Source organism: Cavia porcellus, unplaced genomic scaffold (genome assembly GCF_034190915.1).
Source record: "Cavia porcellus strain 051 isolate PalLab524CR breed Dunkin Hartley unplaced genomic scaffold, mCavPor4.1 scaffold_20, whole genome shotgun sequence".
Taxonomy (NCBI): Eukaryota; Metazoa; Chordata; class Mammalia; order Rodentia; family Caviidae; genus Cavia; species Cavia porcellus.
In genome coordinates, this window is record NW_026947503.1 from 55,549,666 (window position 1) to 55,621,754 (window position 72,089).

A 72,089-nucleotide genomic window follows, 5' to 3' on the forward strand; every position below is an offset into this window, starting at 1 on the left:
TCATGCAAACCCTCCCTTTCACCTTACTGTATCCTGTTCATTGTTTAGTTTCTGGCTGCAGCTCAAATGTTATTTCCTCAAGAATGTTTTCTCCCCTGCAGTTTGCTCTCTCCAGCTTTCAGATACTCCCCTGGCTCCCACATGTCCCAGTAACACATTCAACTTGGTATCCCTAGAGACTTAAGGATGGGGCTGGAATTCTGTGGGCAGAAGAAGAGGTGGGTCCTGGATGAGACCACCTTGAGAGGGAAGGGAAGGGTGGCTGAGTGCACTGGGCATGCCCAGTTCCTTCTTCCTCATCCGTCAGTAGGCTCCACTCTTGTGCAAAGTGTGAGCAATGGGAAAAAAGGCTGGAGAAGCTTCTAGGAGATCTTCCTACACAGCAGAAATTCCCTCCTCCTTTTAAAATGTAATCTATACCTGCTTTGCCCCGAGCAGTTGCTTATATAAAATATAAATACAAAGAAAGCCTTTTTGCACCCAGCAGTGTTGGTCAAAGAAGCAATAGTAATTTTTTAATGGAAAGAAGGAAGGAAAGAAGGAAGGAAGGAAGAAAGGAAATGTTTCTTGAGTACTTGCATCAGGTCTACGACAAAGCTCTACTTTAGATTTAAGAAGATAGAAAAGATAGAAAGAATTGTGCTAAAATCTAACTGACTGGTCTTCTCTATAGTACACACACACACACACACACACACACACACACACACACACCCCTAAAGGAGCCAACATTTTGATGCATTACTGAGAAAGGTAGTGGTCTTTAGAACCAAACTATGTAATAGTTTCATCAAGAAGATCAATGACACTGGTAGTTTCAAAGTGTCAACCATCACTTCTAACTTTTTTTGGCCACGGTGCCTACTATTTGTTCTACACCTCTAGATTTGGTATCTTCTGATTCTATTCATCCATTGCACACCTACCTGGCTGACTGCTGAAAAGAATATAGTGTACAAAGCAGACTTTTATACTTGCTTCATGAGCCTAAATTTAAAACTTCACCTTTCTCTTTCTGCCTGTGCAAAGTTGGACCTTCATCCTAAAAAGGGAGAAGGATCTCGGGGTCAGCAAGCAGGATTGAAAAGGGAAAGACTTGCGGCTAGGGAAATAGAGCCATCTACTTGGTCTGGGCCAGACAGCTGAGTAGGAGACAAAAAGGCCAAAGGGCTGGTCCCTCTGATGTGGCTTTGTCCCTAAGGAACCCTAGGGAGAGGACATTTGAAAGCCCGCCTTTCCTGCCAGGGTTTTGTTTGCTCCTTTGGGACTGAGACAGTTTCGTTCAGTTTGGAAGCATTTGAGAAATAAAACAGCCTTAAGTGTAGCTGGGAAAAGACAAGCCCCTAACTCTAGAAGATGAGATAGATTGAATGCCAATGGCAGAATCCACAGGGAATGGCTTCAAGTCTAAGGTAAACAAGTTAGAACTTATATTTGGGAACTGCTTCTGGCTTCTCTCGGGACTTCAGATTGCCTGAAGCTCCTCTCACAGTGGAATGTACCCTTAGGCATCCAGGAAGCTCACATTTCCCTCCTCTGCAGTCCCGAAGGACAGGGCACTGCCAGAGCATTGCTGGAGACCATCTCAGTCTCAAAATTGGCTAAACAAAGACTCTTTGCAAAATTGACAAAGGTTTTCCTTTTGCCTCAGCCTGGTCTCTTGATAACTGAGAAACATAAAGCCACCATCTTGGGCCTTTCTACTGAGAAAGAAGAAGGGACCTCTGCCTAGACCAGAAACTTAGATGATGTATTACTCCAGCTCCAGGATACTGCCAATCGCTGTCCATTCTGCACCCCTGATCCTGAGTTAATGTTTTGTTAAGAATGAAAAGAGATGAAAATCAACACTAAGAGCTCCCTTAAAAAAATGAGAATTCACTGAAGAGCAGAGGGAGTGCAGAGATAGGGAGGAGGCGATCTGCCTGCCTTGCTTAGTCACTGGGTGTGAGCCAGTGGGAGTAAACTATGGTGTGACTGCGTATTGTAGAGGTTAACAGGGAGGACTCTTGGCCAGACAATTGGCCTCTACCTTGCTTTGTGACCTAGACAATGTCGTTGGCCTCACTGTCTTTCTGTTTCATCATCTTCAACGCCATCTTCAGTGCTTCCTGGACTTGTTATGAAGATTAAATGAGTTGATGTATGAAATACATTTAAACTCATGCCTTGCACAGACTAAGTGCACAGTAACTTAGTGTTACCAGATAGAATCTTTATTCAAGTGGTTCTTGGTCATTTTCTCTTCTTGCCACTTTCAGTTAAGAACTGTTCTTCTACGGCACCATATGAGACTCCTTTTGGAAGTGGGCGGGGCATTCACTTCAGCTTATTGCTTCCACCCACAAGTTTGGTCTTGGTATCTGGAGACGATAAAAGCATGAGTCACTAGTGGCCACTGTGTGACCCTGGAGAGGCACTCACTAAGTCCTTGTAGAATGGACACAGCCAAGAGTACAGTGTTAATCCCCTTCTTATGGTGTATGCTACCAAGTAAAGAGGAAAGAGAAATGATTCTGTGCTGGAACATCACAAGGCAAGGTGACAAGTGATTTTCCCCATCCCTCTCATAATTAGGTGTGTTAGTTAATCAGTTATGAATGAACTAGGAAGGCTGTGGAAGGACAGTGAGGGATCCAGTTACGCATGTCTAGGAAGGGCAAAGTGGAAGCTAGCTTTCATAGGGCGCCTACAGTGTACCAGGCAAAGAGCGAGGTGGGCTGCATATTTACTGTAGCTTTGTTATCAGCCCTAGCAGGTTTCTTTATTCATAGCATAGAAGCTGTGAGGTTAAGCACTTTCTGTGTCACTCTATGGCCAGTCACCAGTCCAGGATTCACTGTCATGTGTATGTGACTTCAAAGCACTTGGACTTTCAGGTGCACCTTGGTCACAGACTCCTTTCCTTTCTTCTGCCTACACAGGACCATTGAGCTGAGAGTGCTGGACATTCTTCAGCTGGGTAGGTGGGCAGGGGCACAGAGGGCATCCTTCTCTTCTCTCTAAGGACCAACTGATGGCTTATCCACACTTAGCTGCACTCCCTCTGCCACTGCCCTCTTCCGAGCTCTCGCAGGTCCACATACTCCAACTCAACTCTGTGTGCCACTGCTCACATTCCTCAGCCACCACCTTTGAGACTCGACAAAGAAACATAGTGAGGGTATCTTTCACCCACCCAAGGATGCCCAGGTTTATGCTGGGTCCTCCTGGCCCTGTCATGGCTGTTGGTAAATATTCCCATGCCCTCCTCATGCCTCACCTCCATTCTCCTTTATGTCACTAATTGGAGGACAGGGGACGAGTCCTTAGTCCTCTAAGGATGAAGCGTCATCCAAGGGTAGCCACTAAATTGAAGTTCTAGTTCGGCTTTTTATTTGCTAAGAAAGATCACACTCAGTTAGGGTGGCTAAAGCTTCATAAAAACATAAGAGCTTAGACTTTAGGTCTTTATCTGACCCTTGCATCGTGGCACTAGGTTGTCTTATCTCCTGCTTTACACTCAAGAGGCTGAATACACTGGGTTTGCTTGCCATAGCCTTTAAAAAGTTATTTCCCATTTAGCATTTTGCTATTTGAGTTTGCCAAACATTACACGGACACAATATGGCTCAATTCAAGATGTCTTCTTGGACCAGCATGTGCTAGGTCCTTATGTAGCACTGATTGGAGGACTAGGGGTGCTGGCGCTCCAAGACGATGGAACTGAGCAAGGGGAGTACCACCCCACACACATACTCTTTGAGTAACAGCAGGACCTGGGAAAGCTCACTACTAAGCATATGGCATTGGCTGTTTCAGTAGAATCATTTCTCTTGCCTTACAGTTACAATGCATTTATGTTACGCAGATGGAGAGAGGGTTAAGGGCATCATTGATTGGAATGCTAAATGTCAAATACTGGGTAGAGCTAATTTGGTAAATCCATGATTTTTGGCCTTAATTGTGCTTCCTGTACCATTCCCATAGGAAAAGGAAATTGTAGGTAATCATTCCTGGCCTTTATGGGCTTGTCTTACCGCATAATACAACACTGCACGTGGTGCCTGTCTCCCGTGGAGGGTCACAGTGAACGCTCAGCCCTTGTTCGGCCGCCTTATTCTGTATGTCATTATCAGAACTCTGGCTGCCAGACTCCTCACTCTGCTTATACTTAAAACTTCCCACCCAGTTTCCTCACTTCTTTAAGTTTTGCCAACCATATGCTAGTCCTGCCTTTGGGGGAATGTTTAAGTTTAACATGTAGGAAGCTACAATATCAAGAACTGTGTTGGCAACGCCTCCATAGTGTTGAGAAAATTTACCCTATTACATCAAAATTGTGGTTATTTTACACACTGTCAACACCAACGCTTGGCTTCTAAGGGATGCTTTTCCTCCTTCAAGCTGAGATAAAGTCTCCCAGACTCTCACCGGGGCATCGTTCTTTACTTGTCTTCCTTTTAGCTCGTCTCCTGCTGTCAGACCTGGTTTATATCAGATACACAGACTCACCTGCTCATTTAATGCCACTTCCTAATTTCCTTTGCACTGAAATTTTTCCCCACAACCTCCACCTGTAATTTCCAGAGGGAATCACCCCTTCCCATAGCCATGACAGCCTGCTTCTCCTCTGCATTCCAAGACAAGACCATCAAATTCGGCCTCATTCAATATCTCTTAACTTTTACCCTTGGCATCCAGACAACTCTTCGATTCTCAGGATGCTTGCTGCTGAACTTCCTGTCTATATAAATGCGCTTGGGGAGTCTCTTGCTCCTCTAGCCTGCTTCTTCCTCCTCCCAGAGCTTCCCTTTCCCTTTCCATGCCGAGCAATTATTCTTATTAATTATTCCAGCTAGCAGTAATTATCAGCAGTACATGCCCCAAGCCACATTAATAACAGAAATCTCTAGGACACTGAGAAATCAGCTGGGAGGCCCCCTCCACCTTCTGATTTGCCTGGCACTGCAAGTTACCCTCTCTGCTGCCTGCTCTCCTCCCAACAGGCCTCAGCTTTGCTCTTAATGTCACCGGTCACAACCACCCTTGCCCTGTTTGATCTAGACCTCTGTGTGAGTGTGTGATCTAGACCTCCGTGATTGTGAACTCTGGATAACTCCAGTAGCATGTGAAGCATCTGTCCCCTGGTGCAGCTAAAAATTGTCCTCACCATGCTTGGTCACAGTGTTAACCCTCAACCCTAATTTGTCAGGGGTTCTCATTTGTGTGTCCTCACCCATCGCTCATTTGTCTTGACTATCACTTGTACATAATTTAAATTCTTGACAACAGGCCATTGGTGTATTTATTTTATTGGAAAAATATAAAAATCGATTTAACTTTCACAAATATTTGGAAAAATTGGACAATGAAGGACATTCTTTTACCTTGTCTTGGAAAATTTCATTAATGATAGCCTTTGGTGGAACCAGGCTGATTCACTAAAATATTTTGGAAGAAAAAATTAAATGACCAGGAATACAGAAGAGATAGAACCAGTTTTGATCAGTTTCAATTTCTTTCCTGAGCAACTGCACGTACTGAAATGAATATGTGTGTTTGAGGAGTGAGATGCACAATGTTTTGCTAATGTAGCTCCTAACAGTGATTTGGAAACCATTCATCTGCTGGAACCTGATTCTTCTTCTGCAGCAAAGTTTGAAACACTTGGATAGAAGGTTGACTCTGACTTACTACAATTGCAAACCATCAGCAAGTTTCCAGAGAGGCTGCAGTGCAAGGTGCTAATTTGCAGATGTTATAAGCAAGGATCTTACTACTAAGTCACCCACAGACCACATATGGCAGTGGTAAGAATCAGGTGGAAAAGAAAAAAAATTAAGCATTGTCAAACAGTGCTTATATCAGTTGCTGCCAAGTAAAAAACAAAAGAGATAAGCTTTTTTTTTTTTTTTTTAAGACAGAGTGGGACAAGTTGAAGTATGTGAAGCAATCTGGAAAGGATAAAAATTTGAAAGTGACATCGTCTCACTTAAAGATACTTCAATGAGCAAAAGTAATGGGGAGTGTGACTCATTTTGACAGAGGCACACTGGCTTCTGGTATGGTGTACTGATGCATAATTGTTGAGGCCAGTGGTAAAAATTCAGTCCTTTGCAAATTTATTTAATTTAAATAAGCCTCCCCAACATTGGGGGAATGTGTTCTCTCACTGTGCTTCATTAGTGTAGCTTACACCACAAAACTAGCTGTATTGAGAAAGATTGCACCATTATCAAATAATTAGGAATGCCTTAGCAGGTGCATACACTTACCTTAGTAATTAAACCCTTGTTAAAACACCAAAATCCAGAGACTTTAAATGGCTGTAGCATCCCAAAGGAGGTAGCCCAGAAAGTGATTCTGTAAGGTAGTGTCATTTGGGAACAGGGATATTGAGCAGAGTCTCTTTACCTCTTGGGATGCTTACCAAGCACATCTGTGCACATCATGAGATGCAATAAAAATTGCAATGATGATGCTAGACAAACACCCACTGCACAAGATGCTGGGCAGCCCCTGCACCGTTCTGCTTGGAAGTGGTTCTGTTGTAACAGGGCTTTGTGCTCCCATTGTTTCAAGCATGGTTCAGGAGACAAAGAGAAATAAAAAGGAGAATCTGAAGCAAGAGCTCAGCATATTCTCCTCACTTTAGGGACAAAAGGGAGCTGGTGCCAATTTCTCATCAAACACCTTCATAAAATTGGACTCTATTTTCTTTTGACAGAATGGAAGGTTGGGTAGATATCCCCTACCCTAACACAATACATTTAAGGTATGGGCCCATGTAAATATGGCAGCTATCACCAGATCGAGAGCAGTTTCTTAAAATCTTGCTATAAGGAGTGTTACAGTGATCCATATAATTGCAAATTAGAACCATTTTCTGAGGTCTGGTTGTCTGTACCTTCCATATAGAAATATAATTGTAATAAATCTGGACTCAACAGCCATGGGGCATTGTGAAGATGATATCTAGGGGTTGCCATGACAACACTCTAGAATTCCTGCTGTCTTTTCATGGTGGAGTTCCTAGGTAAAGCCTGGAAGGTATCTGAAATAAATCATCAAAAGGTAGGACAGCTGGAATTGGTCCATGGAAGAAATCCAAGTATATTTGAATCCATAAGTTCTGTAGTAAGGAGGTTGTCACTTGAGGACAAATTTCCATCACTTTGCAGAACTTAGGCTGAGCATTTGAAGCAATAGAATTTGTATGGAACTTGATGTTCCTAACCATGAGGTACAATGGCAGTTGTATTAATGGCTTCAGCCAAGCAATGATGTCATAAGTTTTTTTTTTTATTGGAAATAAAACATTCCACTTGCCTGGGACATGCATAGCCCTCAGAAGCTCAGTGGACCCAACTCTGTGACAAAAGAAATTGTCAGTACCATCAGAGGCAAAGCAGCCTCCATAAACCTGTCTGAACTGCAGAGACCACTCTGCTGTGAGTAGCCTTACAATGCCAATTGTGAGGATAGAATCGTCATATTCTGTTAATTCTGATTTGGGGGCTCACGTGGCAGGGGCTAATTCCTGGTTAGATCAGGTATTTGTTTGTAGACCTTGACAGATCACCATAGCCATTTTCCACTTTTGTAAAAAGGGGATAATACTCTCTGCTAACTTGGTGATATGAAGAACTAAATAGCAAACCTAAAGCACTAACACAATGCCTGGTGTTTACTTAACACTTAATACACTTCCTTTCTCCCCATAAAAATATAGAACATAATATGAATGCAAGACACATGGTGTTACTATTCAGCTCTCGAACCTGCAGATCATCAAGCATTTCCCCAGTACTTGGGCAGACCAGTACCTCCAGTTCCATCTGTACTGTGCACAGTAACGTAGCTTTCCGTGGGTAAAGGGAAGTAGCGGTAGCTCTATCAGCCATATCGGCTTGCACATGGAGTTCATGTGCTACTTTAGATGAAAAGCAGCTAAGAAGACCACAGGATTTGAATTGTCCATATCTTCATGCTCCTACTCTTCCCTGAAATGAAGGAAAGTTGAAGTAACAGAGAGTATTACAGTTCTTTGAAATCACACCCTAACTCCAGAGCTGCCCGTTTCTAACATGTTATTCAATCAAACAAAGCATTATTTTCACCTTTATCATTGTGTGTTCATTAGAGCAAGCAAATCATCTGCTTACACTTTTAAACTTTTTACCCCTGCATAGTATACTTTCAGAAATGTGCACAACCCAGAAGTGTTATATAGTTTCATGAATTTTTATGGTGAGCAATGATTTTATATTTTAATGTCATTAAACACATCCTATTTGTTATCACGTATGTTTTTGTCTTTAAATATGTAACTATTAAAATTTTAACATTCAAGAGTTAGTGCTCTTAGGCTTTTTCTCTTCATACCTATTGAGTTAAGCTATAATAATTTTGGCTTTTTCTGCGTACAGTCTTAGAATGGTAATCCAGGTACAGATTCACAAAACCACAACCACGTTAGAGAACCACCTAGAGAACCATTCCATGACCCCAAAGATCTCTCCTCTCCCTTTTATAATCATTGCTTGCAACTATTGACCAGTGCTGTCTTGTCATCTTATCTTCTCATCAATGTCATAACACAAATGAAATCTCATAGCATGCAATCTTGTGAGTCTGTCTTCTTTAACTTGTCACAATGCTTTTACAATTTATTCATCTTGTTGCATGAATCAAAAATTCATTCATTTTTATTGCTGCATGGCAGTCAATCACATGCCTGTAAACAGTCTGCTTATCCATTTACCTACTGGAAAACTTTGAGGATGTGTTCAGTTTCAGGTGACTATAAAATGATGAAATGCACATTTTGTGTGACTATAAGCTATCTTTTTGTTAAGGTAAATATTTAAGAGTGGAATTATTGGATTGAAATTAATTCTATATTTCTACTAAGTCAGTCTGACATTACACTATGTATTATTTTGCTCAATAAACTCTTTCTTGGGTTAGGCAAAACTTCAGATTCTCAACAGTTTGAATTAATTCATTACAATTCACAGACCAGAAGATGGCATTTGTATTGTTTAATATTCTATGCTGTTTTTATCATTTTGGTAATTTTTTACTTTAATTTTATAGCAGCAGACACATTTTTAAGTTTGTTAATTAGCAACATCCCTCTATAAATTTAAAAGCAGTTGCCAACATTATGATGTTGTACGTCCATTTCTATCTTCTAAAAACCAGACATTTTCCTATTTAACTAGAATCCTATTATCATATCCAAGAAATGTAAGATTAATATTAGATTGGTGGGGTTTTTTTCTCTAGGAATTTTAAATATTTCACTTCTCCAGTAAATCTAAGAAGATTTTTTTAGTTTGTTTAGCTTCTTGCTAGTGTGAAGTATCAAATATCTAAACTTCTTCCATGCTAGCTCAGAATGCTAAGTCCTTAGGACTGATTTTTAAATGTCATCTATTTAGATTCAATCTACAAATTTCTTCAGTTGCTCCCAGAGTGATGTTGTTATCTTCAAACTCTGGGATCCAACTAAATTTCACACTTTGCTTTTGGTCATCATGTCCCTTTAATTTCTTTTAAGTTAATCACCCCTGTTTTTTTCTCCTATCTTTTAATACACTGAAACATGTAAAGAGTTTAGACATCATTATGCTGTAGATTTGCTTCCTAATGCTTAGGCCCAGGTAAACCCATGTCTTAATACATGTTTCCCAGAGCATCACATAAAGAAGCACACACTGACTGACAACTGTACCTTGCTTTGGTGGTGCTAAATTTGATACTAATTATTCACAAGGTCTCTCCACCACAAAAATACATTTTCCCTTTTGTAATTAATAGGTAACTTGTGGGTGATTTGAGTCTGCATGAATAGCTTGTTTTCCAATAACTCAATAATGTTAGCATCATTGACAGTGCTTGTTTACAATCACTGCCTTGCTGAATGATGGTTTTCTATTGTTCTTCATTTGATGTAAAGAATAACTTCCTACCTCTTTTGCACTTGCTCTTTTTCTGTCTTTCTCTCATCATCATTGTCATGGTCATCATCATCATTATCTTCATCACTGATGCAAAGATTCTTTCTTTTGTTGGCTCATTATTATTTTTGTTGCTCTATTGTCTTAACTTTCCCAGTAAAGGTTCCTTCAAGGTAGTTGTTGTGGGTGCCGATTGTCATTTTGACCCAAGCTCATTAATCTTTGAGCACTCTGTTGCTTTCTGGCACAGTAAGACATCCTGGGTTCACCTTGTATTTTCTCTGCCCCAGCTCTGGAATTAACCCAGGCTGGATGGCCATTCAGGAATCAAGACCTGTGGCACTGACAATGCCTCTTGGTATTATCAGTGATGAAGAAATTTGCTTTTCCACTCTCCAGGATGAAGTCTGTGCCTCCTACCTAAAGCACACTTCTCAGTGCAGCTCCAGGCAGGCGTCTCCATTCCCACTGCCAACACTCACTTGATCTGCTTAGGTTTTCTGCAAAAGCCTCTCTACTGGTCTCCTTGCTGCCAGCCTTTTATCATCAGATCTAGTGGACCATGACTTCCACAATGTGGTCAAGGGTTTGTAGGCTTTAGAGTCAGAAAGGCTACGTTTTGCTCCCAGATACCATACAACTGACTGTAAGAAGTTGGGTAACTAGCAAGCCTTGCTGAGTCTATTTCCTGATCTGAAAAATGGAGATAAGAACACTGACTCCAGGAAGTAAAAACCGGAGATAAGTTGTAACCCTGGCCACATCCATGAAGCTGGCCTTGCCTTCAGCATCTGCTGTAGCCTCTGCCCCACACACAGTCCCCAGAGGAAAGAAACACCATGTGTCAGGCCACCCTGGTGTCTTACAGTTGACTGGGCTAGTGTTAGATAGTGGGAAGTTAAAGACAGACACACCAATAGACAGACTATTGTCAGTTATTTTAGTCTGGAAAGTGAAAGTATCAAAACACAGAGTCAGTACCAGTGAGCCAATATATTAATGAGAAGAGGCTGCTTAAGGAGGGAGCAGGGGCAGACTTGAGGAAGCACTGTGCTCTGCCTCTCTACACAACAGTGCAGGGTTGTCCTTGCATGCTTTCCAGGGAGCCTGCAGTCTTCAGTCAACTACGCACTTGGGAAAAGTCAATGCCTTCCTCTCTGCTCCCTCTGTCGCAGGAGCGCAAACTCATTCACCATTTCTGCTTCTACATAAAGCACCTCTCCTGGATTCCCTGGTCCATCTTTCTACTTCCCTTCCCAGCGAGGCATTAGAATATGCAGCCAACAGCTCCTATCTCCTCCTGCTTCACCCTGGCCAAGAGTCTCCTTTGAAGACTTCTACCGATTTGCAAATTGGCAGAACTAATTTCTTCTTTTATTTAACTTGATGACTTTTATTCTCCTCCTACCTTTCTGGCAGTCCTTCTCAATCTACTTCGCAGTGTATTTTTCCTTCATCCAGCCTCAAAATGTCAGCGTATCCTCAGGAATGTCTTTCAGTGCCCTGGATCTACTCTTGTCACACTGTCCTGGTGACTTTCTCTGCACCCATGGCTTTAGCTTACCACCTTGAAATTAATAACCCTGCATCTTCACTTTGGTCCCTAACCCTACTACACTCCTGTTCCTCAGTTCTATCTTGGGAACAGCTCTACTTGGGTGTCCCTATATAAATCAGTCACTGCGTCCAAACTGGACTGTGTTTTCCTGAAAATTTACTTCTGTATTCTCAGGCACCATTATGCAGTCAGTCATGTCAGTGTGCTCCTATGTATACACTGATGACACCTTAAATTTGTTCTCCTCTTGTATCCTTCCAATATCGTCCCTCTCATCCTTTTGGTTGCCTCTGACCCTATCGCTCCTCTAACTTCCAACCTGGCTGTCTGGTCTCCCAGCAGCTCTCTTCTCCCAGCCAGACCCTCTATTCTCCACAGAGCTGCATAGGGAACTCTGGAAAATTCAAATCTAATGATATTATGATTCTGCTGAGAAGCCTCTGTTCCCTCCCTCCCCATAGAATAAAGTTCAGAAATGTTACCCATAGACCTGTAAATCTCTGACCAACAGACTCATCACCTTCTTCTACAGGAAAGCTTTTATTCCACTCCTACTGAATTATTTTCCATGTTATGCCTTTCCACAAGCTATTGCAGCTTATAGAACTCCTTGTCAATCATACCACTATTTATTGAATCAGACCATATCACACAGATGGTTCACCTGCCTAAGACCCTCCATGAATTCCCAAGCACTCTGAATAAACCCCAAGCCTCTCATCAGCTTGTGAGTCCTGCTTCCTATGTGATCTCACTTCATACCCAGCTTTCCTTTTGCCCTCTCTATTCTCATCACACTGGTTCATTCTAGTTCCCAGTCACACGTAGGTTTGTCTACATGATTTGTGGAAAAACAGTTCACAATGTGTGTGTTATTCCTCCTGATCTCCTGAACATGCTGGATATATTAGTCAACTTTCTCACTGCAGGAACAAAGTACTTGACATCATCCATTTAAGTGGGTAAAATGATTTATTTGGCTCATTGTATAAGAGGTGTCAGTTCATGGTTGGCTGGATAAGGCAGAAACATCATGGCAGTGGGTATGGAGGAGCAAATCTTCTCTCTTAATGGCAGCAGGAAAGCAGAACACGAATGAATGCTAGGGAGAGGTGTATCCTCCAGAGCTACTCCTCTAGTGACCCACCTCCTTCAACCACGTCTTACATGGAATAGCACATGTAATCATGAAGATCAACAGGTTAATCTACTGCTGAGTATAGTACCCCATGATGTAAAAGTCTCTTAATCGAATCAAATTGACAATTAAGATGAACTGATAAAACCAGCTTCTTATCAGTTGGGTGTCAGCTCACATTTTGTATCTCAAAGAGGCCTTCTTAGATCCCCTAGTTGCTACCAGTCATTTCTATGGACTTTCAAATTCAACTGGTTTGAGTCTCAAACCAGATTCTGTGACTTGCAGGTTTCAGGATCATGCACAAATTTTACCTCTTTGTCCCTCAGCTTCTTCATCTATTAAAGGAAAATGATAACACTGCCCTTGCAGTTTTGTTGTCACTCATAAATGGGACTAAGCCCTAATGCACAATTATTTTTTAATATTTTAAAATTTGCTTCATTGGCTACAAATAACTATCCATTTGTACACCACAGTCAATGGTGTTAACACTGTTTCTATTGAGACTCCTTTGATCCAAAATTTCATAAGCAAAGAGCAAATAAATTTTAGTCTAACTTTAAATTTCCCAGATTTGTCTGTAACTGTTTTTCCTCCCAAAGTGCCTTTCAGTCAATCTAATCAGGACTTCCTGGAAGGTCTTCTCCCTTGAGCTTCATTTGGACGTAAGAATGGTGCAGGAGTTCGATTCACCCTTATTTTTTTTCCATAGTCTCCTTTCTTAATCTTCTAAATTAAACTTCTCCTACTCCAGTATTGGAAATATGTTTCTGAACAGCTCTGTTCATCATCTTGAGTATCAGAGGAAGCTCTCACTCAATGGATCTAAATTAGAACACATCAGATTTTCCAAACAATCCCACCGTCCTCACAAGACCATCTCAAAGTCTTAGTGAGGAGACACCAAACTACCTGTGACCTTAGAAACCTAAACATGAACTGAAGCTCCTTTTCTGCCACCCTCTAACCTCCAATCATGAAGACTGAACGGATCTTCACGAGTTCGCTTTCTAAGCTATCTAAATGACCTCTGAAACAGTTTGATTCTCAGGATGTTCTGTGTCTCCTTCTCTGTTATTACTGCTCTAAGTCAGACCTTTGCTGTCACTTCCTCCACAGTGGCAAAGTCTTAACCTTGCACTACCTTCCAGACATCCCCTCCTACTTCACCTGCAAAGTGATTGCTCTGGAATAGAGCTCTGGCTGCCTCCATCCATCTCCCTGTTCAACATCTAGCAGTGGCTCCTTATCTTCAGGACCAAGCCTGAGATACTTAGCATGGCACACAGAGCCATTGTGATCTCTTTCATCTTTCCTCAAAAGCTGTGTTTGTTTCCCTGCCACTCGCCCTAAGCCTTTCTGTTTACCTTGTCTTCTCAGCCTAGATGTCTGCCCTACTTTCTCAGCAGATATAACTCCCCCTGAGAGAACAGTTTGCTCATTTTTCCCTTATTATAAAGGCAGTACTTCTTTTAAAAAATGTTTTATTAGTGTTCGCTCGTAATACAGAATAGCGATGTTCGCTTAAGGGAATTGGTACATGTGTATAACATATCTCGATCATTTTCCATCCCTTTATCCCTCACTTCCTTATCCCTTCATCCTCTTCCTGATCTCTAAAAAATCTGAAAGGCAATATATTTTAATTTTAAAGAAAATGGGAAGTGCAGATAAGCAAAATGAGAAACATAAAGAATACAGACAGTCTCCCAGTATATTGCTATCCTGAGATGAACAGTACCAACATTTTCTCTTCACTTAGCTATAGTTTTTACAAAAATGGAATATGCCGTTCCTACTTGATTGCCTTGACTTATCATAAATCACAAATAACATCTTCTGTCATTTAGTTTCCTTCTATACTCCATTGCATGATCACATAGAAATCCATCCTGTGGCAGTACCATAACCTAATTAATCCATCATGCCCTATTGTTGAATATTTATATTGCTTCCAGTTTTATATAGTTACAAACAGAACAGTGATTAATATCCTTATTGATTAAATTGTTTGAACATGAGTTGTCATTTCCTGTGTATAAATTTCTGAAGGTGCTTCTACTAAATAAAAAAATATAGGACATTGAAGGCTTTTGATGCAAATTGCCAGATTGTTTGGCCTCATAAAGGCCATAGCAAAATTAAATGAAATAATCTCTGATTTAGGGGATGAAGTAGGAATTTTGTTTTATTCTGTGTTTCTTTTGAGCGAGGCTTAACTTTTCCATGTACTTGGAAGTCATTTGTATGACTTTCTTTATGACTTGTCTTTTAGTATTTTTTATACAGTTTTCCAATGGAGTAGTCAACATTTTGAATATTGTTGCTTTCTGATTTAATCTGTTTACAGATTTTTGATGCTGCTGGCTACAAGAACATAGTTACTAAACTCTAGAACCAAATGGGCTTGACTTTAAACTCTAACTATTGCAAACTGTGAACTTGAGCAAATAACTTTATGTGCCTGTTTGCTTACTCATAAAAAGAGGTACTAATAGTACCTACCCTATAGGATTGTTGCAAAGAGAAAATGAGAATGCATGCAGCATGTAGAATACTGTATGACATACACCGAGTGCTATTGGATGGCTGAGTTCTCTCACCTGCAGGCCAGCTGAGGTCATCATTTCAGGAAGTCATCTTTGATAGCCTATTTGCATATAATTCTACTTATCTGTCCTTCTATAGCATTTTTCTTAACATTGCCAATTTTATAATGATATATTTATGCAAGTTTTCCTCAATAGGCTGGAAATTCATATAACAATGAGGAATTGTATGATTTATTTTTTATCACCATGTCCCAGTATCTACATATTCAGGTGGATACTCACAAAATATCTGTTACCTGAACCATAACTCTTTAGGACCTCTCATAGGGTACACATTTTATGTTCATTTATTTGAATCATAATTGTATGTGTACTTAATTAGTTCTTTGAATCAATCATACATCTCTTACGGGTAAACACTCATACTCTTATCATTATTATTATTATTATTATTTTCCACAAGACAAAGCTCTAAGCTTAAAACATCCTGGGTGCTCCAAAGTAGATTCCAAGAAAGAGTAGTTAGAAGGGAAGAAGGGGTGGATAAAAAAGAAAAACAAGAAGTCCAGCTTTCACATTAGTTCAAGTTATATGCAAACACTTCAGATCCTGTCTTGGAAGATTGTGCCTTTGATTACTGACTCAGATATAAGTAAATAAATTCCAACTCATGTGTCAAATAGGAAGCAATGAAAGCCCAAACCTTGGTTCTAGAAAATTGTGGTCAGCCACTCCTTTCAATATACTATACCGTATTCAGGGTGCCATACCAACTCCTGGCAATCCCTTCCCTTTCTCTCTCCCTCCCTTCTTTCTTTTTCCCTTCCTTCTCTCCTTCTATCCTTTCCTCCTTCCATGCTTTTGCTGATGGACCTCCCCCTGGATCCTGTCAGGCTGCACCAGAAAGTCTATGAATGGCTCATATATAACTCCAGTTGAAAGTCCTGGGTGTGCAGTGATCCAGAACATTTATTGCACATGGAATCTCAAACTCATTCTATGCCTGAATCTAAACAGGTGTCAACCCAGATGCCTGTGTGTCTGCTACTCAAAATATCAAGCCTATATACAAATTGGTGTTATATTCATGACAGCCAAGTTGGTCAAAATTTCTCATTTGTTTAAAGTGATGACAGATTTAATTTTTTCAACTGTCTAGTGCTGATGCTTGTGCATATGATCACATATCGTGATTATGTCTGTAACCTATCTCTTTGTTCAATGGCTTAACAAATCAGTCAGTAAAAATTCACTTTAGTCTGTGAAAGACAGTGGTCATACAAAATCAAACTAGTGAGGATACCCCCAGCTTCAGTCTTTAGAACAAGTAGGGCAGATTGATAAGTGATTCATTGTTAGAATATGTTTCATAAGCATTTCGATAGAATTGTGTTCTAAGTGTTATTGGAAGACAGAAGTAAGGAATGATCATTTTGACTGGGAAAAAGAAGTCATAGAAATTTTCATGGGTCTGGGCTAAATTTTGAACAAATATTCATTCATTCATTCATTCATTCATCCAATAACTATTTACTGAGTTTCTTGTTAGTAGGAGTAAGACAAAGTTTTTGAACACATGGAGCTAATTATTAAAACATCAAAAGGAGCTATTTAGAAAAATAGTGTGATGTGATAAAGAGTGACAGAAAGCAGAGAGGCCAAGTCACTGTGTGAGAGCATTCAAGGGCAAACCAAACACAACCTGATCACACATGTGGACACTCATGCATGTACACACACGTACACACATGTGTACACACACACAAAGCTCTTTCTCCATCATGTAGGGATCCAGACTAGGTGATAACCATGAGAATGGGAAAAGGAAATGAAGTAACAAAGACTTTGAAGGAAGGTGCCCTGTGGCTTCACGTGGAGGGAGCAAAGATGCAAGTGTGAAGGGGAGGATGCTGGTATTTCAAACAGGAACAGGAAAGCTGGGAAAGAAGCAGGTGTGGAGAAGGCTCTGAAGAAGAAAATAAAGTCAACACACAAGATGCATTAAGCAAACGTCCAAAGAATGAATGGGTTATTGGATGGACAGATAAAATGTAGGATGGAAGGAAGGATGGATGCACACGCAGGCATTATGGTGGTAAGTTATAGAGGGAAATTAAGATAACTGAGTCTTTTTCCTTGACTCCTACACTATCTAGCCCTGTGAAGGAACAAATCAAGAAAACCTGTATTTATTTGACATTTTTATTCTCCAATGAAACTATAAGTTTCTTAAGGGAAATAATTATGCTGTCCCCCTGGGCTGGAACCATGCCTGACCTCTTGGCTTCTAAAATGTATACTTGTTGAGTGTATAATCTAACTGTCATTCCTTTCTATTGGCCATCATTTGCATGTGCCTTTCTATACCTGCTGATTCTGACTTCCCATTGTCAAGGGTGGGGAAGTGCCTGCATTTCCCATGATCCACCCTGGATTTCTTCCTCCTTCCCTGACAAATGTTACTGCACACTCTGATTTCCTCTGAAGTACAGGGACCTGGCTATCAGACTAGGAACCTAGAGCCATCACACGGCCCACACTCAGGATAGAAGGCACATGTTTGGAAAATGCCAACATGCACAGTTGGAAGTACAAAAATTATTAGGTCAGAGTGAACAATCAGGCTTCTCGGAGATTGTTGCAGCCCTTATAATTGGGGCAAATTGTGGTTTCTTAAGGCAGCTTTTATTATGGCAGCTCCTGTTAGTACAGCTACAGCTAAAGCTCTGTCAGTTTTTCCAGCATAAGACACCATTTCAGAGGCTTATAGCGGCCACAGAAATTCACTGTAGCCTGCAGCTTGACACAGAAGAGTGTCTGCTGCCTTTGGGTATATTTTGAAAATAAGAATAAAATAAAAGTGATAGGTTATTCCATTAAGATATGTGGCCTCAGCTTGCTAGCCCATGAGGCTTCAGTAACAAGTGGATTTCATTCACCCAGCAGTGGACAGCAGTCTGACCTGACAGACAGCAATGTGCTAACATTTTCCTCATTGTCCTTACACTCTATCTTGTCAGTAATCTCCCTGTTAAAGAGCACTTGTTGACATGATGGACAATAATGGCACTCTTGCAGGCTTGATGGCCCATCACAGAGCAACCCAAGTTTCAAGAATTCCTGTATACTGTATTGTATGTGAATTAACTGTATAAAAGGTTGGAGAAATGTTCCCGATAGTGCAATCTAATCAGATGCCCTTACCTCCAATCAGTTCTGCAGACGGCTATAAGATGAGTAGGTGTTATACTGCTGTCACGATTTTGAATTCAGATTTGTGTTTTCTTTGCTTGCATTAGGACATTCTATCAGCAGCTGATTTGGGGTACTCCGGTTAGTATCTTTTGCACTAACCTACATTCTTTTCTATTAGGAAAGGATAATAGAAGATATATTTAACACACTTTCAACTCTTAAACCTAATGTAAATATTTGATGCACAAGTACAGTAAGATGCAAGATATAAGCAGATAAGTACAACTTAGCACCTGAACGAGGAATCTGTTAGCAACCCACTATTTACCCTAACTTGAGTCTTTCCAAGGTCTTATGCATGTCATTTAGCAACCAGTTGTCATGGATCCCCAAATCATGGGCTCTCATTGTAGATGTTAAGATTTATAAATATCCAACCAGTCTTCCACTATGGCCCCTCAGTATCCTGCCCCTGAGCATACCTGAATCTGCACGTTCTCAAGTCCCTTGTGTAAAACAGCATAGCATTTGCATAGCCCCTACATACTTTCTCACAGATACTTTATACCATCTCTAGATTCCTTATCAGACCTAATGCAATGCAAATGCTATATAAGTAGTTATTATCCTCTATTGTAAGGGAATAATGGCAAGAGAAAAGTCTGTACATATTTAGTAGAGATGTAATTTTTTTTCTGAGTTTGATCTATGGTTGGTTGAATCTGCAGATGGAGAACCCATGGGTGCAGAGGTCCGACTGTGCTAGCTTTGTGACGGGGGGCTACCTCCTGAGCTACTGAAGTCCCTCTTCCCCTTTGTGAGTCTGAATGATTGGAATGGTGATAATGCCTGACTCAGAGGGTGCTGGGAATTAATTAGAAAATATGTGCCAAGGATTTACACATCAGTCCCAACCTTCCTGAGGTTCCTCCTCAGTAAAACAGGCATGTGTATCTCAGCATATGTATAAAATGCTTCTGCAATTTATAAATCAAATCATGTACCTTTGAACTAAAATATAAGATAAACACAAAAGGGAAATTCAAGTGATTGAAATAGTATTTTTAAATATTTTATTCTAGCCTGTCAATTATATGAAATATGTATCTTTCACTCAGGAAAAACTATTGATATATTTAAATTATATTTTCTACTACTATATTGATCAAATACTATAATAACTATGTTTAAAATGATTCATTTTTTAAAGATAGATATCATGTTATTAAAAGGCAATCACATTTTATTATGGAGAAGAACCAGCAAATCTGGGACAGTTTTGTTGTTAATAAATGCATGGCGTGGTGGCACGTGTCTGTAATCCCAGCACTTGGGAGGCTGAGGCAGGAAGATCGTTGCAAGTTCAGTATCAGCCTGGGCTAAAAAGTGAGTTCAAAGTCAACCTGAACTGCCTAGTGAGACCCTGTCTCAAAAACACACAAAGAAGTGCTACTAATTATCAAGTTTAATGACTCTTACGTTACTTGTCCAGGCAATAATCTGAGAAACTGCCTGACAGCAAATGTTCTACGGTCATAGCCACAACATTTGTAAGTACTGAAGATTCTCCCCTTACTACAGCCTATAAGTTCACTTATCTTGCTTCATGTAAACTACATATCATAGTGAGCTAAAACAAGAAAGAATAAATGTATCCTAGGACCACTGTCCAAAACTCCTGCACATTCTAGAATGTCAGTTTTTCCTCGAGACCTCTTATCTAAGAGTTGAGAGGGGGTATTGATGTAAATCTCTGTGTTAAGTACCATCAATGTTCATTTTTCTCCTGGTCATGATAAGAAATAAATACAATTTCAGATTTTCTTCCCACAGCCTGATGGACTGTCTTGCTTATCGGTAGGATACATCGACTTTGCTTAGGGGCTAATGGTTCAGCAGTGGCCTCAGACAGAAGCATTCATCAATCATAAGTGATTACTATTATCTTTCTACTGTCTAGTGTCCTTAGCCAGTGGGCAGGTAGGTGTACCCACCCACCTGGTGCTGAAAATGGCATGAGTTTTCATCTCTGTAAAACTATTAAATGCCTCTTGTGTTTGTTTGCACCTTGCATTTCTGTCTTGCTTCTCTATAAAGTCCCTTGACCTTTTTCCTTCTTATGTAGAATTCCAAGTGTAGATCATCAAAAGTCCTCCTAGAAAAGAGGTCAAAAGAATATCATTTTCCAATGCATCTCAGCACCAAATTCCAATGCTACATTTTGTGAAGGTGAAGCATGTGGGTTGTCCTTTGTCAGAGTATGTACACAGGGTTAATGGGTTTTTAAATACTTCCTCTTTCCTCTTTACCTTTCCAGATGCAGGGTTTTTCTCCATCAACCTGACAACCAACTTCCTGGGGTAGATTATAACACCTACTGAAGGAGGGAAGAGGTAAAGATCCAGGTAATAGTCAGCTTTTGAAATTCAAAGTTAAGCCAGGCTAAAGCCTCACAAGCCAGGCTGTTGTCTGGAGAGCAGATTTTCTAAATTCCCTTATCTCTCAATGTCAGGTGAGCCTCCTCCTTGGTGCTAAAGTAAGAAAATGCAGAATAGAAGTCAAAAGCATAGCTCACCCTTTTATCTAGCTTGGGGCACCATAGGAAGAACAACGGGGAAGAGAAGCAGAAGGGGAGGGAGGCAAGGAGGGAGCCCAGGACGTCAGTCTCATCCATGTGGGTAGCAGGAAGAGTGGGACCTGAATATTTAGAATTTCCAGTCTCTTTGGTTCCATTGTGTCAGGACTGAATCAAGGACCAGGACAGTTGATAGAGCAGATGCTCCGATGGAGGCAATTGCTGTAATGGGGCAGCTCTTTATAGACAGCTAGCGAATGGCCAGTGAAGAGTGCAACACAGTTGCAGAGGACATGGAGGAGTCTTTAATACTAGCTGAGATGGAAGTCAAGTCAGCTGGCTGGATCTCCAACTCCTGAAACATCCAAGGCAGACAAACAAATCTTGAACTAGTTCCACTGCAGATCTTAGACATAAAATCAAGCCGTGCAGGTAGTAACCATGGATAAGAAAGATCACTGAAGAGAGCTGAGTGGGAGAAAAGAATTTACTTCGAAAATCAGATTCCTCCCCACAACCCTGAGAGACTGCAGGGCACTAACATCCTTTTATCCAACAGTCTGCAGGCACGAGGGAGGGAAGATGATGGGAAGCCTGAACATTTTTCTCCAGGAGAGACACACTGATACTTCTGTTTATATTACTGCATCAGACTATGCTTTAAACTACGTTGGACATTAATGGATAATTTTTCTCTACCTGGCCCTACGTGCAGGTGGGGGTGGTGCTGAAGCATGGGAGGGGAGGAAATGATATATGGGAAAGGGTCAGATTATAGAAAAAGTTGTAGCATATTTCCCATGCATCTGTGGGTTGGAGTGGACACCAAACTCCGCAACTCTGGTGTATGTGGAATGTAAAGTTACTTTCACCAACTACAGAGTTGCATAAGGTGATGGTCATGCAACAAGTTTGTCTGAGTTTAGAAGTATCCAGAATAACTTGCCAGCACTATAGTAATTATCAATTTGGAGATAGAAAACCTAAGACAGCCTACCCCCATTAACATAATTAACAGGCCCAGAATTTACTTCAGTTTTAATCCTACTTATAAACACTGATTCACTGAGGTGGTTCTTGGATGATACCAAAGGACTTGGGTTTAATTTCTGCTTAATGTTACTGAGTCCCTTTGAAAACTAGCATGTTGTGTTTGTGAAATGAGCCCGCAGTGCCTCACTCCTTTCTGCTCTTGTAGCTGCTTTAGAAATACCTGACCTTCTATTTGAGAAATCTTCCTGCACTGTCCCGTGGTGAGTGAGGGTAAACCCATGTTGTTGGGGGTAAGAAGCTGAAGCAAACTTGGAGAATGAGTGGATGAACAGCCGGAGTCTGGTCGCCATGCCTTCTGTCACTGTCACTATTAAGATTCTGTAGCCCTTAACGTTTTAGCATAAATTATTCATTAGAATTAGACATAGCTATGGAGTCATTTTAATGAGCTTTAATGGCAAATAGCCAAAACATCAGGCCTCTCCCTTCACATGTGACCTGAGGGGATTCGCTTCAGATCTGTCTCTCTTCATCTGCAATAAAAATACCGTTAACCCTTGATACCCCTAGCAGGGTTGGTCTGTGGCCTGCAGGTACTATAAATGCTTCCTGAAGGGAGAAAGTAGAAATGAGAAGAGGTGTCTAAGCAACTAGAGAGAAATGTAGAAGAAATAATTAGGCTTGCAAAGAAGGGAGGCTCTAGACATGATAGGAAACTCTTCGACTAGGGCCTCTGTCAGGAATGAAACTACGGAAGTTAAAATCATATAAGAAGTCCTAGAAATACATCAAAAGTTAAATATAATTAACATTTCCCCTAACCTTTCAAAACTCAGCATTTCTGTGTACAATATAGCTATCATTTAATATTTTTGCATGCATCAGTGATTAAAAAAATAAAACTTTCAAGAACACAAATACAAAGGTATACTGGCCAAACAAATGAAATTAAGGCATGAAAACGCAGAGGTGCTTTTTGTGGGAAGCTATAGAATTGCACCAGTAATTAGCACATGTTCCAAGTTTTTATGGCCCCACCTTGACTCCACCATATCCCAGGCTATCATTTATCATTGAAAACATATGCAGTGCTCTATCCTTACTTCATCTAAGTCCCTTCTTAGTAAAAATGTAGAAGGTGGCAAAGTTTATTAACTTCTGTGGGCCTGTCAGGACTCTCTAAAGTACATTTCCTATAAAGCACTATTTGGTCCCCAAAAGTTTAAATGCATTCGAATGCTTCTCCAAATACTCAGGTTACATTCTGAGAATGACTTAGGCTCTGGGGAGAATGAGAGTGCCTGTCTGATTGCATTTGGCCAGATTGAGTTGAGGGGTGAGTTTAGCAAAAGCAGACATGGAGGCGAAGGTCTGGAAGCTCTCTCTTTATATCTTGGTGTGACTATAGTCCTGGCAGAGAGTGAGCAACCAGAAGCTGTCGTGGACAGAAATGAGGGAGATAACAATTTTAAAACCACGCTTGCTTTCCCAGGCTCAGCATAGCATGCACAAATAGAAGTTTGAGGGCCAATCGAGATAGACAATCTTCCAATTGCCAGATGTCTGGCTATATAACTTTTTGGCATTTTATGCAACATAGAGGCAGATCTATCGATTGAATCTATAAACATTACAGTTACCATCTGACAACTGTTCAGTGGCTTCAGTCCAGGCTCTAGTGGACAGGTGTTTGAATTACAAAAAAAAAAAAAAAAAAAACTTTTCACGATTGGAGCTACTAATTGATATGCTTGTTGGAAGGCTCAGAAACAAAGCCAACAGTGGAACGGGCATGAAGACAGAAATGGTGCTCCTTCCTGATGGTCTTGCTTATCTGAACTGGAGGCATTTGGGGAGAGTTGGAGAGAGGTGTGGAGAGTTTGCCTGCTGCTGTGGGAGCCTGTGATTAGACAGCATCGGTTCCCACTGCACTGAGTTTAGGACATCTCCCAAGCCCTTAATTAACTTATAAACATATAAATTTTCAGATCCCCTTTGCCTTACCAGCTCAGCATACATAGTTTCTGCAGTAGTTTCATCAGTTTGCCAGTTTGACAAGCATATACAAATTAGACTTTATTTTCAACTCAGAATAAAGACTCTGAATCATGTTGATGCTTCTCCAAGGACATTGACAAAGAGGGCAGCTGTAACTACAAGGTTCCACTGATTCTGGGCATCTCTGAGGACAGTTGTGTCACCCACTGTACCACCAGAGACAGAACACTGGGCCTGATGGGCCATAGATAGGGATCAGAGAGATCTGTACAAGTGTGCCATCCATTTAATGGAGCACATTTGCATTTCTAAAATTCTCTGTCTGCCCCTACAAGAGGTCCAAAGTCAAACAGAAGATTATTCATCTCATCCTATAATCTGTGCTGCATTTACCAGTAGAACTTTGAGAACAGAGTGACCTCGTTATTCTTTGCAATATGGACCTGAAATGAGCAAGGCCTATTTTCCTTTATCTAAGAAAATCTCTCCCTTCACAAGTGTGTAATTTCATGTGCCTCCAAATCATAATCAATATCATATCTGAAGCTGATAACGACATTGGCACAAAAGCACTTCTCACTTTGGTGGGGTTCCTGGCAGGTGTGACCATTGGAAGGCATTATTAATGGTGACAAATGAGGGAGAATGCTTTGCCTGTTAATTCTATCTTCAATATCAATATTACCACTTGACTTGAAAAAACGCTTTTGTTAAGTTTGTGTGAAGAACTGGGATGAGTAAGAGCCTGAACATGAGAGAACAGGTAACATGAAGCACAAAGGTCTACTAAAATGGGGGGTTTTACCATTGGCTTCCAAATGCAGCCTGTTTAGGGTATATTCCTTCTTTTCCTATTCTTTGAAACAAGTAATCTATACTATACATAACAGTAATAGTTGCTTTAAAATGAAGTAGTATCAAAGAACTATACCTCAGTATCTGGGAAAATTTCTATACTTAATCATAACCAAAGTGCCAAGAAGCAATTCTGGGACAATTTCTAAGTGCTTGAGTAATCAGAAATATATATATATATATTTGGGAGCTAATATATCTCTTTGTGTGGTAGTCAGTTCTTCCACACTACCAATCAGAATGAATTATATACGTTAATGAATTGATGAATAGCATAGCTAATTTCAACCAATTATTGCACTGGAAGTTGTTGATCTACTATTTGTGTGCAGAGGCCAAGCCCAAGGGTCAAGACATGTGCCAAGGCCCTTCCTGTTTATTTCATAGATTCTCTGTTTATTTCACAGACTCCCAGAGCCAGAGAAGATAATGGTGTGAGGTCTGGAGTTTTCAGCACTTCTAGGCAACACACCACTAAGATGTGTTAAACTAAATATATATGTGAATATGGAAGTAAAGACAACAGGAAAGACACACACTCGCATATATACATATGGATGAGTGCAGGGGAGAGACATTTTGATGTGATAATCTCAAGAAAAATAAAAACTTTACAGGTCACGTTTTTTTATAAGTGCAAAATGAAATAGTATTCAGAGTAAAGCATATGTTTTAAGTACTTTACTACAGAAAGTATTAAAATGCCAAAACAGACAAGGCAATGTAAATACCTTCTCAGGGACCCCTCGCTCAATTCCATATTTATCAGCTCATCCTGTGCTTCTCACACTGTAATAGAAAATGCTGCCCTAGACTCCCCCACAACCAGTATACTTCAGTTTCTCAGTTGCCCAGGTAATTGTTCCTGCTCCAGTTCTGATTTTGGGTCTTTTAGAAATGATTGGTCAGTGTGAAGTATAGCTGGTCACTATGGGTACATTGTATAAACCAACCCCCAATTGACAAGCCACTCTGCCTCTGTACTTCCTGCTTTCTCATCCCATATAAGCCCCAGACCACAAGAAATCAGGGCTTGATATTCCAAAACCAATCCTGATTATTGCTTGTGAACATAAATAAATCTGTCTCCAGATCCTGGGTGTCACTTTGGTGTTTGCTTGCTGTTGTATCTAGTGCATTGACTGGGAAGCCTGACCATGTTGATCTCCCTGGTCACTGGTCATGGCCTTCACAGATGGAGCAAGTACCTCTCCAGTTTCTGACAGGAAGGTACACCCTGGAGATTTCTTGGGTCTCCTTAGAGGCCTAGAGGAATATTCCTGGCTACCTGCTTAAGCAACTCACTTGGACCCCAAAAAGAGGAGGATGCAGTCTGTCTGTCTGTCTGCCTGTCTGCCTGCCTGCATACCTGATTCTGGTCAGACCCCTGGGGGCATCCCACTTTGTCTGTCTGTCCTTCTCAGCTCCAGCAGAAAAAGAACTTGATCAACTCTTGTTAGTTAACGCTACCCTCAAGGGAAAGAATTTGGAATGTTTAACCTCTGAGTACCTGCTGAATGAATATATGAGTGAGTGGAATGCAAAGCAGATAATAGGGTGCTCTATCTGTGTACCAAGACTGGAAAGCACTGGTCATGGTGGCTGATTGGGCCCTCACCTGCAGTTCTGTGGCAATTGACATATGTCATAATGGTAGCCTTGCACTCTCCTTAGCTAATTCGTGCATAAATGCTCATGAGGGAAACAGCCAGGCAGGCATCTGAATGGTCTCTCTCTGAGGGGTACCCATGCTTTGTGTGTTGTGCTATCATTCAAAGGTACCCAACACACAGATAGGAAGTCAGAGATGTGAGCTAATTAGTAAAAGCCTACAACCCTGATTGTAGGAAAAACGCTTTTATAAAGTTAAAATGAAACCAAACCACTCTGTGCATCTCAAAAAAAATTAAAAAATAAAAAAGGAAAAAGAGGCCCATTCATCCCAAGACTTCTACCTTGGTGCTCTTGTTGGCCAGCACTGTTGCTAGCAACACCTATAGCTTCACTTCCCATTCCAGACACGTCTATTTCTAGTCAATTGAACTGGTTACAGCTAGCCATTGCCTGCATTCAGCCACACAGTCCCTCCCTGCTGAGACATGCCTATTCTGGTCAGGTGGTGACATCAAATGCCCACTTGAGATGACAATTCCTTCTGAGTTCCACATTTCGACTGAGGAAAAATTGGGACATCATCCCTGACAAATGAGTTGCACCCTATCAGACTTGAATAGATAGGAAAGACTGAGCTCTGTCAAATTGGGTCCCTGAAAGCCCACAGCATTTCAAAAGGCAGGGGCAAATCTCTGACTTTTCTGGTAGGCTAAGCAATAGAATTCTCAGACTTCAAAAGTTCCCTCTGTCAAAAAGCTACCATCACCAGGGCAACTAAGACCCTTTCCTCTTGCCATTTCTGCTAGGCACAAATTTGCAGTTTAGGAGGACATCTCCTTTGTACCAACCCAGTCATTTAGCCCTACACTCTCAACTTTGACTGTTTCCTGAGAGGGAGATGACACCTGCATCAGCCTGAAACAGATAACCACAAAATGTTCATAGACTGTCAAACTGCTTAAATGTACTTCTTCTGCCTGTAAAGCCAGTTCAAGATCTCTGAGATGCCAATGCCACCATGATTGCCCTCCATATATATTGCCTCAGTCTCCTGCCACCCACAGCCTGCTGGTACACCTACTTGAGCTTAAAGAATGCCTTCTTCTGTCTTCAGTTGGCTCCTTCCAACCAATTCCTCTTTGCAAAGACTCCAGTTCTGGACTCAAAGGTCGACTGACTTGGACTCAATGTTCCAGAGGTTCAAAATCTTGTTTACCCTCTTTGCAGATCATTGCACTTCTGAATGATGATACAAAATCTACCTGCTGGAAGGACAAAAAACTGCTACAGTATCTGACAGAAACTGATTACAAAAAGAATCTCTGTAAATTTCTTGGAGCTGCTGGCTTCCATAAAGCCTAGATCCTTGAACTCACAAAAACAATGGTGCTTACTCAGACTGTCAGCTACTAAGAGTATCCAGTGGCTGACCTGAGCAAATACTTGGATTTGGTTGCTAAGAGCTGCCTCCTGCCTTTGCCTCCATGCTCTAGCAGCCACTGTCCTTCTGATCAGGAAAACTTGAAAGGCTCATCTTAGACTGAGACCTGCCTATCCAGGTGCCACATTATGTACAATGATGGACTGTTCTGTTAAAATGGACCCTGACTGATGCTGAGTATATACTATTTATGCATGGTAATAGCTCTTTTAGGAATGAAGTCCAACAGGCTAGATATGCTGTGGTCATCTTGGACAAAACTAGTTTGGTCAAAACTCTCCTGTAGGGATGATTAGCATAGAAAATTGCTTCTTCTTGTTGTTTGGAAAACTGCCACTAGCAACCCAGAATAATCCAACCCTAAGCCTTTTCTGGGGACCCAATTGACTGAAACATCGACCCCAGCCAGAAAAATTTTACCTAGTATTCTGGAAGATCAGAGCCACACTACCCTTTATTCTTCAGGCTCAAGCCACAGTGCTGGCACCTGTACCCCTGCAGCCAGCTCAGACTTTGGTGTCTGTGTCACTGACTCCAATCTCCCATTCTCTGCCTGTACTGAAAAGACAATAAAAGTTTTAGGGTCCTGCTGTAAAAAATCATTCATAGAAATGCCTACCTTGGATCATTAGCAGCAACAACAGGCCTGCATGTATAGCAGAGATAGCTCAAAAACTAGATTAAATAAAAGCTATGTATAACATAGAGCCAAAGACCTCTAAAAGAGTTAGAAAAAGAGTTTGTAACTCACACACATATAACCCAAGTACATATTAATTACCTCTACAAGTTCCAGAAATCCAGCTATAGACTTGCTGGAAAATTTACCTGAACAGCTCCTCTAAGGCTCATTATAAAGAGATGACACACTCAATGCCCTGCTTTAGTTACTCTGGACACTGACTAGTCCATGCACAGCTGAAGTCATCAGTCACAGGATTGTTTCATACTTATTTCCCTTGATTTTTGTGCCTTTTCAAGCTGCTTGCCCCAGTCCTTGATTCCCTGTGCCTTCTAGCTGTGGGTTTTGTTTTGTTTGTTTTGCCTTATACTCTATGAATGGTTGACCCAAGAGAACAGAATAATCAGTCAAACACTTGACCAAGATTTGATGAGCATTCAATTGGACACAGTGGACACTCTCCTAGATCAGATAAACCCCCCATTAGATTGTCAGACTAGTATTAAACAACAGACAGACCTAAGTTATGTCTTTTCCTCAAAATAATTTGGGAAAAAACTGTGTAATATGACAGCCCTGGGGAACTTGACTAGAGTACATCCTAGGATCACTGACTGCTTTTATGTGGGTCTTGTCTCAAAAGGTCATATGTAATATGCCCAGCAAAGATTTGCTGGGGAAACTAAATGAGATGGATATAACACAAAATGCCTCCCCAGCCCCCACAAGTATAGAGTATACTTTAGTTTCTTAGTTGCCCAGGTAATAGATTCTGTTGCAGTTCTGGTTGCTTCTGTTTCTTAGAAGTAGCTGGTCACTGTGATGCACAATGGCCACTAAGCTACACACTGTATAAACCATTTCACAATTGACAAGTCATTCTACTTCTGTACTTCCTGGTTGGCTGTCTCATCTAAGCCCCAGGCCATGAGAGATCAGGGCCTGATAATCTGGGAATGACCCCCATCAGTAAATAAATCTCCCTCCAAATCCTGGGTGTCACTTCGGTGTTTCTGCTTGCCAGTATAACACCAACTCTATCTGTTCCTTTTCGTACTGTCTGAAGTAAATCCCATCATACCATTTCATCTCAAAATATTTCCATATTTCTTAGAAAAGGGGCTCCTAAACACATTCATAAAACTATCACTTGTAAAAATTAATGCTGTTGCACTTCTAGTCAGTGTTCACATTTTCCCAATTACCATTTGTATTTAACAACAACAAAAAAAGCTCATTTGAATTAGGGCCTAATAAAGGGCCACACATTGCTATTATTTGATATGTCCCTTTCAACAGACAAATTATTGTTCAAATCTCTCTTCTTAACAGTTTTTGTTGTTTGGTGGAAGAAGAGATTGTGCGACCCTACTCCACAGGAAGTGGTATAGTCTTCCACTAGGAAGGTTTTAATACCTGGTTGTCTCTTTATGATGCTAGCAGCAACCCATGATGCCTGTCTAAGTCCACTAGAGTCTCATCATTTCATCCGGGGTACCAGAGTTTCCTCCCTTCTTTATTTAGATGCCAAAAACCTCTATAACAGGCAAATTACCCTCATCAGTGACTGTGTCATGTGGATACATAATTCACAAACAAAAGGCAGGCTTCTTATGTGATTTTTCTTCCTTTATTGACTACTTTTTCTTTAAGGATCCCTTCTTGACCCTCTTCCAAATAAACAATGATTTGCTTTCTAATTTTTTCATAAAATCATGGGTCTAACATATCCAACATATTTGTGTCTACTCTCTTATTATTCTTACTGCTGATCAAGTTGCTCCACCTCTGGTCAGCACTATCCATATAAGCTCCTGCGTCATTTTGATATAACATCTGCCATCATTGATCATCATTTTCAATACTTTCACCATCATATTGTATATTTCCTGCCCAGACTTAAAACCAGCCTTTCTCCAGAATGGTCTTGTTTCTTTTGTAGTTAAAATTTTTTCAGAGTCTGAAATTTTAGACAACCAGATATTCTCTTTGTTCCTATGTCCATCCGTTTTATCTACTATCCCTTTAGAGGACAGAGCTAGGATATGGGATTATTCTATTTTTCTTCTTTTTTATTTTTTTCTTTCTCTCTTTCTTTTTTCTCTGCAGTGTTAAGGACTAAATGCAAGCCCTTACACTTGCATAGGTAACTGCTCTAGGTCACAACCCCAAGCCAATTTCTATTAACTTTCTCTTATCAAATAGATACATCAATATATTTATATAGTATATAACATATACTGCTAAAAATACATGAGAGAATAAAAGAAAATCTCATATATTCCTCACCCCCATTTCAAAAACTAACTCATTCGCATACATCAAACACACACATCCACACATGCACATAGTGGACAAGTAGCTGAAGATACACAAATCTGTATATAAAAATATAATTTGGAACTAAAATTTTTTAATGTACCTGAAAATAGCAATTGTCAGTGACAACAACTGTCACTTGCTTAATCCCTGCAATCTTAGAACAACAAAACCAATATTGCCAATATTCTGGGGTTTTTTTTCCCATGGTTCTTTTGGTCTTTGGGCTACATATCAATAGGGATGTACTATCAAATATTGTTGTTGTTTTTTAAAATCACCTAAACACTTTTTGTGGGTAAACCTGACAGATGTACCATCAAGTAATTACCTTTACTTAGGCATTTAGGCACTTTTTTTGATATACACCTGATAGGCATGCTACCAAATAATTATGTCTTTTAAAGCCAAATGGCACTAGTTTTTGCTCTCACCAATATCACTGCAATTACCAACTTTGAGCATGGATTTTAATATGCTTACCAATGTGTTGTTATGAAGGATTCTTGGAAGAAAGATTGTGGGTCAAAGGATAAATGCATATATAATTTTGTTAGATATTTCCAACCCCCTTCTCGCAGGTGCTGATCCATTTTTGGTTCCTTTCCAGGGTTTTCCAGGGCATCCACTTCCTAGCAGCCTTCCTGGCAGCATGGGTTACATAACTGTTGCACTTTTGCTAATCTGATGGGAGAGAAATCGTGTCTTTGTGTAGTTTCCATTTACATTTATCTTATTGCAAATAAAATTGAGTGTATTTTCCTATATTTAAGAGCCACTTGTATTTCTTTTCCTGTCTAGGTTGCTTTGTATCTCAACCCCACTTTAGGGCTTCTGGCCTTTTTTAAGCTTTATTCTTAGAAAGTCTTTGTCTATTAGATATATAGAGAGAAATATTAACATGTTACCTTTAACAACAAAACATTTTCCCAGCATCATTTTTTTACTATATATTGTAGATATATGTGAATAAATGCATAACTTTTATTTTATTTTACATAACCAAATATATCAGTTTTCAGCTTTTGTGTTTCTGATTTGTATCTTAGGAAAGTTTTTTCCCCTCCCAAGCTACAGTGGTGTTCATTTGTGTTTTTTTTCTCATGCTCTGTGATTTGGTTACTTGCTTTTAAATCACTCTTCATTTCGAATTTATCCTGGCATATCCTGTGAGGAATGGATCTAATTTCATCTTTTTCCATATGACTATACAGTTATCCCAATATTACTTCTTAAATAGTCTGTCTTTACCCCTGTGATTTGACATACTGGCTTTATCATATTTATATACACTTACTATAAATTTCACATCTGAGTGAGTTTATTTCTTGATTTTCTGCCCTTCCTATTACTCTGTGAATAAGCTGCTATTAAAATGTTTTAATTATGGAGGGTTTATCTATTGTAATATCTAATACACTCAGCCCTCTGCTTGTTACATTTCTTTGCACATTTCAAACATTGGTTGGCCATTCTTGCTTGTTTGTTCTTGTAAATGGACAACATTTCTAAACTCAGAAAAAAAAATCCCCAAAGGCTAATGGAATTCTTATTGATAATTCTGCAAGCTTATAAACTAGCTTACAGAGAACTGACAACTTTACAGTGCCAAGTCATCTTATTCAAGTAAATAATCTCTCTCCATCGTTTGTGTTTATTTTGTCTCCTTCTGAAGTATTGCGCATGTTTATATATGCTTCAGGCCTTTCTTGCTTATATCATACCTCGGTATTTTGTTCTCATTTTTGCCATTGTTATTGAGTCTTCTCTTTCATTATATATAATTTTGTATACATGAGCACTGTTACATTTTCAAGTTATTTTTAAATCTGCTAAATATGTAACTTTATAAACTCTCTAAGTCCTTTCTTGTTTGGAGCCTTTTATTGATTCTTTTCTCTTTTAATTATGATGTACAATCTTATCTGCAACTCAGAGTAATTTTATTTCCTCCTTTTCCATTCTTGTGCTTCCCATTGCTTTCTCTTGCCTAAATGCATTGGCTACATGATAAAGGCAACACAGTAAAGGGCATTCTTGTTTATCTCTCTTCATTTATCTATGTATTTGATGCCTATCTAATTATCTTTCCATCTCTCTGTCTATCACCTATCCATGTTTATATCTGTGTACGTACCTGCTAGTGTTTTATAGTTTAGTTACTTGTACTTAAATCTCTGATTCATTTCAGGAATGCATCTAGTTTTAATTTTTTCCAAATAGCTATGTGGACTTTCTAACATCTTCCATATTAAATCATCTAGATCTACTTTATAGACTAGATCACTATATTTTGACATGGCTGTGTTAGTACTCTGAACCTTAGAGGTCTAGTCATCTTGGTCATCTCATTCCTATCCCCTTTTGTATCCAAGGCTCCTGACCACAATCCATGTAGGTTTAACCTACACATAAAAGATTCTGCTGCCAGTTGCTTAGGCACTGGGAAGATGGATTACAGTAGGAGTTGGTAAACTGAGCTCTTATAGAAAAGAGAATTGCATCTCAAGGATGCCACCAGCTGATTGCAACTGAGTTGCAAAGTGTGTCTGTTTAGCAGTGAGGTAGACCAGGAAGGGTTTTTTTTTTTTTGCTTAATATATAAATATCTACTCAACCATGATTTTATCTTTTGGTTGCCAAGTCCTAAAATATTTATTGCCTGGCCCATCATAGGAGAGCTTTGCCAAACACTGCTGTAGATTACATAATTATTGCATAAAAATATTAATGAACTCAATGACAAGTAGATTTTATTATTCCTTACTCCTTTCCATCATTCGTTTCCATGCATATGTGGGTTTATTCATACTTGCCATCATCCTTCTCTGGTGCATACCTGGAGTGCAGACTTCCTCAAGGATTGAAGTTTTGAACTTCTCATAGGCATCTTCATGTTGTTATTGTCCAAACTGGGCCAGTATCTCTCAGAGCCAAAGAGTGAAATCACAAAGAAGGAAGTTGAGATGAGTGTTATTGGAAGTATAAGAATAAAGAAAGTTCCCAGATGGAACAGTCCCAAAACAGTGGTCATGTGGGCTTTTTGTTTAGAGTCTTTTGTGGACAAGCAGAGCACTGGAATTTGTTGTGCCCAGTGATCACCTATCATGAGTGGTCCTATGAATTTCAAGTAAACAATAGAAAATCAGGCTTTCCAATTCAGAGTGCAAAAGAAAAACCAGTTACTCAGTATACTTGAATGCCTCAAAGCCTAGATGTGTGTGCATATGTGCATTTATATGTGTGCATGTGTGTGTATGTGTGCAGGGTGTGTGCAGTATGTGTGTGTGTGTGTGTGTGTGTGTGTGTGTGTGTTAATTTGGTGCACCTCATCCCACCTAAGGGTAGGAATCCTAACTCCCTGTCCTTATCTTAACTGCTATCATTTCCCCAGTATTTGCTTTTACATTTCTGAGCCTATCAACCTATAGAATCATGCATATGTACTGTTTCTCCATAAGGCTGACCAACCTGACTCCGCCTGAGGCCTTCTTCTTTACAAACCATCTATTTATAAGATAAATAGCTAAACTACCTGTTACAATATTAATTGTTGTAGTTCTTTGCTTGGATGCAGACAACTTGAACGCTCACCAGACTATACCGTAGAATACACTGCAGCAATTTCTTGATTTTTATGTCCACTGTAAGTTTTCTCATTCTTCTTTCCTATTGCTTTGCTCATTATTGTTGCTTTCCCCAGAGCAGAAAGGCTTCCTCCTGGGTGACCTCAAATGAGACTCATCCCAGTGCTATCATTGTCACCTCTTATTAAGTGCGTCTATTTTAATGCCTATGTCCCCTGCCCCAAACTTTCTCACATTTATAATTAGTCTATTCTCACTTGGAAGCTTGGTAGCTTTATAACCTGACTTCATTTTTTGTTAAAAAGCGATCTATTATAAACTATCAACACAAATAATGTAAAAATGCAATTCTCATATTAATTCGGGTAAGAAGTATTTTCATAATATATTTTAAGTGAAAAGAAAAAGTTTCTTAATACTTGCATACTAACGTGCTTCCTAATAATGCTACAAGTATTTTGATGCTTAAATAAATTGCCTGAAGCTTCTTGTTAGAGAACACTATTGTCGAATGTGTCATCTAGGTACAGTTTGTTGAATTTCTGTAACAAGTGATGCACCGTGGTAGAAATCAAGTTGCAGCTTGAGGCTAAGAAATGTTCCCAAGGTTATTGCAATGACTCTGCTACTTCAGAAACTGGGGACAAACCCGATGCGTGCACTCCTGACTGCAGGACAACAGAATTCTCTTTCTTTTAAGAAAATTTTTGCATCTGCAGCCTCTTCTTTGCCAGAAGTGACTCCTGCCTACTCAGGCTTTTTTTTCCCCTGACACTGGTCAAGTTCCAGTCCTAGAGCCCAGGGATTCCTGGTTGAAGTGTTGGTATGCAAAGCCTGAGACTGGCTTTCCTCATTTCAAAGCTGGTAATGGTCATCCTTCTCTCTAGCTGCTGATTGAAGCTGACAAGAAACCCACAACTGCTTCATGGTGGCATTTAGTGAGAGTCAGCTGCCACTACTCACCCAATTCCTGACCTCCCCAATCTACTCTTGATGGTGGTGGATTGTCCCAGTTCTTCTATATATATGCCACAGGCCACATCACCACCATTTACCCACACACTCTACCCCTTCTCCTGTAAAGCACACAAACCAACTCCTTGAGAAGTTTTGACACTTGTCAATCAAGTGTCACCCTGCGCTGCTCACGTGGATTTATGAACCATTATGAACCATTTGCGGAGTAATTTGGTGCTTGTGCCATTGGAGAGGCTAAGAGACTGAGAGCTGACGAGACCGTGGGATCACGTACGTAGTCCTCTGGTTTTCTGCACGAGGCCCAGAGAGGCCACCCAGATAGCCTGAGGTCACAGAGTTAATTACGGCAGGACAGGGCTGCTCCCCGGGTTCCTGCCTTCTCCATGCAGAGCTCCTGCACTGCATCATGCTGTAGCTCCTCCTGATTTAGCAGTTCTCCCTCTGGGCAACAGAAGCCTGAAAGCAAATGTCTAAATGTGGTACATTATCTAAAATTAAATTTGCACAATCACAGCCCATTCAATTCAAGAAGCTGTGAACTTTAATTCACTCGAGTCATACTTTCAGAGGCAGAATTTCGGCCAAAATGAATTTTTTAACTTCTGAGGATAATCTAGACACACAGAAAGGCTCTCCTTTCCCAAAAAGAAGCTGGTGAGTGAGCAGAGGACCAGTCTGACCCCTGTCTGGCTGAGTGGACTTGTCCATCCAGAAAGAGCCCTAACTTTTTCTACTGTCATTGGCTTAACAAACCTAACACCACGAGCCCATTGAGAGTGGGAATACCCATTAAACTTGGGGGCTGTCTCATTTCTCTGTGATGAGGTTTAGGATCCATATTAGACATTTAAAATTTTGTTAAATTAGATATTATATTCTCAAAAACTTATGTTAACCCTTTAGAAGCAAAGACTGTTAAGGTCCAATGAAAATACTTCAGAGATTTTCAGTGACATTTATTATGCAGCAAGTAGATAATGCTTTGGTTTTAGATTCATATCTTTTTCTCGTATACTTCAAAAGATTTTTAGTTTTGAAGTATTTTTTTTATAATTTCACATTAGAATATTTTGGGAGAGTTCTCCAAAGCATTGTAATTTTGTACCTAATGTTTTACTGTGGGAGTAAATAATTTAGAATATATTAATAAACCAACAGGTCCCTGGTAATGTCTCTAATCAAGATGAATCAGGCAAAAGGATATATTTTCAATAATCACACTACAAAGTGAATTGAATAGGATACAACCACTTCTCTAGAATTACTAGTGAATAGTACTTTAGACTTTTCAAAATATGTGATTATGTTTTGAAAAAGAAATTCAAATCAATAATTTTGTTATATTTTAAATTTAAAACAGGAGAAACTCAGTAAATATGCAGATTTTTTTTAAAAAAGATTAACTTCATTTTTGGGTTCAGAGAGCGGGATCTATCTACTGAGTATAAAAGGAATTCTCCATGAAGAATACAAGTTTTCCCACACATCTGTGGGTATCTCGGGTTGCACTAAGAAGGCTCCTAAGACCTGGTTTGAGCTTGACTTTTGTTTCATTAGGAAAAAAGAAATACTGACCAATTCCAGAACACGGTCAACCTCCTATGCAACTTCATAAAGAAAAACATTATACCTGGAATCTGCATGCTGGTGCAACTGAGGTGCAATTCCTAATAGAACACAGTTCTAGCCACTGATGGCTCCTGGAGCAATACACAGAGCAGGACTTGCAAGTATTTACAATACGCTGAGTCGAACACCTTTTCTGGTCTTCTAGCACATTTGAGTGTTCTTGCTTCTGAGAGACGATTGCTCCTAAGAAAGTAAGAGCAGGGTCACACAGAAGTCATGAGTCATAGTTGACACAACGTGTAGACATTTGCTTTTTAGAGTTTCCAATTATCTCCTGCATGTAGTTCAACTATTTGATTTATCTATATCATCAATCTTGAGGAGTCCATTCACTTGACCCAATCAGCATCCTTTCACCCATTCACCCAATGTGTGAAAGGCGAGGGAGACTGAGAAATCTAGGAGAATAACGAACCAAGGGTGAGGTGGGATTTTGATTGAAGTACCTTCCTGGGGAGATTTAGGATAAGGAAGCCTGGGTGGCAGGAAACATTGCAGAAAGCTGTACCTGCACCGGTCAGTAGGACATTTTGAGGCTGGGAGGAGAGTAGCACCGGCTCCATATGCCCACCTCCTATTTTTGTTGCCCTTTGCCAGGATGCACTGGTTGGTGGCTTACAACAGCATCCTTGAAAGGGTGGCCCAGGGTTCACCTGCAGCAGAATCACCACCACTAGAGGAGTTATTAAAAACAAAGATGCCTGGGTCTCATTCCCGGTGCTCTGAATTAGAATCTTTGGGGACAGGCCACCACGGTCTACATCTTAATCCCATGTCTCAAGTGCACATCTGGAGTCTATGAGCAGTTGGAGTGATTCATTTGATGCCCCACATTAATCTTTCCTGTTTCCAATATCTACTAAGACTTACAGAGTACTTTAATTTTATACATCACCTCGACATACCTCATTTTATTTTATCCTCACAATCATCATGCGGGATATTATTACAGTTTCACAAACAAGTAAATTAAGGTTCCAAACTTTTTACATGACTTGCTCAGTGGCTCGCATCCAAGTAGAGGCCCTGGGATGAGAAGGGCTCTGTGAACTGCAGATGTGAGATGCTGTTTCTGTCAAACTGTGCTCACTCCTTCTTATCTGTTTATCTTGAAGTTAGGTGACTGACATGTCACCAAGCGTGCATCAGTCCAGGCCTTGGGATTGCAGTTGACCATAATTGCAGGCCAAGTATGCAGAGAAAATAAACAGCCCCAGGAGCACAGGTCCTGAAAGTTCAAACCTATAAACCTTGAAGTGATGGGAAATATCACCCCTAGGAGGCTCACAATGGCTCTTTGTTCTGCGGAAGCAAATTACACAGGGATATTGTAAACTGATGCAAATTCAGCCCTGCCGTCCCTCAACCTTTCGGGAGCCTCTCATGGCTCCGTATTATTAGTCACCCTTTACTTTCATTTGTCCTTCTTCACTTTTGCTTCTATCATCCTCCTTTAGGCCATTTTGCAGCTTATTTTTGCTTTCATTGCTCGAGGTGTTGAGAGAAGGATGAAAACAGGGATAAAAAAGGACTGTCAGTGCCCATGAGCAGCTCTGAAGCACCATTTTGACTTGCAATCACCACCTTGTATCAGAGTTTGGAATTATTTTTGTATCTCAGTTATTCTTGGCAACCACATCCCCTATTGTCCCAGTATAAGGGATGTAAGCACGACAGTGCAGTATTGACAGGGCCTCTTAGTAAGTACATTGCTACTTGCTCAATGCAATTGGATCTGATAATTCATGATTGTTTTAGACAAACAGTATGTATTATCTCAGACCAACTCAGTTATTCAGAAGTTAATGACCCAGTGTGTAAGGTTTACAAGCACTTTGTGCCTTTGTGTGACATTCCTACCCTTTAAGTCATTTGTTTGCTTTTAAGCATTTCCACCAGCATTAAATTCAGAATAATCTTTTCCCTGTGGTCATGGCTCTTGATGTAAGCTCTGATGAGAGAAGGTGGTCAGAAAACTGCAACTTTTTGTTTTCTTTAAACTGAATTTTCAATGTCACTGCTTTATTCTATTAACACAGAAAAATTAAGAGCTAGCTTTAGCTACCTTGTAGGAATGTGGTATTTGAATTCGTTCATTATCAAAAGCCTCTCACTGAGCAGCTAGGTAGGTTGGGTAAAAGTCCCTTAATTTCTCTGACAAAGTGCACATAACAAATTTCTCCACTTAAATAATGAGATAGAAAATGACTCCAAGTTGTCTAATAAAGTATCTGAGCAATTTAGCACAGGCTCAAAATCAAGAATTCTTTCCAGTGGGTGAATTTGAGTGTCATCTTCTCCTCCTTCGTTCCCCATCCCTGTGGGATGTGCCAGTGAGTGGCAAAATTGTCTCCAGGTAGGTTAAGCATGGAGGGAAGGGGAGGATGGAGAGTAGGATCCACATACATGAGACAACTGCAAGGCACTCTTCTGTCCCCTTCCTGCACACTCCTGAGAGATCTCTCCTCTCATCTGGATGGTGTTCAGATGTTGACCAAGTTCCATGCTTGGCGCAGACTTCTGCCCATAGACTAAGGTCACCTCCACATCAACAGGGTACACATTCTCATTGCTACAGGACAGGACAACACCACAGTGATAACCCTATCTGTCTTGATAGGCCAAAGGCAAATGCCCAGTCCCTTTTGAGAGAAAGTTCCAGGCCTAAACATTTTGTGAGGATGTGGGACTTGGTGCACCTTTGTATCTAGCCGAGTCTCTACACTGTGTTAGAGCAACACACAAATAAGTTAGCTGTCAGATAAAAGAAACCCATTTTTAACAATAGATTTCTTCATGGAAATCTCCCCATTTCTTTTCAGCTACATTCTTCTCTTTCTATGAATTATTCTGATGACAGACATAGGAATCATGCTAGCTCAGAAGAACCCAGGATGAAGAGGACAATATCCTGGAAAAGAATTTATGGCTTCTAGCAAAAACACAAGGAGATAAATGACAGCATCCAGCTCCAGCTAAACTCCAAACTCGCATATTGAATGATGAAATGCCAAGAGAAGAAACACTTGCTATTTTGCTTTTACTTTTTTTTTTTTATTATTTAAGAGGAAAAAGAGAAAAACACAAAACAAACCAAAGCGGTGTAAGGGTACACGTGATACAGAACTACAAAAAAAAGAAAACAAAACAAAACAAAAAATATAACAGTAAGAAATCACCTGTTAGTAGATTACATATTATCATCTTGAAAATAGTTCCTCAAATCACAGTATCAAAGAATACAAGGTGGACATTCAAACAGGGAGACTGCAAACAGCTGTGTTCAATGATCCAAAAACATTGATATAGTCAGCTATTTAACACCCCTAAACACACTTGCTGTTATATCCGTTAGAGCTCTTTTTCTTTTCTTTTATTTTCTCCCTCTCTTGTAATGTTTACAATGCCTAAGTTTTGTTGGTCTTGTTCTCTACTTTTTTGTCCAACTTTATAATATCTAATGAGATAGACAATTCTTTTTAAGGAAACAAGGGACAACGTTGATAACCATTGTTGATAAACTTGTACTCTGTTCTACACCATGTGCTATGTCTATCCTTGGTATTGACTGACAGCTTTGTTTTGCCATATTTGACTGTATTCTCCCCCCCCCAAAAGTAATAAGCACTAAGGAGTAATAAAATCCAAAATGTGTAAATTTTGTTATTTTGCTTTTACTTTGTGGGTGAAAGGTATAGAAAATACAGAATGTGCAAGCTGAGAGACTGAAAGAGTGAGAGTCAGACAGACAGACAGAGGTAGAGAGAGATGGAGAAACACAGATAGTGATAAACATAGAGACAGAGAGGGAGAGAAAGATAGAATGAGGGGAGGGTAAGAGGGAGAAAAAAGAAAAAAGGGGTTCTAAAATAGGAATATCTTAGACTTTTTCCAAGTGTATATGCCAACCAAAATTTTAACTTTTGCATTCTTAAAATTTCTTGATTGTATCTATGAGTATTCAGGACTTTCTTCTTTATTTAAAAGAAACTCTAGCATTACTGTCCAAAAGATAACATTAGAAATGTACCAGAAAAATGAAAATCAGTATTGCTACATGGCCTATAATTAATTTCAGACTAGCTGAGATTTATACTATATTTGGAAGAAAAATATATTTCTGTAATATGGAAAACTTTACTGTTTAATAAACTTCAAGGATGACTCCTTAGAGGAGTGTGTGTGTGTGTGCTCACACATGTGTGTAAAATTGTCTCCTTCCATCAATAATGAGGATCATTTACCTCATCTTACTAATCCAGGCAATGGGGTAATAATCGCTGACATATTTGGGAAATCCTCAGCCAGCAGGTAAACCTAATATTGTAGGTTTAGTATCCTGGGATAACTTAAGAGTGAATAATAATCAAAGCATTCATTCCTGTATAAGAAAAATAATATTCTGTGGACTTCATACTGCATGATTTTATTAAATCTGGACCTCATGTCTCTATGGCAAGTGGATCCCCAAAGCCCAGGCAGCAAAAATGTTAGTGCTTCCTCTGAAAATAAACTTAACAATATCTAAAAAACAGACCATTTAATCCACTGTCATTGTTCTGCAGAAACATTTAGTTGTGCTGTGTTGGGGGAAGTCTGTTTTCTTTAAGATGTGCTATCCATCTTCCTCGGGCGCAGAAATCACATCCTAAATAATTAAAGTAATGGCACACCTGCACGGAGGACTCCAGCCATAGCGTAGGGATGGCTGGAATCTGTGCAGTTCATGGACGGGATTGATGGCAGCCAGAGACAGAATTAACCTTCTTTTTTCCATAGGAAGAGTATGCAGTCATGCTCTTTATGGCTTTCTCTAGCATTCCTGGGGGACAAAAAAATTCCACAAAACAGCCCTGTCCCCAGTGCCCATCCTGACACCATCTAAGATAAGGCAACAGGAGAGGGGGCTGCCTGACCTCTGTTACCGCGTGCAGTTAACAGTCTCTTCATGTACCAGGAATTCCGATTGACGAGGCACCTCACAGATGCAAAGGCGCCAGATACTCAGCGAGTGAGGATTACTGGATGCCCTGCTTTGCAGGCCTCCTTTGAAGACTCCAGGGGATAGAAAAGCATTTCGCTGTTTCCTCTGCTTCCCTTCTGGAGGCATCTGGCTGGGTCAGGTGGTGCACAGCCCACACACTCTCATTTATTATCCATTCTCTTTCTGCCATGGTGTCTCCTTTCTACTAATTTTTTTTGCCTTCCCCAAACATCTTTATCCAGAACCAAACATATTTATTTCTGGGATTTCCATCAAGATAGAAAATAAGAGACTCACACTGGGGTCATTCCCTGAGAATCAGCACATCTACCATTGCACGAATACACACTCGTGTGGCAGCCATGACCACCTCCCAAGGCACATGCCAGGCTGACACAGGTCCTCTGTTCAAGGAATGGGACTTATGCAGTCTTCTCTGATAGATAAATCACATTTGCCTCTCTCCAGAAAATGCCATAAAGAAAATAGAGCGTGGTTCGTACCTGACAAAATCCTTGCTCCTTTTCCAGGTCAGGCTGTGATTCAACTGCTCAAGTAGCCACAAAAACAGGCAATCCGTGGCAGTTTTCCTTGGTTTTCTTTTCACTGGCCACTCATGTGGACTCTCAGCTGACCTTCCAGTGGGAGAAGGGATGTGTTTTCCCTGTGGGTTGGCGAAGACAATGGGGCAGGGAAGGGCAAGAGCCAGTGGCTGAAGGCCAAGGGCTTTGGGGCAGAGCCGTGAGGAAACACACTGCAGGCTCGCTGTTCATTCCAGCAGGGTGTGTTCTACTCAAGACTTGTCCCGTGGCCCCCACATGTGCTGCCTGCTTTGATGCCCTGTATCTGAAACCAGAACCCCTGGGAGAGAGGCTGCCTGCTCCCCGAGCCCTCCAGCTGCAGGGGCTGCACAGAGCAGGACTTCGAACTCAGGGAGAGGACATTTGCTCTTCTTTCCACGCCTTGCTCTCTCTATTTGTCTGTTTTCGGGGGCTGTAAGAAACCAGCTACACTTTTCACTATTGGAAACAAGGTGTATTTTGAGTTATTTGTCCTCGAATAATTATTTTTCAGGAAAAAAGGTGTGCTCAAGATTAAAATGATCAAAAAGGACAAAGGGATGGACAGCAAAAAAGATGTTGTAATTCTCTTTCTAGAAACAGGTTTGATTTACTTTTGCAGATACTCCATGAATATCTATATTTGGAAGAAGTTTATGTGTACATGAATGACTTCACTTGTATTTCTGTAAGTCAGGACACTCAGGAAGTCAGGAAACAAGTGATGGGGACCCCAATATATTGTTCCCTTGCACAACTGTCCTGAAAAGAGTTGGCCAAGCCGGAAGACATATTGTGAGAGGAGCTTGAGCCTGGATCCTCCTGGACAAAACCACATTTTGTTTTTAAAAACAAAATCAATATTTGTTTTTAATAACAAAATTAAGAGCTTGTATCGACAATATCATTTCTCCTGGCTTTTTTTCCCACAAAACAAAATAACTTAGAGTTCATTTGGTATCTATATCTATACCTAAATAACATAAAATTAAAATGACTACATTTTAATGATGACTTTCAAATGACAAGAAGGAAGGGGGGAAGGAAAAGAATACTGTTGTAGGTTGGCATAACTGATGCCGTCTTGTGCCCTGAATTTGATGTAAAAGAGTGAAAAATTACTCAGTGTATAAGCCCCATGAGGAAAGCAGAATGAGCTGCACCCACAAGAAAAAATTAAGCTGCTCAACAAAGAAGCAAGTTACAGGTGTCAACCAAAACTAAGGTAAGATTCTAACTAAATTGTTTCCAACAGGATGTCTTGCTTTGTGGTTTTCTACTTTAAAAACTTCTGTAACCCTCCAGTTAGAGGCCACTCGATCTGACTCTGAAACAGGGGTCCACGAGGGTGGTCACTGAACTCAGCTAATAAAATCCCCAAATTTGTCAATTTGGCTGCTTGGATTCCTATATTGATTACAAACTCACTTCAAATACAATAAGAAATCAGAAGCCTCCCCAGTTATTTATGGCTGCTACCTGTGAAAACAACTTTACTGTGAATCTGCATTCAGTATTTCTCCCCTGTAGATGACAAGGACAGAATGACATGGGCTCGTTTGCTGAAAAGTCTAATTTTATGGCACCCAAACCCAGTTCCCTTGGTTACTCTCTGATGTAAAGAGACCAGGGTCTCAGGCATCCTCCCGTGCCTTCCGGAGAGAGGGGCCTGTGCTTGTGCCACCTGACTAAGCAAGAGGCCACAGTCAAAGCCCAGTGGCCACTGGCACTGCTACCTTTCAGCCCAAATCCTGGCTGGATAACGGTGGAACCAGAGGAAGGGGAGAACTGTTTCCCTTCCTCTTCCATGGTGGGAAGGACTTTCCATCAAGATCTCCCTCTTTGGAGCTGTCATGTACCCCAGTGACAGAGCACTTGCTTAGTGTGCATGAGGCATTGGGTTCCATTCCCAGCTCCAGGGAAGACAAAATACAAAGATTTCCCTTATTTAGAGCAAAGTGCTAATGGAAAACCAGGGCCACCCGCGGGAAGCAGCTTAATTTCCCTGCCTGCCTATACCACAGCAAGAGGAAGAGAAGAGCATTCACCCAACTTTGGTTGTAAAGATGCACCTGGAGTGGAAAAAAGGTGGTACCCAGGAACCCTGGGCTTCCTGTCCATTGTGTGTAGCTCCCCCAGCTGCTATGGGTCAGAAGGAAGCATGGAGGAGACTTCAGAGCTGCTGAGTGGGCAGTAGAGTGCAATGGAGCATGTTTCCACTGTGAACTGCAGATTTCAGATTGTCCTGCAGGGTTGCCGTGAGGAGGAATGAGCTGATATATAGAACTGCCTGATGCTTACTCACCATGTTAGTAACCATAGGTCCTACTAGCAAGGCAACTTGAAGTTAACAGGGTTTTGCTGCATTGGATTTTCTAAATACAGTTGTTATCTCAAATTATTGTCTCGAATTACCCAGTTCAATGAGTATATTTTGTACTTTAAGAACACTGTCCTGCAACCCATCACTCAGGTGCCCAACTGAGGCTGGGTCAATGGGTAACAGTGTAGAGTGCAGATGAGTGGGTCATCACACTGCTTCAGGTTCACACAGAAATGGTGTAGAGTCTTTATTCCACCAATCAGTTCTAGCATATTGGATGAGTCATTCCTTCACTGTCTTGGGGCAAACCATGTGTAGGAGCAACCTCTGCTTTGCAGACTTGTGACTGTTGAATGAGGCACATGAAATCCAAATATAATGATAAGCATATAGTAAGTGCCTAGCAAAATGTTAGGTATTATATTTTACAGCTATTAATCACTGATGCAACTGAATTACAGAACTTGAAGAATTCATTGGAATTATTTAGTAAGCTTATACCTTCACTGACCTCCCTCTTCACTTTATAGATCTAATCCCTCATTTAATTGTCCTCCAGATAACACATTCTTTACAAGTTGAAGGTTGGTGACAGCTCTCAGATTGACAGTCTAATGGCACCAGTTTTCCTATAGTAGCTGCTCACCTCATGGCTCTTAACTAAAAGCCCTCTGGGGAGGACTCTTCATTAAGAAATTGAAGATTCATGGAACGAGATCAAAATATTGTTGTTGATGGGAGTTTTGAAGAAATTTACCTCAACCCTGAAGAATGACCTTGAGACTTCAAGAATAACTGCAAATGAGGTAAAATACAAGAGGACCAGCATCAGAAGAAGAGCTTGAAGCAGTGACTGAATTGCTGCCATCTCATGGTCAAACTTTAGTGATGAGGAGTTGCCTATATGGATGGGAAAGCAAATGATTTCTTGAGCTAAAATCTACTCTAGATGAAGATGCCGGGGACGTGGCGGAAATGACAACAGAGCATCTAGAATACGATGGAAACTTGGTTGATAAAGAAATGGCAGGTTTTGCGAGAAGTGACTCCATCTTTGAAACAAGTTCTGTGGTTCACAAATGCTATCAGACTGCATCTCATGCTGCAGAGAGGAATTTTGTGAAAGGAAGAGCAACAGATGCAGCAGACATTGTTGTCTTATTGTCACAGCTTCCCCCAACCTTCAGCAGCCACCACGCTGAATGATCATCAGTGATCATCACTGAAGCAAGAGCCTCTGCCAGAAAATAGATTACAACTTGTTGAAGCCTCAGATAACAGCATTTGTAGCAATAAAGTATTTTTGAATTAAGGTACATGTATTTTATATGATGGCATTGTACACTCAGTACAGCATATGGTATTAACATATACACAACTTTTACATGCCCTGAGAAACCAAAATATTCATGTGACATGTTCTATAGCAATATTTACTTTATTATATTTGCTTTATTGCTATGATCAGGAACCAAACCCACACTATCCAGAGCTATGCCTGTGTAAGTAGGAAACTGGGTCACAGAAAAGTTAAGTGTTACATGGCCAGTTAGCTACAGAATCAGGACTGGAATCCAGGGTTTCTGATGCCCATGTCTGGGCTCTTTGGCTACCTGCAGCTCTCTTGATGCAAGGCTGAAAGGGGATGATCCAGCCTTTCCAGGCAATCGGAGTCTCATGATCATTTGAAACTCCGCACAACCAATACTTGAAAGTCTGATGAGACTCAAGGCCAAGTCTCCAATTCTAGTTTTCATCCTAAGATTTGAGCAGGCTTTTAAAAAAAATCCATTTTCCTTTGTACAACAAGTTCCTTTTAGCCTCTCTCTAGCCCTCCTCTTAGGTAAGAAAGCTGTGCTTCCTTCCTTCCTCACTGTCCTTATTTTTCAAGCCACAGTCTATAGTGAAACCTTCTTTTGGATGACGTGAAGCAGCTGGCACTTCAGGACTCTCCCACCATCATTATTACCATTTAACATTTATAAGTGCTTGCAGAATGCTCGGCACCGTCACATACAGTGGTGAGGAGCTTACTGTCTAAATCAGATACAGACAGATCCACATAAAAGAGAAAAATAGAAGCAGGGGGTAAGTGGGACAAGGTGAGGCTGGAGGAGAAGTCAGGGTAGCCACCACAACACTTCAAGCTCTTGCTGAGCCAGTGGCTTTGGAGGACTTAGGAAGACAAATTCAATTTTTATTTATTTATTTTTTGTCTTTTTCCTTTTTATCAGTACCAGGGATCAAACTCACGACTGCCTGCTTACAAGACAGGCGCTTATGCTGCTGAGCTAAATCCCCAACCCCGACAAATTCAATTTTTAGCAAAGTGATTTAAAATTGACCCTAAAGGGATTTGGTGAAATAGCAGGATGATTTTCTTTCTTTCTTTCTTTCTTTCTTTCTTTCTTTCTTTCTTTCTTTCTTTCTTTCTTTCTTTCTCTTTCTTTCTTTCTTTTTCTTTCTTTCTTTCTTTCTTTCTCTCTTCCCTCATATCCCTCTCTCTTTCTCTCTCTCCTTTTCTTTTTTCTTCCTTCCTTCCTTCCCTCCCCCTCCCTCCCTCCCTCCCTCCTTCCCTCCCTTCCTTCCATGCTTCCTTCTTTCTTTCCTTTCTTCCTTCCCTCCTTCCTTCCTTTTTCTCTCATTTCTGCAATATATGTAGGGAAAGAATCTCTTCTGCAGAGAACTGCTCTAAATCCAGTCTCTGAACCCTTTTCTGTCAGCTCTTCCCAGTCCCCACGGTCCCCCTCCCCAGTCCCCATGGTCCCCTCCTCATGCACTTTTGGTTTGAACTCAGACAGCGGGGAGTCCAGGGAATAAAAGTGTGGGGCAGCCGGCATGTCTAATTCCATGACAGACATGTGGCGAATCTAAAGGCCACCCCTGGGAGCATCTTTGATCTCTGGAGCTCTCTGTGCATTCTATTTCCCCTGCACAGGGTCAGTGCCGATGGTACCCCCCAAGCCACCCAAAGCCCGCCCCCTGCAATGTAATCTTCTCTTGTGCATGCCCAGTGTAGCCCCTAAACAAAATGCATTCTTACATCCCTTCTTTGTTTTCAAAATTGTGGCTCTTCATTCAGCTCATATTTTTACTGTTCATATTTACAGCTTAGAATTTGAGCATGGAAGAGGATGCCCATAGCTATGGGGAAATATTTAGCATAAAACCAAACAGATTCATCAAAATAGGAACAGAATCAATAATTGAACACTTTAATGAACCAAGGCAAAAAAGAATAGTTTAAGTGGTAGCATTTCTAATAGCATCCTGTTCGGAAAGGTTGTCCATGGCTGCCCAGAGGGACCATCCCAACAGAGGGAAGGAACTGGGAGAGTTGCCCAGAGTTCTTATATTCTCAGCTTTAATGGGCCACTTGGTTTTCTCTCTTAACAAACAGCAAATAAAAACCAAGAGCCCCCAGTGACTGGATCTAAAAGGGACACAAAAACAGCAAAAATGCATCCCCAACCTCCAAGGAACTCAGATCAAATGAAGGACCTTTTTCACATGAAATACTAATTCACAGTCTCTTTCAGGGCTAAAGGAGAGGCAAAAATGATAAATGGTACAGGAGGGCAGAAGCCAAAGCTAAGGGAACAGTGTGTGCTAGAGACATTTGCACCTGGCCTTGAACTAGAAGCAACAGGTGAGGAAGGCCAGCAACCAGGCATAGGTAGTCTTCTCATCTTCTTTATCTTCTTTGTTCTCTCTCTCTCTCTCTCTCTCTCTCTCTCTCTCTCTCTCTCTCTCTCTCTCTCTCTCTCTCTCTCTCTCTCTCTCTCCCCTTCTCTCTCTCATTCTCCATCCAGTTCTGTCCCTTCTAGGGTGGAAAACGGTTTACTACTGGAGCATTCCTTGGAAGCATCACGATGTTTTAATTAAGTGGCACTGGAAGTAGAAGTGGCAGGTCTCTGAAAGCCAGGTGTAAACTCCTGTGTCATGTGATTCTTCCACGAAGGAAAGGCAAGATGGACTAGGTGTGTGGGAGAGCACACAGAAGAAATGGGAGCAGGTAGCGGGTGTCTGCAGACAGTGGTCGAGACAGTGCCCTGTGCCAAGAGAGAGGGAAAAGAGACTGAGAAAGGGTAAGATCCAACTGAGCAGAGTTCTGAGAAACATCCACGCAGGTCTTTATGGAGTCCTCCTGCCAAAAATCGCCCATGGAACAAGAAGTGCTTTTGCTGGAATGTGCCTGTCTTAGGATCCCTGCCATGCTTGGCCGCTGACTGGGAGCAGCCTGCAGAAGGTGTGTGGCTATGGCAGTGGGTACAGAGTTGAAGCTTGGGCCATCCATCAATTATGCTCCCTCAACAGGAGGTCTGAGTTTTTCATCTCAGCTGCTTGACTCTACTTCATTCCAGAGAGACCATCAAAAGAGAGGGGAGCACATGAACTCTTGATCTGCCAACCACATAGCAGTTAGCTCTGTTTCATGCTAATAGCTACCATTCATGCAAGTGCCCAGAATGGTATATGGCTACCATGCTAAAGCTTACAAGATCTTATGAGGTTGCTATTAGTAACCTTTTATAGGCAGGGAGCTAAGAGTTTTATAAAGATTTTAGCCACACAACAATGGTTGGTAGAACCAGAATTCCAGCCTAGCTTCTGATTCCTAAGCCACAATACACTTACATTCTGGATCCACCTCTAATAATTCATAACATATTTAATTACTGCTAAGAAGACCTAAATTCACACTATAATTTGCTCATACCACACCATTAGAGAAGAAACCTTTCATAAAATCATGTTAGACTTTGAACACACTCAATAAATTTGCTCAGTAGCAGAAACCTCCAACCTCACCACCTCCACTTCCTGAGAAATCAAGGTACAATTTTTGCCTGTTTGTTGAGACTATGATTCATTCACGCAGCAATGTTAGTGGAATGCTCTTCTTAGTTACATGGAGATAACGTCTTAGAACCTCATGTAACTCTCCAACCATACCCTGACAGGCAACACCCAGTTTATAGCCACTCTCTTTGCTGGGAAACAAAAGCAGTCATCAAAGTTCTCCAGAGTTTCTGGAGGCTAGAATTAATAAATGACAGCAGATATGTCTAACAATACTAGGATTTGTAATGGAGTCTAATGAAAGAGTTAAAAACATAAATTCATGCTAAGTATTTCTATTTCACTAAAAGTTACTAAAACAACAGGCCTCTGAAAACCATGTTAGCTTAATTACAGAGAAAGCACAACCAAATTTGAGTATTAACATGCAGAAATCTGTCATTGCTGATGGAAAATGTGGCTCTAAATACTAGGAGGTTTTCTCTTGAAAAGCCTAAAAGGATGCTGTCAAGTTTGACAGCCTGAAATGAAACATCCCCATACACCCCTGCATGCAAATACTACATTTCCTATTTTAGAATGGCCTCTTGATAGATACCTCACTATCAGTCTTTGGAAATGATCACAAGTGAAAAAATAAATAAGCAAAAAATGGAAAGCTTTTCAGCTGGACTCACTGGCTAACTTGTGAGACTAGATTTGGCAAAAAGAGTGGCACCTAGAATTACAACAAATCCAAGTAACATATTGGGTTTTTTCCAAGGCCAGCTAAGGTCCAGAATTATAGCCCCATCAGCACCCACATTTTGGAAGGCTGCTACCTTTTCACTGTCAAAGAACATTCTCAAGTGAAAGAAAAAATAATAATAATTTATAGAACAGGCATTTCTCCAGGCTGTCACTCTCTAATTATATCCTTTAAGAAAATCATTTTTTCCTTTTGTAGCAATTGTATCCCCAAAGCTACTAAAAATGTTCTCAAACGCTACCATAAGCCTTTTCCATGCACACTCCAATACAATAAAGGACACAGCACTAGAAAAGACAATCTTATACTCAATAGCTAGAAGTTTAGGTAATAATTTCACACATAGAGAAAACAAAAGAAAAAATTCAAGAGTGTGGTTCTGTGTCATGTAGTTTAAATGAAAAGAGCCTTGACACTAATCCTTCAGTTTTCCAATTTCCTGTCCTTGAATACATTCTAAGTTAAACTACACAAAGCATTGCCCACGAAGTTTACCAGTCATCCTGTGCTCATGGATAGAGTGCCTCTTCAGTCCAGAGAAGAGGTACCGTATCAAAAGGAATCACTTCCTGGCTCAGAAGTGTCAGTGCTGAGTCATTACTTACAGAATTGAGTTCAAATTCTGCAGCCCTGTTCTCAAGGTACTGCAGAATTTGACCTTAACCCACCCTTCACAGCCTTTTCTCTTACTGCTACCCAAGACCTGTGCTGCCCAAGGTGTACCCACAACCCACAGGGGCAACTGAGCACTTGGAAAGTGTCTCCTCCACACTGCTAAGTGCTATAAAAGAAACCTACATCAAGATTTTAATACCTGGGGAACCCCCCCCCCAAATATTTTTAAATATTCAAATGATGGTTCTTGGGATACGTTGCGTTTATGTAAATAAACTATAAAATTAAGATCTTTTTGCTAATATACTTTCTGGTGAATTTTAAATTGCACATGTGTCCTTGACTGTATTTCTACTGGGCAAAGATGTTAGATTTTGTTTGCTGTGCTTTTGCCTTAAGACACTTACTTTGTAATTTTTCATTTAAGTCTTACTCATCTTTCGACTCTTGTATATACCGCCCCAGCTATATTGTAGCTTTTAAAGGACTGCTATCAAGTCTGCAACATCTTTGTTTTCTCACATATCTAGAGCAATATCATGTACAAGGAAGATAATCAATAATTATTAGGAAACAATGATAAATGCATGGGTGAATAAATGCATGAATGAAAAATAGATATAGGCATCTAGAAATGTATTATTAGTAAAATAATAGATACAGTACTCAATGAAAAAAAGAAAGCCCATAAATAAGCCAAAGAAACACACAGTGAACTGATTTTTGACAAGGGTACAAAGACAATTCAGTAGAAAAGGATAGGATCTAGACATATGGTGGTGAAACAGTTTGATACATGAAAAGAAATCAGCTTACACACTGACCTTTTACTTTTCTCAGAAATCATAGACTAGTGTTTGTCATGGATTATAGACATGACCATAAAATTAAAAACTGTAAAACTTCTACAGAAAAAGGTAAGAAAATCCATAGGACCTTGGATTTGGCAATTTTTAGACACTATACCAGAAGCACAATGATTGAAAGAAAAGTGTGTAATTTGAAAATGATGAAAAATACAAATTTTTGTTCTGAGAAAGACAATATAAATGAAAAGACAAAACAAGTGTGGTGGGACATGCTTATAATCTTAGCACTCTGGGAGGCTGGGGTAGCAGGATCTCAGGTTCTAGACAAACCTGGGCAATTTAGCAATTAGCAAGAATGTCTCATAATGAAGCATTTAAATAGAGGTTGGAGACATAACTCAGTAAGAAGGCCCTTGTTTTGCTCCCCAGTACAGAAGGAAGGAAGGAGAAGAGAAGGGGAGAGAAGGGAAGGGGAAGCAAACGGAAGGGAAGAGGAGGGAAGGGAAGGGAAGGGAAGGGAAGGGAAGGGAAGGGGGGAGGGGGGAGGGGGAGGGGAGGGCAGGGCAGGGCAGGAGAAAAAGAATAGGCACAAATGTTGGCAGGAATGAGAGGAAATTAGAACTCTTATGTCCTGCTATTGGGAATATAAAACAATTGAACCACTATGGGAAGCAGTATGGCAGTTCCTCAAAAAAATTAAATATAGAATTACCATATAATCTAGCAAAGTCTAATTCTCTATATATACTTACTTAAGATAATTAAAGGCAGAAATTCAAACAAGTGTTTACACACCTGTCCATAGCAACATGACCCACAATAACCCAAAGCTCAGTGCAACCCAAACACACCCCTGGCAGGTAGTGAGTAAACAAAATGTGATGTATACACCCAAGAGGACATCAGCGGTGGTTTAAACTTGATGACTACAAAGTTTCTGATATTGTTGTTTCTTTTGTGAAGTTGTCAGCCGTCTTCATATTCTCGTTTGTACTTCGCTGGGACCAGGAGTCGCTGATGTAGCCACATAAGATAGAAGGGACGAGCTAGTTAGCAACCCAACTCCTGAAGTGCTTCCAAGATAAGAGGTAGCTAAGCTGGCTGTGTGGGGATTGTAGGCCCTGGGCGAGGTGTTACTAGCAGTCTGTCATTCAGGCCAGTGCTTTTACCAGCACTGAGGAGCAGTGTTCACAAATATCTAGTAAGCATCCCTTACAGCTACCAGTTATTTGGAGACAACTCTTTAGTCTGCTAAAAAAGTTAAAATAATTATCTAGCAAAGTGTTATTATACTACTGGTCAAAGAACCACTGTAACCTTCATTCATCATTTCAGTGTTATGTTCTTTTCACATTTCTAACCCCGGCTTGATCTGCTAGGATACTCTAGAATAATGGAAAGGAAGCAGGAATGTATGGGTACATATTTACTGCACACTTGCACATTGAACTGAAGTACATAATTTCATTTTGCGAAGCCTAGAGCTCAGAGGCCTGCATTTTAGTGTTTTGTTTTTTTATTTTTTGTTTTTTGGCCTGTCCTGAGTAACTGCAATGCTTTCTTAGGGAAATGACAGAGCAAAGCTGTTTTTCTGTTGTTTTGGATTATATTTGTGCATTAAATCTTTATTATAGAAAAAGAAAGAAATTTTATTCAATTTTTAAAAAATGAGAATCTCATCACATTAAATCTTAATGAGAAAAATTTTTAAAGAATATTATACAGTCTAGAAAAAGGAGAGTCTGACACAAACTTTAATACAGAAGAACTTGAAGACACTTTGTCAGAAAAGAGGACAAATATTGCATGATTTCATTTATATGTGCTCCTAGAACCAAGTTCATAAAGTCAGAAAGTACAGTGATGGAATGATGTTTTTCAGAGTCTACAGAGGAAGATTGGGAAGTTAGTGTTTAATGGGCATAGAGTTTTTATTTTGCAAGATGAAAAGAAGGTGAATGACCTTGATGATTGCACAATAATGCCCTAATTACACATTTAAAATTGGTTATGATGGTGAGATTTATGCTACATGCAACTACTTCATTTAAACACTTACGGTTATAGTTATAAGTGTACGATTTAAATTATATGACATTCTGGAAAAGACAAAACTATAAGTATGTCAAGCAAGACAAGGGTTGCCAGGGGTCCCAGATTTAGGCAAAATGTTTTTATTGATGAAGTACAATAAATTTTTTCAGCTTTTTAAAGGGCATTATAAACCTTGTGTGTAAAAGTATAAAGGTAGACATTGCGCATTTTGAGGGATCTCAAGATGGCACACAGACCAAGACGTGAGATCTGTGTTACACATGTAGGAGGGAGGTAGGAAAAGCACTCACGTAAGTATCACATAAGAAATCAATGGAGACTCTAAGACAAAGGCAAGTGGAACTAGACATAATCCCTGTACTCTAGCTGATATAATAATTTCTTCTGGGGTGAAAACTCTTATTTCTGATGTAACTAAATGTGCATGCTGGAACTGAACTATGAAATAAATGTGCAGGGATTGGTAGGAGCTCAGTAAATTTACAGGTAGGAAAGGAGAGACTATAGAAAGATGTGTATAGCATTGGTTTGAGCTGGAGACATCAGAATCAACTTATGTTTAGCCTAACACCAACAGAGAGGGTTGCAGAATTATTTGGAGAAAAGTGTAGACATGTGGAGATGAACTAGAAGCAACTATACTCCCTTAGTAGCAAACGTACCCTGTACCCAGATGTTGATTGCTAATACTAGGGATCCTGAAGAATTGATGGAGTCTAGAACTGAAAGCAGGAAAGATACAAGATGCAAACAGAGAACCTTATACTGTCTGAAAGTAAGAAAATGCCCAAGGAGAAAAAAAAAAAAAACTAAAATGATGAAATATATCCAAGACACCACAGAGTCAAAGGAAGGAACTCCCAATAGTTAAAGGGGGAATAATGTGAGAACAAAATAAAGTAGTATCAGATCATCACCAAAGGTGTGAAATAAATAACTGGAGTCCATTCCAATATACATAATTGATTTAATGAAGAAGTGGATGAGAGTAGAGGAATTTTCTGTGCAGCACATTTCCAAATAATTTATGTGAGTTACTCTCAAGGGGTGGAATGTAACTATCCACTCCTTGAGCGTGAGTTGCATATTGTGACTGCCTTCAAAGCAGTACAGAGTGGGAAGGGAGGAAGAACAACTTCACATGAAAGAAACTTGGCAAATCCTGGCTCAGCTAGATGATAGAGGTGGATGTCACCCTGCTAACAAGTTAACATCAGGTCTATAGTATGTTCCCTCGACATACTGTGCTAAGGGCAGCATTCTTACTTTGTGGCCTTATTCCCTCAAACCTATAACCATAATCTAATTATGAGGAGGAGAAAAGATCATCTCAACTTGAGAGACATTCTACAAAATACTTGACTAGTGTGGCTCAGCACACTAGTTGAGCATCTTGAGATGGTCAACACCATTGGAAACTGTGAAAACATCACAACCAAGAGCGGCCCAAGGAAGCACAACAACTAAATGAAGTGAGATGTCCTGAGGTGTGTTCTGCAGCCCAAAGGGGACATTTGTGATTGGTATCTGAGGTGGACAGGGTGGGAGATGGCAGGGATCTTGTGGAACTGATCTCTTAAACTTGGGGGATCTGATGCTCTTTGTAGGAAGACAGTGTTAGAATCAAATTGGCTTAGATGACATAAGTCAGCATCCACTGGAGAAGAGTTTTGTGTGGGTCAGAGTGTTGTGCTGAGTGGAGACAAGAAGGAAGAAAAGCATGTTTTTCCTGTTCTTCGTCTACTAACTACTATGGTTTGGATAAGTGATCCCAAAGGTCCATGTGTTAAAGGGTTGATCACAGGCTCCTGATGCCATTGGGAGATGATGGAAGCTTGGACAGTTGGGGCCCAGTAGAAAGAAGTCCTGTCACTGAGGGAAGGTTCTGGAAACAGAGACTGGGACCTTGGCCTCTTCCTATTTCTTTTCTTGTGCTTATAGGATCCCATGAAGTAAGAAGCCCCCTTCAACTTGTGATGGTGTGCTGCCTTTCCACAGGCCCAGAAGCAATGAATTCAGGACCCAGTGCTACAACCTAGGAAACTGTGAACCAAAGTGAACCTTTCCTTCTTTTAAAATGATTGTATCAGGCATTTTGTCACAGTGACAGAAAGCTGACTAGCACACTTTCTTTTACACTAACAACATGCTTTTCCTAATTATGAGTGGCACTATCCCTGCTCCTATCCCTAGCACCAGGAAAAACTAAACACAGTCATGATTTCTAAGTTATTCTTTCCTTCTGCTGTCTTCCATGTTCTGCAACCTTTTCCTATTTTCCTTAATATTCTTATCCTGAGAATGCCCAGGACAATTTTTAATAAATCCTCCCTTTAGATAAACAAATAGGAATACCTGAAATACTTAGGACAAATATTTGACTGAAAATATATAAAGAGGACAATTCTTCCCAGCTCCAGAAGAATATAAGGTAGATTTCAGACCTCAGTAAAATTTTCTTTGGCAACATGTCCATTCATCATTTTTTTAAAAAAGGTAAGTCCTCACTAATTGTCTGAGCTTGAACTTGCAATCCTCTGCTTCAGCTTCCAGCCATTTATCACATTCTCAAGGACTGACCTGAGTCAAAATTTATACAGTAAATCTAAAATAAAAACAAACAAAATAAGCTAATATCTGAGAAAGAAAAGGATTAAAATGTACCTTATGGAATATTTAAAAATTACACAAAGAAACATATAATTGAATAAGTACTTGGAGAAAAGCTGACCCAAAGCCTTTATTGAAACCAGTTATGCCTCTAATTTTTACCTGCAGCTAGTTAAGCTACAAGTTACCTCTAAAATGTCAAATGCCCATTGTGAAGGAATTTATTGAAGGGACGTAATTCCCAGTTCTGGCTGGTAAAACAAACTTTACATTGGACTCCTGGACTTTTATAATGATGGAATACAACCTGAGGCAGTATAAATTCATAATCTCTTAGGAAAAATAGCCTTTAAAAATTCAACCTTCTATCCAGTTCACCAGTGAAATGAGTGGAATTTTCTTTTAGAAGTCACACGACACATTCCCTGTGTGCTGTGAAACCTCCCATTTGCATGACCTCAAGCCTACCTCTCCATTTGCTCTAATTTTACAGGGTCAGGAATAACATCATTGAACGCACACGCTCTTGTATGGCTTGTGCTTAAACTGATACAGGTTTCAGGTAATAACTACCTATTCCAAATCTGTTCTTGTGGCCCACCAGTGTGTTCTCTACGTCATCTGGCTATTATACCGATGGGACCTCTCCATAATACTCAAATTGTCATTGTCACCAAACAAATTTCTTTAAATAAAGGCCTATAAAAATCCAATTAGATTGTGCATGGAGCACTGTTAAGTTGAAATGTTGCACCAGTAAAAGTCAAGATTAACTTAACCTTTTAAAAAGATTATATTACAGGCAAAACCACACTGGTATGAGGAGGACTGTGAGCTAATTCTGAGACCTGAAAAGACTAGAAAATGTAAGTGTATCTTGAAAGCCCCTGAGGTATCCTTGGGGTCCGGTTACCATTTCCTCCAGTCACAAAGACCCCAGGACCCAGCCCTGCTCAGGACCCTCAATGTCAGGGCTGGACAGCTGCAGGGCCCCTCCCCCCCTGCGGCTGCTTTTGATGTGGTGACAGGAAACTATGCCAGCTCCACCTCTTCCAAGACAGCTTTCCTTCCCAGAGTATTTTAAATGCTACCAGATCCCAAAAGAGTCAGGTTTATGGTGGTCCCATATCACTTTAGATTTTAGTGACATAGGGAAGAAAAAGAAAAGACAGGGGAAAAAAAAACTATTGGAGCACTTTTCTGGGGCTTGCAAGATGCTATATCAGTGGGAGAGTTTTGGTAACTCATTAGAATTCCCCTCTGTGTTTCCTAGTCAGCCCCGTCTTAGATCAGACAAAAGAGCAATAGAAGGTACTGCACCCTGAAAATAATCCGTCCTGTTCTTGAGTAGTTCTAAGTGCTAAAAATATTTACCAAAGGTTGAGCCAAAATCTGGCTGTAAGGAGCTTATACCTGTTGGTCCTACTGCATCCTTGGGAACTGTGAAAATAGGTCTCCACTTTCACTGTCACGTACAGTCATGACCATAATAATGAGAGTCATGATCACTTCCTGAGCATCTCCTGGGTGACAGTATGACGATACCAGGTACATTACACATGAAGCAATGGATTATTTCATGAGGTCAAGTGCAGGATGAATGTTTAAATAAAAGATTTATTTTTGTTTGTGTTGTCTTGCAGCCATTGAATTGTTATGTCCTGGTTCTTTGTTTTTTAAGAGATCTTCCCTTTCACAATTGCTAGTGGTAAACCTGTCTTCAGGGTTTGAAAGTCTGTCTTCACTTTCTTTCAAGTAGTTTTGCCAGCTTTCAATGGAGTTTTTAATTTCCTGGATATCTCTTTGAATTTGTTTCATGCATTCTGTTCTGTTTTGTTTGATTTTATTATGTCTGATGGTATGGACAGTTACTTTGAAGATAACAAGAGGCATTATGGTAGCCTTTTATTTTGTTGTGAAGACCTGTATCACATTCATTGTTTTGTCTTGATTGATTGTATTCTATTTTATTTCAGTTGGTTTTATTGTCTTCAAAATTTAAAAAAAATAAGAAAAAATTTATTATAGTAAAGACACATTAATCTCCTTCAACATACTGACCTTTGCTTTAAACACATTTACCCATTATTTTTAGCCCTTTAAAAAGTAGTTCTGGTGGTATGATCAAAATTTTAGTGAATACTGTTGCTGGATACTATCCCCCCAAAAATGCAGACTTTCAAAAATATCCAGCATGGTCCCTGGACATGGCACCCTGTATTATGAGACATATTACATTTTTCTGACTCTTCCCCAAAGAAAAATGACCATGACACCCGTGAATATTATGAATCAATTCAGGACATCTAGGTATCTAGGCATGTGCAACAAAACACACTCACGAAAGAGAACATCCAGAGCTGCCTCAGAAAGTGGCAAGAAAGCTGAGTGTTTTTGGAATGAGGGAGAGTATTGTAAAGGGGACCCATGGAAATGTGCCTTTTACTACAACAGTTTTTAAATTTGTATGTTCACTGTATTCTTATCACACCTCATACTTTTATAAGAAAAACATGACGGCACTTACAGTAGCAGGAAGGGATGGGATTCTGAGTTCCTCAAGGCTTCACAGGGCAGACATATGCTTGCTAAGGAGGGTGGATTCTGTAAGAGTGGTCTTTGTTTTGCTAGGCACCAAGATAGGTTTGACTTTCCAAGCTGGGTATAGGAACTGGAAGATGAATTGTTCTCACAGGAGGGAAAGGAATGTGAAGATGTGGGTACAGAGAAACTGGTGAGCCCGGGAGGGCACCGGATCCAGTGCACACTCCCACTTGTTCCCCAATTGCCACAGTGGGAAAGAGTATGGAGAACAGCAGTGAGAAGTGGGAGACTTTAGAAATTTTGGCTCAGTGATATGTGCAATGTGTATTTTCTCATTTATCTATGATATAAAATCTCCAGGAAAATCGACATTGCTCACCAAGGCTTCTGAGTCAGTAATTTTTTTAGAATTTAAAGAGAAGCTCATGAGAGCTTTTGCATATAGATGGTTTGGGACAGAGAAGGAGGAATCCACATTTTGTCTCATTTCACTTAAGTAACACTGCTCTCTGGGAGACACTATTGCTGCTTCATCCACAGGGATACCAGGGGTGAAGAAGTGCAGTGACTTTCCTAAGGATGCATGTGGTGGCAGCAAATCTACAGGCGTCTTTTCACCACACCCCAACTCAATACAGTTCTCACTATGATTTGTACATCTTTCCTCTGAGATTCACTTTTCTGTTTTCCCCAGCTTTCCCCATGACGTCTTTTCCAGATGTCTCCCAATCCATCCCTTTGCTGTCTACACTTTAGGAGTAAAGCTGTACAATTCACCCACTTCCCATTGAATTCATGTAGCAGGATGTATTATACTTTCACTCATGCAACCCAATTTTTTTTTTCTACGTGTTTAGGTTTTGGGAGAGTTATCTGCATAAATTCAGATAAGCTCAGCTTAGCGCTGTGTGTTCTTTATTATGAAACATATTACATTTTTCTGACTAGTAAAGCAATGTGTATTTTTGCAGACAAAATTTAGAGGTTATGGAAAATGGAAAAGAAAGTAAAACTATGAGTAGGTTCACCCCTTCTAAATATAATTGTTAATGCTTAGAGGCCAAATATTTTAGTCTTTAGTATGCATAAGGATATGAATTTTATAGTTAGTTGGAATCTAAATGCTAGACATAGCATTTATTATAAGTTTTATTTGATGGTTTAGGTTTCTCATTACAATCTGTCAAAATCAGTTTGAAGCCTCCTGCTTTGATTAATTTATCAGTCACACAGAATGGAAACATATAGCTGTGTCCTCCCAGCATCCTTTTAGAAGAGTTGCTTTTCTCCCTTCTTTGTCACTTGTAATTACATTGTTCCTCGGTTCCCATCTGACTATGCATAGGACCCAAACAGAACACTGGGCTTTGTTTGAAACATTGTCATGTGTCCTGATCACACCCTTGTGGTCTTTGTTTCACTTCCCTGGCCCCTTCTTCCCAGTCTCCTTTGCTATCTTTTGCACCTTCTCAAATCCTCAGGACTCAGTCCCTGATCTCTGCTGTCTCCCAGTTCTCCCTCCTTAAGTGATCTCAGTAAGCAGCAAGTCTTGAAACTCCATCTGCACACAAAGAAAATCTGCACTCTTATCTCACCCTCTTCCAATCTGAACCCTCTCATAATTTTACATTTCCACTATCTGCTGGACATCAAATTCTTAGATGTTTATGGATATCTCAAAGTAACATGTTCAAATGCAAATGCTTGAAACTTCCCCCCCAAATCTATTCCTTTCAGATTCACTCATGTCAATAAAAGAAAACTTGGTCCTACCACTTGGACATAGACTATAGAATCAATCACTTTTGAGTCCTTTCTCTTTCTGCCATCCTACCCATAATGATAGATAACCAAAGGCACATTAAAACTCTGACCACTGGGGCTGGGGATTTAGCTCAGCGGCCTAAGCGCCTGCCTTGCAAGCAGGCAATCGTGAGTTCGAACCCTGGTACCGATAAAAAGGAAAAAGACAAAAAAAAAAAAAAAAAACCCTTTGACCACTTCTAACCATTTTCAGTACCAGAGTCCAAAAGACTCGAACAGTTCTTGTGTCCTGTTGTCACTATACTTATTTTCCATGTATGCACTTTCTATGTAAGCCTTCTAAAATTAATTCAGCCTATGTTGCATCTATTCCAAACCTAACCATGGAGCCCAATCTCCTGCACAGTAACAACCCATCCTCATTTCTTCTCTCCTCTCTCTGCTCTCTTTTTCTCTTCTCTCTCTCTCTCTCTCTCTCTCTCTCTCTCTCTCTCTCTCTCTCTCTCTCTCTCCCTCTCTCTCAGCAAACAACATTGAATGCAGAGCTTTCACACTGCACTACATGCCCGAATCTTTTGTATTTTGAATTTTGAAACTGGGTCTCACTATGTCTCTAAATTAGCCAAGCTAGTCTCAAACTTTTCTTCCTCCTGCCTCAGACTTTCAGGGTGTGCTGGAACTATAGGCATAAACTCCCACACTGGGCTACAAACCACACTCTTTCCTAAGATCTTCTGGGCTCTCCCAACCTCATGGTCTGACTCCAGAAGCCTCTTTGATATGGCCCCCTCTCTCCCCGTCCTGATTACACTGGCCTTGCTGTCTCTTCGCTTGATCTTAGCCAAAAGGCCCAGAAGCAGTGCCTTGATGTTTCTTGAGTCCAGCCATCCCCTCTCTGCAGAGCTTCTGCCCTCTTCTTCGTTTTGCCTAGGATATTCTTTACACTCTTCAGGTTCCTGCTCAAGTGTCACCTTACCAGAGTGACCATCCCTAACCTTCCTCTATAAAACACTGCCTTCTGTTCTTTTCAGGTAACTTTCTCCGCTTATCTCAGTAGGGTTTTTTTTTTCTATATTATAGTGACCACTTTACCATCCTACAGTGGTACTTTGGTTCACAAACTTAATTTGTTCCATGATTCTGAGAAAAATGATCATATTCGTGTTTATGCAAAAAAAGATGACCACAGTTGTATTTGTCACCCCATGCAGAATTCACAAACAAAAATAAAATTTTGCTAAACACTTCTGTCTGTAAATCAAATTGTTCTCAAATAAAAGTATTCATGAACCAAGGTATCATTATATTTTTTAATTATTTTCTTTGTTGATTTTCTGCATCTCCCAAAATATACGCTCTTTAAGATTAAGGACCTGGTCTCTGTGTCTTCTCAGCATCTATAATGTAGTTGGCACATGTGAAGTGCTCAACTCACAGTGCTGAACGAATGAAATAATAAATGAATGAATTCATAAATGCATGAACTCATCTCTTGACTGCAGTGAATGATCTGGGGATAGTTCAGGTGGAATTGAGTCAACAATTTCCCTTCTCCAGGGATTAAGAGACTCAAGGCTGGCTATAATGTAAAGATCTTGGGCTGCCAATATCATTTTTTTCTAATACATGGGTTCTAGAAAAATACAGGAAAACATTCTGCCAAGAGAAGGAAGAAGTGAGCACATCACAGAGAAAATGCTATTAAATGCCTTATATATTTTAATTCATTTGATTCTAATAATAGAATACAATGATAGGAAAGTACTATTATTAGCCCTACTGTATGGATAAGGAAATTAGTGTACAAAGAAGATAAGTGACCACCCAGTGTTATATGGCACTAGATTCAAACTAGTGACTATGCTGACAGCCTCTGTGCTGTACAGTCTTTCCAGAAAGTTCTTAGTTGTTCTTCAGGCTCTGCTCAATATCTGATATCTTTCTAACTAATTTCTGCTTCAGCTATTTCATCTTGACTTTCTTAACTTGCCACCAAAACTATCCAATTCATGTACTATTCTTCTCAGGGTTTGGTTTGCAGCAAATCTGATAAGCATAGCTTCACTGGAGACGTTATGAATTCACAGCCACAAATTCCCACAGTTCTTTTATCCACAAGACATTCATCAGATGACTTGTTGAAATCTAGGTGCATTATCATTATTTCTCTAGGTCTATGTCTAATAATTCTAACAACAAAGAAAATAAACTTCACTGGGCCCAACTCTCCTGGACGTGAGATTTCCTCTCAGTGGTCTGAAGTTCTTCCACTTGGTTCGTCTTCCTGAAAGTCTGAGCATCTGCCTGGTGCCTTTGGTTTCCTAGCACCTCTCCCACTAGCTATGACTCTGCACAGGCATCTGTAAGACTCTTCAATTCATGTGAGCAATTCAAGGCATAAATCTTCCAATTACATTGAAGATGACCTTACAGATTCTCTCTGACTAACTTCGGACTTACTGAAGCATCAGGCTTTTTTTTAAACTAGGTTTACTCTTTTTAGTTTTCTTCTATGAACTTTGAGGTCATTTTATTTATTAATTTGTTTGTTTGCTTGTTTGTTTTTGCTGTGCTGGGGATTGAATCTAGGGCCTTGCCTATGCTAAGGCAAGCATTCTACACCTGAGCTATACCTCTAACTTTCTGAAATTTTTTATTTAAACTTATTTTTAATTGATGCTTCAAAATATAAAAATTGGGGCCAGATTTGGGTTATTACGAATACTCATAATCCCAGTACTCAGGAAGCTGAAGCAGGAGGATTGCTGTGAGTTTGAAGCCAGCTTGGGCTACATAATGAGTTAAGTTTAGCTTGAACTATATAGTGAGATCTGTCTCGAAAAACCAATAGATGATAGATAGATAGAATGATAGGTAGATATGCATGTTATCTGCTATCTTTCAGTCACCTTTCAGTCCCCATGGCAGCAGGTGGCCTTTTGGGTATCAACTTCCGTGAGGCTCAGGGAGCTATGGTAGTACTTGAGAAAGCTTCCAGCACAGCCAGTCCTCTGAAGAACCCCACCTGTCCTGCCTTGGTGGCCAGAGCCCTTCTTAAGAACACTGCATCTTGCTCCATTTGCCCTTCCAATGCTTACAGCAGGAAGCTTACTGGAAGTTGTCTCCGTATGCTAAAGTTAAACAGTGAATTGAGGCAATGGAATAATAGGTGGCTGAAGGACATCAACAATCTATGTTAGGGGTGGGCTTATTAACACTGTCAGTTTTCAAGAAAAAAAGATATTCATCTATATGCAGAAGATATTTATTTACCTGCTGGTGTCTATACCAGGCCCTAAATTGCAGGAGTGAACAAACCAATACCATCTGCTTCTCAGGGAATTGTCTTTCTAACAATTAACAGGGCTGCACAGTTTATGTCAAGGCACACAGGAGACGTGTGAAAGGCTAGCATTCAGAGGCAGGTTGGTCTTCATCTCTCAACCTCCCTGCCATGGGCTCAAATCCACTGTTTGGTTTTAGAGTCACAAGGACAGCAGCAAGCCCCAAATCAGCTGGGTGATTTTGCTGTTGGGAAACTGAGACGGAGACGATTTATGTGCCTGTAACAGGATCACTAGACACACTGGAGGCAGAACTCAAAATCAGATCTCATTTATGATTTCCCTGTTAATACTTCCTATAATTTATACTTTCAAATAGCTTTATGGATGTAAAACTATTATATAATAAATTAACTACACAAGTAAAATGTATAATTTCATTTTAACATATCTATATGTATGTAGAACTGTGCCCATAATTGAGATACTAAGCATGTTCACACCCTCAAAAGTCTCTTCCTGTAATCCCTCCCCTCTCACAGCTCCTAGCCTGCCACCCACCCTAGGAACCACTCATATTTTGCTTTGCTAGAAGTTAGTTTTTCTTTCCTAAAATGTTAAATAAATGGTCTCCAAATGTATGCTAATGTTGCGTAGTTTCTTTCAGTCAGTATAATTATTTTGAGGTTCATTCATGTTGCATGTATTATTACTCAGTAGTAGAATATGAGAAAAATAGGTGTACAAGTCAGTTTAATAATCCGTTCACCATTTGACGTATTATATGATTATTTGAAGTTTTTTGCTACTCACAGTAAATTTGTCATTGATATGGAAGCATATCTGGACATAATTCCTGAAAAAAGGAAAGGTTGGCTCCTATGGTAGGTTCATGTTTAACTTTTGAGAGATTGCCAAAGTGGTCCCAAAACATTTATGTCATTGTTCATTTCCATCAACAGTGCTATGAGAATTCCAGGTTTCTCATATCCTCATCAGTACTTTGTAGAGTGAGTTTCTTTAACATTTTAATATGTGTGTAATGGAGTCTCATTTTGATTTTAGTTTTCATAAATACTAATGATGTTGAAATTTTTTCAGGGTATATTTCTGTAGTATATTTTTCTTGATGAAAGATCTGTATTAGTCTTTTCAGGATGCCTTAGCACCACAGTCTATGTGCCTTATAAAAACAGAAATGTATTACTCACTTTTCAGAAGGCTGGAAAGTCTGAGATCAGGAACTTACATAGTTGGGCTTTAAAAAATCCTCCTTCCAATAATAGACTGTTTATGTTACATTATGTCATCACATGATGGAGAGAGAGCAGGAGAGCTCTCCAGACCTGCTTTGCAGAAGGACACTGACAGTTCCCAAGGTCCCCACCCTCGTGACCCAATCACTTTTCAAAGACTACTTCCTCATGTCCCATCTCAGGGCAGGATCTCAGTGTGTGAATTCTGGGTAGATAACTAAAGTCTCTCTGTTAAATATTGTTTGCATTTTTGCCAGTTTTAAAAATTGGGCCCCATAATCCATAACTAGCAATCACTGGTGCTCTGTTCACTTTTTAAAATGTTCTCTTTTTTATGTTCTTATCAGTTTGTCACCCAGTTCTTTTCTTCTCTGATGTCTATCACAAATCCAACCCATGATAGCTGTTAATTTCACAGTTTGTAATCATCTTTTGAAGTTTATGCTGGGTCTTTTAAAAATTCATTTTTCTACTTTCTGACATATAGTCATATCTTCCATTCCCAGCCGTGCACGAGTTACTGGCCACTGTTTCCTCGATTCCGGCCATTCTCGGTTTTGCTTCCCAAGAGACATTTGGCAATGCTGGAGACATTTTTATTAATCAGAGCCAAGGTGTGATGGGCACAGACTTGCTTCTGGCATTTGAAAAGGCCGGGACTTATGCTTGGCCTTGCAATGCCCAGCACGACTGTCACCGAAAAGCATTCTGCAGCCAAAAATGTCACCCAAGTCAGAATTTAGGAACAGTGGCTTAATCTCTAAGTAATTCCAGCTCATTTTCTTCGAGTTTCTCAAACACAACTCACCTGCTCAGTGCGCAAGTGAATACTCAAGAAGGACTCTACAGATCTCGGGACTGCCCTCACTGCTGCTTTCTCCTCTCCAATATTCTACAAATCCAATAAGTCTCTTGTTTTCCCTGGGGTCTCAAGTCTGTCTCCTCTGAGACTTGGGTTTCACCTCTCTGGACCCTGACCTGGAAGCTCTCAGGACAGTGTGTGGGCAGATGTGAGGCTCATCACATTTGGACCTCTTTGAGTCTCTTTCTTTCCCTGCCTGATGATCAGGGTTTCATTAACTGTTGTTCACCTATTTTGTTCATTTCTGATTGTTTCTCCTTGGAAAGTAAATCCAGTCCCTGTTGCTCCATCTGTGCCCAAAAGCTCAAACTCCAAAATTTCTCATTAAAAGTATTTGATCTTACCTTGCCTTCCCTGTTGGGTTGCCAGCAAGCTGCCAAGGACTGCTAACCATGCAAGCATGAAGCCTTTGCAAGTGGGCGTACAGGCCGTACAGAGCTACAGTACCCTCTTAACAAGCTACCCCTAGCTCACCTTTCCCTGCTCTGTTCTTTGCTGGGATTCTTTTAGGACTCTTAAAATGTTAAAGTAGTTTACCCAACAAATATTTTAAATTTTCAAAAAATAAAATGCCCTTGGCCTGAGAATTCATATGCCAGTTGTAAGTTTTATTTGATGGTAAATGGTTGAAATAGATGCCCTGGAGAGAACTGGTCCTTTCGCAGTGCTGGCCTTAGGCGAAATTGTTAAGTAAGTGAAGTATATCTTCCAGAGCTCCTGGAGTCTGCTGCCTGCCTCCCCTACTCTGGAGCCCTTGAGTTCTCTCCTTTAATGACAGAGTAAATGCTGCCCTCAATGTCTTGGGTTCTTAAACATTTAGTTGGCAGTGAATGATAATGTAAATTTTTATTCTTCCTCAAATATTTGCATTTTCACAGAGAGCAAACCATAAAGGTAGATAGAGAAAAAAAAAAAAACGGTGTTGTTTTCTCTAATTGCAAGCTGCTGTATGTAGCACTTATTGAGAAAGGTGACTCAGCAGAAAAGAACCATGATTGATTGGTGATGTCTGCACATACAAACACAGGAGGTGAGAAATTTGCCCTAATCTATAAGTGCTTGTTCTATTGGACAATTTCCAAGCACTAGAAATCAAGTGTAAAAAAGACTTTGGGGGGCAATTGAAACTCATTAATGACCTTGAAATCAGCCCAAATAGAGTTGTCATCTGGCATCACTTAAAAAGTTGAAAGTGCTTTTTCCAAGTGTAAAAAGAACTTAGAAAAATACCATAAATTGAATATAATGCCATAGAGGTCTTTTATACCAGCACTTCAGTGTGTGTTTGAGACCTTAGGGACTATTTCTTTTTATTCCCACTTTACCTTTTAACCATCTTCTTTAAGGCTCATATAGTTGCCCATGCATAGTAAGTACCTCCAGAACCACTAAACTCTTTCTTTCTTACGTTATTGTCTTAATGAGCTGAAGGATCCCATAAAGCCCCAAATGTTGCTCTTACTTACTTCCAAGCTATCTGATGCCCATGGAAAATAGCAAGCACCTCTTTCAATTAGGTAGTAATTCATTTATCTGTGTTTATCTGTTCAAGACATGAAATCTTATTTTCTATGATATAGAATCAGAGAAAGGATACAAATTTTGGATCGATTTTGAAAGTCTCTGAAATCAGGTCAGGCCTGGAAAGGAAAGAAATCAAGTGCTTACTATTTATCAGGCACTGTGCTAGCATCTCTACACAAATTGTGCCATTAGTCCTTCCTAGAACTGCTCCATGGAATGCCAGTATAACTTCCTCACTACCTCTCACCAGAGGATCTCAGGTCCTACTCCCTGCAGGTGTTCCCAAAAACTGTGGTGCTGCTAATGCCTAGAGGTGTTGGTTCAGAGGCATCCTTGCAACGAGGTTTCCAGTCCTCTCTGTCATTGGCCTCTAGGATATTTGGAAGCATCTCTTGATGGCTGCAATTAACCTGTCATGTCCTGCTTCAGCACCATGAAGGCGCCCTCTGCCCGTCAGGCATTAAGAAGGCCCACTGCTGCTGCCCAGCTGCCAGGCTTTTTTGAGAACACTCTCCCTCTTGGAAGTGCCTTTCCTGCTGCTGGAATATTCCGTATTCTCGTCGTGAAGTAGCTCATCTCACTTTCGGCTGGAAGAATATGATGCCTTTGCACACAGAAAGTACGTGATTCCCCTCAAACTTCAGCTGGCAGTTGGTGCTTCAGGGTCTGCACTACGTTATGTGTTCAGTATTTAGGGATAAGAAAGAAAGACAACAGGTAGAAAGGGAGAGAGGAGGAAGGCAGGAAGGAAGCGAGGAACAGAGTAAGAAATCTTCCTAGAGAATCTAGTCTGTCTTATACTTTGATTAACTACTTTACAGATAATGGTGCACAGTATATTAACTATTCTTATTGTCTTATTATTCTGTTAAATTTTGTTTTATTTACACATAAGAAAAACAACTCCTTCAACTTTTGCCCATAGCTTTTCCCACAGAGCTTTGCATTGACTGAGGAAGATAATTTAGTCCTTTTACCATTCTTCTGATACAGGACTCTCAGGTATGAAAACTTTCCCTTATGAGTCTTTTTTCCACAAACAAACAAACATCTAGGGGTTGTGGGTACACTGCCCACCAGCTCCGAGTCTCAGTGTGCGGCTGGGTCCAACTACCCAGTATTCATTGTGGAGGAAATTGGCCATGTTGCTGCCCTGAACATATGTCCTGCAGGTCCACCTGCAGTGGGCTCCCCAGGAGAAGCCCATGCTGCATCACTGTGGGAGGCCACCTTTCACCTCAGAGCAGGGAGTGGCTCTTGAGGTTCCTCCTCCATGCTTCCTCAATGTGTTCCCGCAAGGCCAAGTCATAAGTGGCAGGGTATAAGCATCAGGTCTCCACTGCCTTCTCCTTACCTCCTATCCCTTCACAGGATTCCAAGTGCCCAGTGTCCAGCTTTGTGACAGGTGATGCAATGTGTAGTGCAGTGAGGTCCAATCTGATGTAAAGAAGGATGAAAAGTGCTCCAGGAGGACAGCAAAGCTGTGGACTTTCATTATTTCCTGTGTGTCCAGGTGAATAGGACAGCTAGGGCACGGTTGTTATTTTGCAGTGGGATGCTGTGTGGCTACCAGGTCCCTAAAAGCTCTGTAAATGGCAGCTAAATGGGTTGCTGTGTTGTGTTGAGCCCCCATGTTCATGGATTCCCTTCTTCCTGGGAAGCGGCTTCTTACCCAGGGCTACCGTGACTCTGGGATCCAGTGCACACAAGTTGAGTATTAGGGCCAGTGAGTTCCATTTCTGCATTTAACAAAGACAGAGTAAGAGAAAAGGAAAAAAAAAAGAGAGAGAGAGAAGCAGTACCTTTTACTCCAGACAAAATTTTCCAGCTCAGTAGAGTTGGAAAAAACTCTGTACATACATTGCATGAGTTTTTTTCAAAGCTGCACAGTGAGTCTGTCAGGGGTTTGATAACTTTTAAGATATCTTGATGGAACTACATGAATGTACTCTTCAAGGTAATAATTAATTCCCCAGGGAGAGCACTCATTTAAGAAATCATATTACCAAAGAGGAAAGAAAATACTCAGAAGCTAGGAAATCATCATGTAAACTAGCAGACAGTTAAGTCTTTCAGAAGATTACAGAGGAAAATGAGGGCTTGAAGTATAGGTCTCTGATTAAGAATTTGATCCTCTATGTAAGAGCCAGATAACACTATTTTAATCATGTGAAGTCCCACTGAACTGTGTCCCGAGAGTTTATCACGCAGCGTGCATACGGTGCAAAGATGTTTATATACCTCACATGATACCACGTGTAAAGAAACACCATAGCACAAAACAGTTGCACAAAGAGGCTATTGAGGTTGAAGACTGTAACAAGAATTCAGAAGTAGGGATAGTCCCAATTTAGGATGGTTTTGATTTATGTTTTTAAAAACTCCATAGGTACAAAGGCCATTTATGCATGTATATATACAGACTTGAAATTTTTCATTTGGATCTTTTCTTGGGATATTGATATACCGTGCTATCTGGGGAGCAGGGAGTCCCAGCGGCCACTCAGCTCAGCATCAGTGAATTGTGTTGTTAAGCTAACAAGTTCTTTAGTTTAGGTGTATTAAAAGCACTTGTAAGTTACAACAGTATTTTCAACATAATGATGGATTTATCAGAGAAGTCTGAAGTCTTTCCTTTCCTTCTCCCCATCGCCTCAGACACTTCTTACATGTGGCTTGATACGATATAAAACTCTGGGGCTGTCTTGACAGTTCACAGAGGTGTGTCACATGTGTGGTTATCAGGAGCTGTCTGTAGGGGACCTGGAGACAGACACCGTCCTTGTCGCCGCCCAGGTTATTCCTGTGAGTGGCAGTTCAGAATGGGAGAGACAGCTGTTTCCTTTGTGGTTCCAATTATACAGAGATAAGCAAATCTCCACTTTGTTCTGAAAACACGAATGGTGCTGTATTTTTGAAGCTCGTGACACTTTTCTTTGGCTCTGCCTAACCACGTTGGAACAAGTCCTGCCCCTTCTCGCTTCTCTTCCTGCCATAAACACACGGAACCTCCCCAGTCTCTGTAATGCAAATGGTTCTGCCATCTCCACTGCTTTTGGTTCAAGTCACAGTCCTTCCAGACCTGGAGTGAGACCAAACACAGACATGCTGATTGTGCAAAGGACCGAGCGTTTGTTTCCCCTCTGAAAAGAGAGAGAGGTGACCAGGTGAATAGATGAATAAGTTTTATCCTCAGATCTAGAACAGGTTCTTAACTGTGGTGGCTTATCCCAGAGAGAAATTTTAAATACAGCATTTATCTTCCCTTTTATGTCTTGCTTTCTGTTTATATCTTACAGTGATTAAATTGGGTTTATTGTCCCTTTGTTTTTCTCATAAGTCATTTCAAATCCGTGAGTGGGATGGGCGAACACATGTTTGAGAATACACACTGACTAATTTAGAAAAGCAGAAAGAGGAGGGGGAGGCAGAGAAGGGAACAGGGACCTCCAGCCCAGGTGCTTCTCCCCTCCTTGCAGTCAGCCCCATGAGGCAGTCACTGCCTTCTCGGCCATTGCAATGATTCTCTTCAGCCTGGCTCTCCTGAAATACAAATCCCTTATCTGATTCTGTCTGAGACTGCCTAACTTTGACTCTTTCCCCATATTTTGCTCAAATGTCACTTCTTTGGTACCTTGTGTTTTCATTGGCTTACACTTTATTGAGTTTATTGATGGATACTCAATGCACTAATTATAAAAGCAGCGTGTGATTACCTTTATAAACATTCATCTTTCCACTATTCCACAACCCACCCTGTGCAGAGGCCACATCTACCCCGTGGGGTGGTGCATCCCCCATGCTCAGCACACTTCTGGGTGCATACATATTCCTGAAACATGTGTCAAGTGGGCACAGTGGGTGGAGATGGAGGGGAAGTTGAAGAGGAATGGAAATTCAAATGACTGAAATAGCTTCTAGAAACTACAGCAAGTATGGAAATCACATCAAAGCCATTCTTGATGTCTTGTGATGAGCATGGCCTTTTGTTGAGCACATTTGAATCCAGAGTGAGGATGGTGTAGTATAACCTGAGAACATATAACTACATAGTACTGGGGAACTCCCACACATAGAAAATGTGAACTGTAGTCCACTAACAATTTGTTTAAAAGGTGAATTTGATAATTGTGTAATTCAAATTAACTTCCACTAGAACCTCTGTTCTGCAAGAGAAAGCAGAAATTAAACTATGGAGTCTCATCTCCCCTTGAGTTTGCAAACCTCCAAGGGGCTTATGGAAATGGCCTTGTGTGATCCTTGAGAGATCTGACCACTCCCCAT

General features: G+C 40.4%; 1 long non-coding RNA gene across 5 annotated transcripts; it reads right to left on the minus strand.

The window, feature by feature from the left end:
- Positions 1 to 2,194: 2,194 nt before the first annotated feature.
- Positions 2,195 to 42,711, minus strand: LOC111758058 (uncharacterized). Of its 5 annotated transcripts, none has more exons than XR_010041467.1 (9): positions 42,552 to 42,711; positions 33,710 to 37,247; positions 31,354 to 31,554; positions 28,290 to 28,427; positions 27,510 to 27,693; positions 20,392 to 20,548; positions 18,403 to 18,564; positions 7,809 to 7,985; positions 2,195 to 2,363 (listed from the first exon to the last, which is right to left on the minus strand). It is a non-coding gene; the product is annotated as an uncharacterized LOC111758058 (long non-coding RNA). The 5 variants fall into 5 exon arrangements; XR_010041469.1 differs by lacking the exon at positions 2,195 to 2,363 and having other exon boundaries at positions 5,277 to 7,985; positions 33,710 to 35,891; positions 37,066 to 37,247; XR_010041465.1 differs by lacking the exon at positions 2,195 to 2,363 and having other exon boundaries at positions 5,277 to 7,985.
- Positions 42,712 to 72,089: the final 29,378 nt, after the last annotated feature.